This window comes from Equus caballus, chromosome 9 (genome assembly GCF_041296265.1).
Source record: "Equus caballus isolate H_3958 breed thoroughbred chromosome 9, TB-T2T, whole genome shotgun sequence".
Lineage (NCBI taxonomy): Eukaryota > Metazoa > Chordata > Mammalia > Perissodactyla > Equidae > Equus > Equus caballus.
Window position 1 is genome coordinate 61702712 of NC_091692.1, and position 72089 is coordinate 61774800.

Genomic DNA, 72089 nt, shown 5'->3' on the forward strand with positions numbered 1-72089 from the left:
ACAGAAGAGAGTCAACAGGAAGCCTAGAAAAAGAAGACAGACATTCATCAGTGTAGCTTTGGCACTGTCCAAAGGTGTGCCTGCCCCAATCAGGAGACTCCAAGATGTCCTCATGACGGTTTGGTCTCCCCGCAGAGAAGTGTGCATCAGACTATCATGGCTTGATGGTACTGGCCAGTGTATTGACCAACTCCACCCATTTTGTTTCCAACTTGAACCAAACTTCTAATTTTACTGTTTCCATGAGAACTGGTCTACAGGGAGAATGCACTCATTAAATGCAAGTATCCAGCTGCTCTTCAAAATCATACACTCACTGCAAGTGAATAATCAATAGGATCACAGTTTTACATCAAAAGAATAAGAAAATTTCAAAGTACTCTTCAGAATGTCACTCACTTGTGATGCATTAGTTTGATGGGAAGGAAAGAAGTACAATCCAAGACAGCCTACTGTATTACTTAGCTTATTTTATCCATTCAAGTCTTAGTGTACATGTTGAAATGGAGAAAAGATTCTAGGCTAAAAAAGCTATTTTCAATTAGCTATTACACATCCACTACCCACAGAAATACGTCACCTATCAACTTAGTTTGTTTCAAACCTCCCATAGAAGGGGCCACACACATGCTTTAGAAGGAAAGATACATACGGCAGTACAGTGTCATGTTTTATTCTGCTTCAGCTCAAATCCTGCCTGAAACTAGGTGGTTTAAAATAAACTACTTTAGGTTATGAGCCATATATCTATCAGATACTGGTCAGAGTTCTTGTTAATTATGGCAATTATCAAATACTTAATCATTGCCCCTTGGGAAAATACAGGGTTAGGTACCTGGGAGCCTGTCACTTTTTCGTCAATCACTACATAACCATGTTTTATGTGTGTTTCTGTTCAAAGACACTTTATTTAATACATATTGTTGATTAACATTGAACTCACAGCCAACAGCTCTCTAACTTATACCTGAATGCTTATCTAAGTATTTTCTCTAGAAGGCACAGGATAGGCTTCTTGTGCTTAGGAACATGAGACGGTACTTTTAGCAATATGCCTGGTGGCCATTTAAACAGCAAAACCACCAAGAAAAAGCACAAAATCGTCAAGAACATGGCACTACACAGATTTCGAAAAGGATACCTGTTTACCATCTGAGAGCTGAAACAAGGCAGCAGACTTATTTGATCTCAGCTGGGAATGTGTGCGTTTCAGGTGACTCAGTTTTTTCAATGCTCAGTGCATGTTTGCAAATGACTGTGAAAACGCATGAATAGATTTCGGGGTTACAAATAAATCTTAATGAGTAGGTGAATTTGCAAATACAGAATCATCAAACAATGAGGATCAACTTTTTTTTTTCCCTAAATCAATTTTGCAGATTACAAAGGACAACTTTACAGTTTCGTTGGCTCCTCTCAACAGTCACGAAAGTTTGCCATACCTAAGATGAAGACATTTCAAGAACAATGGAGATGATTTATCTTCATTTCATAAAAGAAATACCAAATTCCAACTACTCAACATATAAAGAAAGCTACTATCTGTGCAAACCCTATCTGCAACTATAAATCTTGGAATCGTTTTTAAGTGTGGGAACTTCTAGATTAAGGTGTCTCAAACTTGTCTGCTCCTTTGAAATCTCAAAGATTGAACCATTTTGTATTCAAAGTTTGATATGGTAAATACTTCTCTGCCTTCCCAAAGCACTGAAGAAAAGCATTCACGGTTACTCAGAAATTGTGTTCACCTCCGTAAACTGTCAGCCCCTTAGAGGGTAGGTCATGTAAAACACAGGATTATCCTTAGAATGCCTACTGGGTGCACTGATTTAAGCCATGGGGTAGGAGGGAGGTGGAGTTTATGTGTGTATCTTCAGTTTCAAAAGAGCGAAGCATTCCAGGTACAGAGGCATTATAAAGCTTCAGCAAGCAGGGAGGGCTGACACTATCATAGCCATGATTTTATTTGCTCCCAAAGGCAAGAGAGCTGGTGTTGAGAGAATTCTAGCATGGTGATAAGATAACCAGAGGTGCAACTTACAAAGCTAACTCTGGCAGTAGTATACATAGGACGGAATAGAGATTAAAACTAGGCCATTCTCAAAAGTGCATTCAAATTGCGAGGGATAACTGTTTTATTATGCAGACGTACTGGGCCCCGGCCTGATGGTCTAAATCCATTCTCTACAGGTAGAACCCCTAAATCTTCATTTTTCAAAAGTACTTTGGATAAGGCATTATACTGAGGTGAAGTCACAATCATCAACTATCAAAAGACGCTTAAAAAATAAGGCTTAAAACTAATCCTAACTTTTTGACAATCAATATAAAAATTATACCAAAGACTAGATATATTATCTATACCCTCCTCTCCAACAGAGTAGCTATTGTCACTGTTTCATACCATATAAATGAGGGTTTAAGTTACCGCCCAGCCTAGAAACCTTAATATAGTCATAAACTGGCATCATCTTCAAAACCATTTAGATGGTTCAAGAATTCATGTGGAAATCTAAATTCATAAAACACATTAGAAGAATTGTCTTGTGCCTCTTTTCCATAAAACCAAGACACCCCTGAAACTTACATAACAGTACCTTTTTCATGAAAGAATGCCAATTATGCCAATTCCAGCTTATCACCTATTCACGCAAGCCAATTCCAAAGAGAAATAAAACAGCATAACATCACTGTGCACTGTTTAAGGAATTTTTATTAAAGCAAGAATTTTATAATCCAAATTACGTTTCCTTGCTCAATTATCAGTTCTGTTATTTAAAACAGAAGTGACATTCTGAGCTATTCCACAGTAAAGAATTACAAAATTAAAGAAAGGAATGCTTTAAATTTTTGTACTTTGCTGAAAATTCTTTTTCCCAGGGTCTATAAAACATTAATTTGTTTTTATATTTTACTATTTTTTTGTGGTTTTTTTGTTGTTTTTAAATCAATAAGTAATCTAGGACTAGCATTCTGTTTGCTAGACCTGGCATTTGCTCGGTACATAAGGTTCAAAGTTTCCTTTCCTTTTTTTATTTATTTTATATTTTGCAATGTTTTTTTTCCATAATATTTAAGTTTTTCGATGTTTAGATATTTTTCTTCGGTGAAGCACGAGTTTCTTTTCGTGGTCCCTGATCAATCTGTAAACATGGAAAAAAAATTATAATCATGAAATTTGCTAAGAGATTAGAACTTAATGATTCCAACCACTAAAAAGAAAGGATTGCTCAGTAACATAACAGAGGTGCTAATTATTGCTATAATGGCAATCATTATAGTATACAAATGTATCACATTAACATGTACACCTTAAATTTGCACGTTATATGGCAACTATTTCAAAAACAACCCAAAACCAACAAAAAAGAAAAATAAGACTAATACTGGCACTTTTCAGTAGCAAATTAAAGCCCTTGGCCAAATTTAGTCTACAGCCTGCTTCTGTAAGTTTTCGTGGAACACAGCCACACCCATTTGTTTACATACGGCTGCTTTCACACTGTTAAGAGTGTAGAGTTAACTGCAACAGAAAGAACATGGCCCACAAACCCTGCAGTATTTCCTGTCTGGTCCTTTACAGAAAAGCTTGGCCAATCCCTAGTTCTGGCGACCCTGCTTTATCACCTCATTTCTCAGGAGTAATGAACAGCAACAGTCACTGCTGCCACTCAAGAAAAGGCGTGTGCTATGAAAACCCTCTGAGGATAAGTACACAAAGAGCCAAGCCCTGTCACAGGCCATTTCATACCAATTACTATACAAAATGTCTGAAAGTGCTCTGACTCAAAATATTCAAGTCAATAGCAGGGTAACGGGAAATTTAACTCCTCTATATTTCTACTTTGAACAATTTACAATACATTTGGATCAATGGTAAAATGAATTTTTGCTATGTCTCAAAATATACTCAAACTGTTATAAGGATTAAGAAAACAAGCTTAAAACACCAGACGGAAAGCTCACTTTAAACAGTTGGAACACCGGTGGCACTGTTAACTGCTTTCTGGGCAGCCTCTTTAGCTTGGTGGGCTTGTAGTACAGCTACAGCTTCATCAACCTAAAAAAAGAACAAATTGCCTCTGAAAAGGAATAACTAGAAGAATTTCAAATTAACAATATAAAACTTCCACAAAGGCAAATTCCTTTCCTCAGGTGAAAGTGGAAAGAACTATCAAAAAAACATTCCAAGTGTATCCATATCCTTTTGGGTTCCATTCCACCACCGTTCTAGAAGAACCCTCTTGTACATCTTACTCTCTCCCCACCAAAAGTCCAAGAAATACTAAGAAATATCAGCAAACATCTTTCTCCAAAAAAGCAGCAGCACAGTTAAGAGAGCACAGATGCTGGAGATAAACTGACTGGATTTGAAACCAAGCTCTGCCATGTACTAGCTGTGTGGGTGAGCACTGGGCAAATTACTCAGCCTTTCTATGCTTGTTTCCTCACCTATAAAATGAGGATAACACCACCACAGGTTATTAGGGTTTAAAAACAATATTTATAAAGCTTTTAGAAACGTGCGTGGGTTGTATAAAGCACTTATAAAACTAAGTTCCTACAAAGCGCTGGAATCATAATGTAAGAGGATGCTAGATAAATGATAAATTACTTTAGAACGGAGAGACTCTGGAGACTCAAGCATATGAAGAAGTTCTGAATTATCAATCTCCAACAACATGCCAGTGATTTTCCCAGCAAGAGTAGGGTGCATGGCTTGAATCAGAGGAAAGAGCCGTTCACCTAGGAACAAAAACATTAAAAAACTCCTTCAATAAAAAAATTCTGTAAAAGGCATTCTACTGTATTAAAACTAGGGTTTAAGAAGCTTACTTTTGTATATAGCAAATATACAGTAACCCATAATCTACCATTTCAATATATCTTTTGTGGGAAGACTGTTATAAAATAGATTAAGATCCACCACAAGGCAATTAATTCCTGGCAGTATCAGTTTGCCAAAAAGTGAAATTAAGCCACATTACTATTAAGTTGTTAAATCTGTGCTCAGGCAAAGTCAAAGCTGTTTCCCCATTTGGGTCAAATTCCCTCTTCCAAAATTGTGGCGGGGTCCTATTACCCTATCCATCAAGAACAACGCATTTTCTTCATAGCTTTCCAGGTGTTTGATTAGTTAAGCAGAAAACTGGGCCATCACAGTCATTATGGCAATTCAGATCAATGCTGCAGCCCTGGTCATCATTTCTAGGTGCAAATGAGGTCGAAGTGTCTTCCTATTTTCCAGTCTCCCTGTAACTGACTAGGTGGGACAAAAGCACTTACCCAGCATTTGCTTTTGCTCTTGAGGAGGTGCAGATGCCAACATGGAAGCAGTCAAAGGCTCCTGACCCTGTACATGAACAGCAGGCTAGAAATATAATAAGAAAATTCCTAAGTTTCAAGTACAGAAGTTATGGCAAGTTCAAATACAGTCATCCCTGAGAAACCTCCGAAGCGATCAAGACTGCAACCTAAACACACACAGGGAAGCTGAGCGAATCAGAAGTGCAGCCTAAGGTAGCTATTAACACCTGTATGCTCAAGAACTACAACCACATGGCGTATTTCATTTCCTTTTTTACCTGGAGTATTCTTTGGAACCGTATTTCTATTATGATCGATGACACTTTTGGTCTCAGAGTCAAAAAAAAAAAAGGGGGGGTAAGCCAAATCTCACAAACTAAACTTTACTTCACTCTTTCTTCCCTATAACTAGGCCAAACAAAACTCTCAAACCACACAAGTAATTCAAGATGGGGACTATAGAATGCTCGTCTAATTCCTATAGTATAAGGCAAATAAAATAATTTTACATATTATCAATTAATGAGACATCAATTAAACAAATATTCTAGATAGCTTAAGCTCTCATATCATACAGCTGTGTCTTCAATTCTTTTGATTTCAATCAAGGACTGTCACCTTTACAAAGTCATTTAATTCATACCTGCTGCATGGTAACTTGTGGCTGTGCATTAAGATGCTGCTGAGGATTGCGAACTCCCGCAGCATACTTATACTGCGGAACGGTGCGGACAGCAGGAGTAGCTGCAGCAGCAGCAGCTGCAGGACGTGGACCCATTGTCTGTGTTGATGTGTTAGCTAAAAAAAAACCCAAACGAACATATTTTCGTACTTTTACCTTGCTATATCAAATTGGAGATCAATTTTTATAGGAAGGGTTAAGACTCACCAACACGCTGTGTCGACATGACTCGTGGAACCTGTGAAGAAGCTGGTCTCATAGTACTAAATGGTGGTCTAGGAGCGGCTGGGCGGATAGCACCGGGCATATTTTGGAATGCTACATTTAAAGATACGAATGTACATTAATTGGGAAGAACTCACTGAAAAGTGTTCATGCTGCTTTTTTAGAGCTGAGGTTTGCAGAAAGGGCTGAAAGTGACCAAATACAAATACCATCTTTTAAAGCTTAGTCTCACACCTGCTATTTCCCCAGACTTACCAGATCATGAGTAAATAAACACATTCATTCATAGGAGGACAAGTACTTATTAATATCTGAACATGGCCTATGAACCTGGCTCCAAGTGTTCCTGCGATACAGCACTATTCCGCAGGGCAAGGCTGAAAATCCCAGGACCCCAATCCTCATATACGAACAAGAACTTATAAAACTACTGCCTAACTAAACATTAAATTAATAGTTAGATCCATTCTCAAACTTGTCAAAGAGGAAAATCAAGCTAGCATAGAAATTACTATGTCAATAAGAATGGTGAAGCATTTATGATTTTTTTTTTATAAAGTGCTAGAATCCCAAAAATGAACACTACAGCCATAAATTATGAAAAGCAACAGTTAGTATTGTTTCACACATATTTTTAGTCCAAACAGTTCTCAACCTTAATCAAAAGAAAACCAAAAGGCTTACGATGAGGTCTGGCACCCTGAGCAGTCCAGCGAGGACTTGGTCTTAGTTGAGCAATTTGGCTAGGAGGATAGTATGCAGCACGGTTCTGAGTCTGGAGAAAGCAAACAAATGGGTCAGCTAAAGAAAAAGCAAGTAATCAACTAGTTATCTCTAAAACATTTAGCAGGTCCACACACACTAAGCGTGTTTTCGAATTCAATCATAATTCACGTCTCTCAATGTTTTCATCTTGAGGCTTTATTTTTTTGGCACAAAACACTAAATATGACCAAACATGAAAATCTTCATGAGGTATTTGTTCTAAAACTTACCTGTGGGATAGCTGCCATGAAGTAACCTGAAGGAGGTGCTGGCTGGTAGGGGTTGATTACGGGGTTGGGGACAGCTCTGACGCTAGCCATTCTCTGCATATACTGGTTAGTGAGGTGAGCCTGGCGCTCTTCTTTGCGCTGAGCTAAAGCTACATACAATGGCTTGGTGGCCACAATTCTACCGTTCATTTCTGTAACTGCTTTAGTGGCTTCTTCTGGGGAGGAGAAACAGACAAAACCAAACCCTTTGCTGCGACCACCCTCCATCATAACCTATTAAAAGAAAAAAAATTAAACAAGGTTAATGGAATGGCAGAAGGAGGCACAAAAACGGAGAACATTACTATTTAGTCAATTATGGCCATTGACTCAAATAACTAAACCTTGTTAATGCTTTCATTCTTTGGACAATTTTCTGTAATACCCAAATATTAAGGGCAAGCTACACACATGCATTATCCTAGCCAAGCAAAAGAGGAAGTAAAAGGGTGCATGCACAACAGCAGCTTTGGTAAGATTTTAGATATTCCATTAGATACCAGATTGTCAATATTAAGGTTTAAATATCTAAATACATTCAAGGCCTACTAAATTTGACTCTTCAGTATCACTGAAAGCATCCACAATTAAAATTTGACTATTCAAGCTGACAAGATGCTTTACTATTATTTGGGGGAGGGGGAGGGAGCAGGTGAATCTTATGCACGTTTCAAAACAAAAATTTCACATTCAAGACTGAATGGCCATAAATGGGGGGTATAAACAATATTCCTAAGGAAGCTGCCAATGACTGCAAAGATTGCCTCACTGGCCCTGCAATATGTAAGCATGCTAAATCTACAGCTATACTGAACAGGATGCTGGTGGCAGAGGAACAAACAAAACAGCAAAAACCAGAGTCCAATGATTTCACTTATATGTGGAATCCCAAAAATAACAAAAAACCCCAAACAAATTAAAGAAAAAAACCCCTGAGCTTGTGGATACAGAGAAAACATTGGTGGCTGCCAGAGGCAGAAGGGGTTGGGGTGGGAGAAATGGGTAAAGGGAGTTAAAATGTACAAACTCCAAAGCTATAAAATAAGTCATGAGAATGTAATGTACAGCATGGGGACTACAGTTAATACTGTATTCTATATTTGAAAGTTGCTAAGAGTAGATCTTAAAAATTTATAACTATGGTGATAGATGTTAACTAGACTTATTGTTGTGATCATTTTGCAAGCCGTGTGTTGCTTAATGATGGGGATATGTTCTAAGAAATGCATCGTTAGGTGATTCTGTCGCTGTGCAAACATCAGAGTATACTTACACAAACCCAAATGGTATAGCCTACTATGCACCTAGGCTCTACGGTACTAATCTTATGGGACCACCAAATGTTGTTACAAGGTTCACTGAAGCATTACATGTTGTACATTTGAAACTAATATAATGTCTGTTATATCTAAATAAATAATTAAAAAAACAAACTAGAGTCCACAAACATAACCATGCAATTATGGGAATTTAGGATGTTAAAGTTAGTATTTTAAAATAGTGGAGAAACGATGGACTTTGGAATATTCAGTACGTGGTACATTAGGACAACTGAAAAGAATAAAGTCAAATCTCTTATTCACATCACACTGAAAAACCAATGGCCAGATAGACTCTTAAAGTAAAATCCAAAAATACAGAGAAAATCCAAGATGACAGACCCCAAAGACCTAAGTGAAAGACTGAGAGAAATATCTGCAATATAAACCAAAGGGCTGACATAAAACTCTAAATCAATAAAAAGATAACCAATGCCAATATAAAAATATGCAAAGAACAGGCAAAACTAGTAAACATGTGAAAACCCTTTCACCATTTGAAAAGATGTATTCTACTTTTTATTAAACTGACAAATTAGGAATTTCTTCAGCCTTTTTGGACAAGTTGCTTCTATCAATTTTAAATGCAAATACCCACTAACCACCAATTTCAATTCTAGAACTTTAGAAATACTGGCATGTGTGCAAAGATGTATAAGAATGTTTATTAGAGCGGTGGGTCTAACAGCGGAAATATGCAAAACAACCCAAATGTTTATCAGTACAGGTACAGTAAAATAAGTTATGGTACATCTATACCATGAATATTCAGCCCTTAGAAGAAAAATGAGAAAATGCTTGAAATAAATATGTATCTAGATCTACTGTTAAGTAAAAAGGCAAACTGCAGAATATGTATAGTATGATCTTGTTTTCTAAAACCTGTTTATACATATACAACAAGCGTTTGGACAAGCATGAAAATCATCTGGGAAGGCACTCAAACTCCTTTTGGAGCCGGAAAATGGGGAAGAGGGATGTCACCTTGCACTTTTTACTTTCTGCCTTGATGAGTTTGTTTTTTGGGCAAGCATTGTTAAATTAACATAACGACCTCTCCTCTAGAATAAATTCTTGCCAAACTTCTCACCTCCTTGCCAACAGTGATACTGTGATCCACAAAGTTTCCTTTGTAAAACATGCATGCTTTATACATTTTTTAAAAACCTGATGCACAATATTCAATTTAAACAACTTTCAGGGAACATACTGAGGATGAAGACACTCAGGAATAAATCCTATCATACTCCAGGACTCTTAAAAAAGCACAGGCTGAAACACAAGGCAATCCCATTCCCTGCATTTTTATTTGTATTCATCTACTCTGCCCCTAACATTTCCTCACTATCACAGAAGCTGCTTCTGTCAATGGGGCTGTCAGGAAAAGCTGAGTAGAAAGATCAGCCATGAGGTCATTCAAGAGCACTCAGTTTTAACTTTTCCTCTACTCCTTTGAGAATCTGATGAAAGTTTGACACTCCTCCCACCCCTAACATACATATACACAAAACTTTACATACGGAGGGATTCTTGGACCATGGACACCAGAAAAAACACCTAGAGCAAAGGTTCTTAAATCAAAGTTTCACAATTTAGACTAGAATCCTACTGTTGTATTTAACTTCTGATTTCAAGCAAAAGGAAATGTGATCTCTATCTTCGCTGCCAGAGAGCTTGAAGTCTGATTCCCCAGAATGAACTGTCAACACAGATTAGCCCAATACTAACAATTTTAGTTCCATAATAAACTGCCTTTTTTGACCAGAAAAAAAACTAGTTTAACAGAGTATAGAACAGTGCATATCACATAAGGATCAATCACTAACTATGGTCATTAAATGCCACATTCCTCAGGAAAGAATTCAGAACTTGCCATCTGCAAAAATAAACAATTGGGCTACAATATCCACTTCAAATTTGAATATAAGTTTTTCAAGTAAAGAAGCAAAAACCTGATTTCCAGAAAAACGAAAACATTTTTTTTGGAAGAAAAAAAAGCTTTGATTATTCATTTACAAATCATAAAAACATTCCAGTAGGTATATTAACGTGAAATTTCTATACATACATCCACATGAATTTTTCCCAAATCTTGGGGGGAAAAAAGCATCATACGCTTTACCTTTGCACTAGTGATTGTACCAAACGGAGAAAACTCTTTCCGGAGACGCTCATCATCAATACCATCATCCAGATTTTTCACATAAAGGTTAACACCCTAAAAAAAAAGAACAGAAAACTGTAGAAAAAGGACTAAGAAAACCATAGCGGAACTTAAGGACACTTCCTATTATTTTATCCCATGTGTGTCTTCTCCTTTCCCCCTCAAACCCTCCAGTTACCTGACAGTAACTGATATGATCATAAAATGGGTTTCCTCACCCCTGTCTTATTTTGCTTGCTCAATTAAAAACGAACCTGGTATCTGGTGATCCTATCTTGCTTCATCTGTTCAAATTTGCGCTTAAGTTCCGTCTGCCGTTCCACTTTTTTCTGAGCTCGACCAACATAAATTTGTTTTCCATTGAGCTCCTTTCCATTCATCTCATCCACAGCCTTACAGAAATCACAAAAATTTTAATTACCAACTTGCAAATATAGAAGTTTAACAACAAAGAAAATCTGTGAGATTTTATGAAAGATAAAGACGGACCCATCACAAAAACTAAACTGAGATTTTGGGAAAACATAGGTTTCCAATTTATACTCTCAAACATGTAAGATACAAATAATTCACAACAACACATGTAAAGATGAACGTGTGAAATAGCCAATGCAAGAGCAACCCAGATTTACATCCCTCCCCCTCCTACTACAAAACACAGGAAATCCACAGTGCCTTTTATTAGTATATTTAAGACGTACTTTCTGTGCATCTTCATGCCTTTCGAAGCTTACAAATCCAAAACCTTTGGATTTCCCACTTTCATCAGTCATTACTTTCACACTTAAGGCAGGTCCTAAAAAAAAATTTTTTGAATGATTCAAAGATACTCCATACATTTAGTTTATACATTTCAAATTTCAACACACAAAAACAAAGCCATGAAACAAACTAAAATGGAGATTAAAAAAAATTCCAAGCCTCCAGAAATTTATTCCTCCTCTACCACCCCCACCTGAAACGGGCAACTAAATATTCTCTTCGAAGTCCCTTTATTTCTACTAAGAAGCTAAATAAATATTCTACTCTTTGAAACATTCCTCCTTCCATTTAAGGATGTTTTTAGACAACGGAAAAAGATGAATTTTTATTCTTAGCATTAGTACAAAACATTTGCATTTTTTTAGCCAATGATTTGATTTTTCTTGACACCAGAATTAAGAAATAAGATTCTTAAGCCTTTGGTCCACTTGATTTCCAACAGGGAATGGGAGGAATACAGAGTTTGAGCCTTGGAAAGACACAGCACAATCACCCGGAGGAGATGGCTTGTTTCTAAAGGCACATGTCACCCCCACCCTCTCAAAGTGAAAAAGACACTTAACTGAGGTGGGTGTTATCTCAGGTAGCTGGGGCAAAAAAAGGTTAAAAATCACATTTGATTACAGAGAATCTGGAAGATGTACGGGCAGAAAAACTGTTTCTTCTGAATGTGCCTCTTGTCCTAAGGCTGTGCACTTCCAATCTCTGTTATGCAAAGCAGCCAAGAAGATATTTGACAAATTTACATTATTGGTGGTCAGCTCACATAGCATTATTCATTTGGGATAAGCGGTTAACAATATCCAACTTTAGAAATAGCTTCTAGTAAAAAAGGAGCAAGAAGGATAAAATATACAAAAGCCAGTCACTAAAGAGAATTTGGAGTAAGATGTGAGACGCGATGTCACATATTTTCTTCATCTCACACAACTTTATATCTTTGTACAAAATGACAAATATTTTGCTCAAAGGAGTAAAAGGTTCGATATGACATGCTAGCTTAGCAATAGAAAAGTATTAGATTTCCTTATTCTTTACCATCTTAAGTGCTCAACAAAAAGCCACTTATTTTAAACTTTAATGAAGTTAACTTGAAATGCAGGAAAACAGTTTAAAATCCCATGGATCCAGAAGGCCATCAGAGGGAGATACCATCACAAGAAAATCTGGATCTTTGGCTTTGTCTTTCAAAGTCTTGGTTTCAAACTGCTCAAACATGATGCCACTCAGACTGGCCAAATATTCTAAAGCTGACCAGCTTTCCTACCCCATAATTAAAGACTGGACTCTGACCTAAGTTGGCTGTGTCACATGTATGCCTCTGATGAGATAGGATCTTTAAGAGCTTAAACTCAGCACAATTTCTTAATGTAGCAAAACCTTTTAAAGTCTATTCCAACTATGCACACAGAGTCACACCTTTATTGTGCTAATACAATGCTACTAACCTTTAAGCCAGTGAGAATTCTATTTTCATGCTACTTTGTAGTACAATGCACTATCAGTAGCTTAATCCAGGAACTACAAATATTAAGTACTGTGTTAAGTCTCATTTCATTTACTTTTTCAGTACAAAGTATTAGCCAAAACTAACATTGAGCTGTTACCCAGAACTTTGTAAAAATTTAATTCAGACACATTACCAAACTTGCCAAAGAGATCCTTAAGGCGCTCATCATCCATGTCTTCTCCAAAATTCTTGATGTAAACATTGGTGAACTCTTTTGCCCTAGCTCCGAGTTCTGCTTCTCGTTCTTTACGAGACTTAAATCGTCCAACAAATCTAATAAAATATGTAAGGACTATAAAATTAGTTCTATTTTATGAAGTTCAGATTAAGCAAGCCTGATGATTGATTTTGTTAATTGTTGCTGATCATTTCAGAATCTCTAATAAAGAGCACACTATAAAACAGAAACAGGGCCTTAACTGAAGATGAAAGCATATCTTAAGAACAGACCTCTTAACTACAATCACAACAAAGGAGCATATTTCTTAATACACACTTCTCTCCCTTCCCTCTAGCTAACCTAGGGTGAAAGAGTTCATGCCTATTGATACAAATGAGTGGGAGGATACATACACCACACCAATGAAAGACAGAAAAGCTTTCATCATTGCTGTTTCAAAGAGGCTCTTGCACTTTGTTTGCAAACTCCTAAAACAGAAATTTAAATTTCCAAATTCTGTACTCTAACATACAACAGCCTGGCATAACTCTCTTTGCCACATTACCAACATAAAGTGTTCTGAAAATTTAGTTTTTCCCAAGTAGTGCATGTGTCATTAAAGATTATTGTAATATACATCAGAGTTAAAAAACCATCTCCCATAATCCCACCCAAACCATGATTGACTTTTAGTATGTCTTTTGTTTTCTGTTTAGGAACATTAATGAAGATACCAATGATTTTATTTCCTTAAACCACCAGCCACCCACATGGTGGTTCTTTTCCATGCTATTAGTTTTATAAATGTTCTCAGTGGGAGCATAATATTCCACCATGGACATCACAACCTTCTGCTTTTGTAAACAATGCTGGAACTTTATGAGACTTTGTTATTTGTCCTTAGGATAGAATTACAGAAATCATAGTAATTCAAAGGGTATATAAAGGATCTTAAGTTTATCCATACAAACTGTTTTCCAAAAAGATTGTATCTTATACTCAAAACAGCAATAAATCAAGTCTTTATTTAATCTAGACTCCAACCAGTGGTGGACATTTTTTCCCCCCTAAAGCACTGCAGACAAGCAAACTATAAGATACTTTGATCTGCAAATACTAATGATAAATATTTCTCATTTAAAGATGTACTACTTCTAAGAATTGGCCTTTGAAAACATTGTTCATACTGAGGAGTTGCTGGTTTTTAGACTTATACGGGGTTCTTTACATACTGCAGTCTTGTCTTTTCTTAATCATGCAACTGACATATACTTCAAGCCCATGTGCATAATGACCCCTTCATGTACAGACTGACCACATCACTTGATGCAGTGATTTACGAGAACCACACCTTAAGAGTGATGCAGTTGACTTATAAGGATAACCAAACCCAATTTGCATGCTATCATTGCAATGTACACAAGCAACATGAACTCGCAGATCATTTACAATATGACCTTACAGCTGAATTTGCCCAGATAATTAAGCAAAATCCACTGGCACTGAGGATAAAAAAACTTAAGATCTGTCATTTCCTTGGACTCATAATATCTATATTTTTAAAACTTGAAGTAGAAACAGTCTTATAGAGATTTTCTCAGTGTTACAATATTTTAAAAGTTTGCAACTTTTAAGAACAAGTTTATTTCAGGAAAGATTAATCATGAAGACTTCAGGTTTAATTCTGCTTTATCTTTAAATGGCTGAAGGGAGTCATAAAAAACAAAAGGAAAAAAAACACCTTTAAACTCCATCAATAAACTGCAGCAGTATGGCCACCCTGGGCTCTGAACTTGGACCACTGAGCTTGTACCACAGCTCATCTGTCATACCAGCACGTAAATATAGGCAAATTATTTTAGCCTCAACTTCCTCAAATGTAAAATGGGCTAATTACTACCTCAGGAATTATGACTAAGTTCATCTGGAGTCCTAGTTTTTCAACGATGCACTTATTTTGAAAAAGCTTTATATTCCAATATACCTATCTTCTATCTTTTCTTTTTGGTCTGAATGTTGACCAATTATACTAATTCACTGATCTTTGTATGTTACATTAAAATGTGGAGAAAAGTCAATTACAAACTCTACCAAGATGTGTTTTAGGAGTATCTCTTTAAGAGCACAAATATATTAACTATTAAAAACAGATTTGAAGTAGGATTAAATATTTATACTTACACTTTGCGATCATTTAGAAGCATCCCATTCATTTTTTCTATAGCTCTTTCAGCTGCTTCCTGTGTCTCAAAATGTACAAATCCATAACCTTTGGAACCATTTTCATCACAAACCACCTAAGGAAAAAATGTATACCAATTTTTCATTACTTGCTACTGATTTAGCATTTTTCAAGTGTTCAGAGATAACTTGTTAGTCACCTAACCTGGGTATTTGGGAAATAAGGATATCCATTAACAGATGGTACGGTTGCTATTTTAAGGAATAAACCACAAGTAGTTAAAACACTACAAATGTGTATTTGTCACATTTTTGCTTACCTTACATGAAAGGATGTTACCAAAAGCAGAAAATGTATCATACAGTGCTTTATTATCAATGGATTTGTCCAAATTTTTAATGAATATGTTGCCCACTCCACTTTTGCGAAGTGATGGATCACGCTGAGACCACATGATGCGTACTGGCTTGCCCTTTATAACATCAAAATTCATGGTGTCCAAAGCACGCTCCGCTGCAGGAAGGACATTTTCAGAGTGAATATTACTTCAAAACTTTTACAGCCTACTTAAAAGTACGCACATTATTGCAGGGGGAGGGGTTGGACACACCATTTCTCCACCTCTTCAAACTTCAAGATGGCTGGACCTTACCACACACTAGCCTAGAGTTAAATTGTATAATGCAAAACAGGAGACAAAAATCAGAAACACCAAATGTTCCACATGGTAACGGGTGACAGACTGCTACTAATTCATTTCTGAAACAATTTCTTCCTTAAATTACCATCAAATTTAAAAGCACCTTTTTGTTCACAGTCAACATAAAACCAAGATGTCCCTTCACAATCTGCTTAACCAGCAATGTAAAAGACATTAGGGAACTGTAGATTATCCACAGGCTGAGAGTAGCTTCTGGATTTTGAGCATTTTAACTTCTTCCCTATTACTTGCCCAAATTGGTCATTTCATTGCTTATCACTGCTAATGTTATACAAAAATCAGTCCATTTTCTTTAAAAAAAAAAAATCCCTGAATTATTGAGATTTCAGTGATTCATGGGACAACTTCCCATTGCCACATAAGAAAATGAAAGGCTATATCCATTCAGATCAGGATTTGAATTAGGCCTTCAAAAGCTAATGTGCAGTTGGGCATACTTAGCTGGAAAATACAGAACTTCTGAAACACTACGTCTACAATATTCGTAATTCACTATTAATGCTTCTTTCACAAAGGAAATCAACTTTATCTTAGATCACCGATTTACTTAATAAACTGATGATTTAACCAATTATTTCTAGATAGTGGTAGAAATTTCAAAATCTACCTCATGATTTCAGAGTCCATGAAGGTTTGAATTACGTGCACCCGTATCACCAAGAAAACACTTTAAAGAAGTTGAGATTCTAAATGGAAAAATATATCCTAAGTAAAAAAAGACTAGTCTCTAAAGGGAAAAACATACTCCATTTGAAGTCCTGAAACACCAGTTTTCACAAATTCCATGCCAACATAACAACGATAAAGTTACTGAGAGGACAAATCTTCCAGTCGCTTTTTATAAATGATGAAAGTCTCAGTTTCTAGAAGACAGTGACAATCAGCTGTCAGCTCACTATCAACTGACCACACCTACTCAGCTCCCCTCGTTTTTTTAGCTGATTTTGCCTGAGTTTCTTTTGAATGAATCACCCCTTCCTGTTAAATTGGAAACTGGTCACTTTCAGAAACTATTCTCCAGGTCCATCAACGTAGCAATAATTAGGGGAAAAAAGACAAAGAAAACCACTGAAAAAGCTATTTGGAAAAGAGAGTAATTTGTACATATAGAAACCAAATAAATGGAAGATGGAAAATGCTATCTTCTTTTAAACAGTTACAGTACTGGTCTACTGGTATAGACCGATAATATATAGTGTACTGTAACCATGGTAACCTCAAGTTCAACTTTGCAAATCCCAAGAAATTAAAAAATCGTTTTTTGTTAATTAAAATTAAGTTAAAAAGAATAACAGCCACTTTCAAAAGTTACCATTTTATGGTCTCTAGAATTTGTTCAAGTTTTCTGTCAACTCTTCAGATTGTGATTACCTGCCTCTGAAGTTACCTTCCCTAATCTTACTTCATCTTGCATTCAGTGATAAATCCTGTCCAGAGTTGGGAAGAACTGTTCCGCAGTGACATCTGGAGCTACTGCTTACAGAACAAAAGGGCAGGAAACCTGCAGTGCAGCTTTACAACTTCTGGCTCAGTGTCACTCAAGAGTCTGCCTACCCAAAAACCTCAATACCAACTTCACCTAGTGAATAGCTAGTCATTAAGTAACCTAAGTTTTACTGAATCAACTGAATGACATAAATGTTTGAATTCCACCTTAAGGCCTTTTCTACAAAAATAAAAATGAATTCCTTATATTTTGTAATATTTGCTATGTTTTCAAGCAGCCAGAAAAGGAAAAAAGTGGGCCATAAAATCCAGTGAAGCTGACTTTTGGAAGTCAATCGATCCAGATATAAAGAAAACTCCTGGCAACTCACTAGGCCACGTATTTTACGTTTGCCAAATTTTGTTTTGTGAACGGTTTAACTTCAAAACAAAAATACAAAGTTAGCTGGATTTTTCCCCCCATAAATTCAAGGTAACTCTGACCTCTACTATTTTGTACTTAATCATTCCCCACGATTTATGGATATTCCGGACTACTTTAAAAATAAAGAAACTGAAAGATTGGAATACCACATTAAGTCTAACAGTCCAGGTCCACGATACATTCACAAGTAACATTTTACAGCTAAAGATGGTGAATCCATTTTTAAGTGAAACCCCTCAAACCATGAGAACTATTTCACAAAGGAAATAATAACATTCTGAACAAATTACCAGTACTACCAAACTAATGTGAGAAAAAAACTTAAATGATCTAAATCGCCTGAGAAAACGATGGCCTTCAAAGGGTCATCCTCCACATCCCATCCTCCCACCCTGCTGTTAAGCTTAGAAAGAGAAATGCCTCAACTAGGGGAAAACCCCAAAAGACGTTTCATAGGTAATTTACATATCTACAGCCATCAGTCACTGACAAGTCATTACGAATGGAATCCGAAACCTGAGGACCACCACCACATCACCATCTTAACTTTATTCTAAGGCCCTGTGGCTCCCCCAGGCGACTGGGCCAGTAGCAGGAACAGGAACAGGCCTCGGGCCTGCGAGGTTACAGGGTTCAACACGTGGTATTTTTCGAGCACCGAATTGCACTTCCTCCCGGTCCTGGGGCACCGGCGAGAGGCCCGGGTGGTGGGTGCGCCTCCACCCAGGACCACGGAAAGAGGCTCCGCTTCGACGCCCCAGAAACCCGTGGCTGCTGGCGAGAGGGCCCTGGAAGAACCCAATCTCACCCACCCTCCCGGCGCGTCATCACCCTAAAGTTTGAGAGCGGCTGAGGCCGAGAAAATGGTCGCAAAAGAGGAAGTGGCCAGGCGTGCGAGCGGCGTGCGGCTGCCGGCTGCGCTGGTCCTCGCGGGCATGGGGAACCGGGTCTGGGCGCCCGATCCTCTCCCCGCCGACCCTCGGGGGTGACATGCCCTCCCGCTCCCTCCCCCCGGGCCCGCCGGCCTAGCCCGCCGGCCGCCGCCGCCGAAGCCTCATGGCCGCCCGCCCGCCCGCCCGCCGGGCCCGGCTCTCACCGTCCGCCGGCTGCTGGAAGTTCACATACGCGTAGCCCAAGGAGCGGCGGGTGATCATGTCCCTGCAGACACGGATGGAGAGGATGGGCCCGGCCGGGCTGAACTTCTCGTAGAGCATCGCCTCGGTCACGTCGGGGTGTAGGTCCCCCACGTAGAGCGAGGCCATGGGGTAGCTTGGGGCGCTGGGGTTCATCTCGGCACGGCTGCCCGCAGGGCCACAGGCCGCGACCTTTCCGTGGGAGGAGAGCGAGTGCTGGGGCCGGGGGCCGGAGCCGGGGGGAGGGGAGCGGGGGCAAGCGCAGAGGGACAAAAATCAACCGGAATCGAAAACTACTCAACGGCCGCAGAACGGGGACGATCCGCTGCCGCTGGCTGCTGGCTGTCGGCGGGGGCGCGAGGGTGGCGGTGTCGGGTCCGGGCAAAGGGAAGGCCTCAGTCTCTTGGTTCCTTCTTGGAGCTGCTGCGGGGCCGCGGGCGGGCGGGTCGGTCTCGGCTGCTTCACCGGGTTATTTTATAAAAGAGGAAGAAAAAAAAATAAAAGTCTCCGGCGGGGGAGACGCGGAATTTTTGTAAATTTTTTTTTGGTTTTTTAAAAGATTTTTTTTGATTTTTTTTGGATTTTTTTAATAATAAATGTGTGTTCCGAGCCCGGAGCACACACTCCGCACTCTCAGCACTAACCGCCGGGGAGAAGGGGAAGCCCCGCCTCCTGCACCCTCTACTTATACCCACCGGCGCACTCGCCCCGCCCCCCGCGCGTCTGACGCCAAGGCCCTACGCGAGCGTCAGCGCCGGAGGAGGAGGAGAAAAGGAGGCGAAGGGGAGGAGGAAAGAGAAAACAGTAGGAGGAAAGAGCAGAGAGGAAGAGAGAGAGGCGGCGGCGGCTGCTGCGGGGGTGGGGGTGGGGCTGGGGCGGAGGGTGGGGCTTTTGCGCACGCGCCGCTGCCGGGGGGCGGGGCACGCGCTGCGTAGGGCCCGGGGTGGGGGGGGAAGGGCGGGACGGCTCGCGCGCGGCTCCGGGAGGAGTCGGGTGGGACGGCCTCTCATCCACACACCCCGCCCCCACCTCCGCCCCGGAGAAGCGTTAACCCGTCACCGCGGCGGTAGGCGGTGGGCGGTGCGCGGGGCTTCCGGGTTCTTCGGCGCTAAGCACCGCTCACGTGCGGCGCCGCTTTCCCGCCGCAGCCAGCTGTGTTCCGCTCGCCCCGCGGGACGCCGGGCACGGGTGGGCCGGCGGGGTCGCTCCCAGGCCCAGTTTCCGAAACGTGCGCGAAAGGAGTCAGGGCTAGCTCCCCCTTTCTGCTACCCGGACCGCACTACGAGTCCCAGCGGGCAGCGCCGCCACGCGCGTCGGCCGCCGAAGCGGTGCCTGCTGGGAGCTGGAGTCCCCAACGGCCGCGGTTCGCTGACCCCAACTGGCCGCGGGTCTTGCCTCCCGCTCGGCGAACCCCAACCGTCCTGGCACTGGACCCTGGTCGCTGTCCTGCGGTGCTGCAGAGAGAGGGGAGGGGAGGGGTCCTTGGGCTCCTTGTCCTCTGGTTTTCGAGGCCCAGACTTTCCTGGGTCTTTCCACTGGACGCTGTCGTTGGTCAAAGTGGCTTTAATTTGGGAAAGCTGTTTTGGGGTCTTTGTCTGCTTTCCTTTTAAAAGTATCGTGATCACTATTAAGATGCTAGGTTGGACTCATTGATTCGTGCTATTTCTGCCAGAAAGTTCTTTGAGGTAGAAAACAGAACTGGAGAAAAATGTTTTCCTTCGAGTCTGTCACTGTCGTGCATGGCACCACAGACTTGCAACCAGGCAAAATTAGGAATAGTCCAAATGCACCGTTACAAGTCTTTAAAACAATTTTGTGCATAAGTTGTGGGCTTTAATAGAAATGCTAAATTTATGAATTGATAGCCATAAAAAATACCAGTTAATAGGAATGACTTTAAGTCAACCTGCAAATTCCCACTTTAAAGTAGTAATGTGCTTTACAGTTTTAAAGCACTTGCATAAACATCCTGTAGTTTGTTCCCTACAGCAATCTTGTGTGGGAGACGGAGCAAGTAGTAATAATTTTATTTTACTGTTAAGGGAACAGTTTCAAGTTAAATGATTGCCCAGTTCATTCTTTAATTCAAAAAACTTTAATGCATGCCAAATATACTGCCAGGCGTGGACTGGATACTTTATTCTCATTTAGTTAAAATTTAAAGCAGCAAAATCCCAGCTAAGCGGTATTTTGTCCCATCTTGGTGGGAAGAGGATAATATTTTTGAAAAACATTTTGCTTCATGTACTTTTTTAGGCAAAAGAGCAAAACTTCGGACTGTGCATTAGGAAGACACATCTATTACTAAATGATAAATCATTCAATCTATTAGAATTCTGTGGTTAAAATCACTCCATCAATATAGTATTTATAGAATGCCTACCAAGTGGAAAGGGCAGTATCTGTAAATAAGGAAGATAGGTGACAGACAAAAAAATTTCTGTCCTCAAGAGGCTTAGGATGAGCTCTCTGGTAACCATATAAATATAAACATTAAAATCTATATAATAAACATCCAATCCCAGCATTTATCTGGCTGTCTAATAGACAATTTTCTATTAGATTCTAAATTTGTTTTCTTAAAAAAAGAGGGTGGGAAATTCCATTATTAAAAGAAAATATGACTTCATTTTAGTATTTTGATTAAATAGCCGAACAGAGACAATGAGAAAAACCAAACAGGGATAAAAGAAGACGTATACTCAATAAAGAAGGTGAACAGAGATCACCTCCAATAATTTGGAAATTAGATTACACCAAGAGTTAAAACCACCCCAAACCATGCAGAATTACTAAGATGATCTATCCAGGGGCTTTATCATACACTTCCGGTAGAGGAAGACGAGGGTACAGTTTCTGGTGGACCTCACTAAAACACGATTGTAAGTAACAAAGGTAAAAAAAAAAAAAAGGTCTGCTTGGAGTCTAGAAAGTTTTGTCAGAGAGCAAGAGTTTGGCAAGCACTGTCTAGGGTGGGTTTCAGTACTCCAGTCACTAGAAAGCACTTTCAGGTTTCACTAGAGCCTGAATTAAATAACCCTCAAAATGCTTCTCTTTATTATAAATCCATTTTGAACAAGCAATTTCCCAATTGATACATCCAATTAATAGTTGAGCCTTGAGGGTACCTTGACACAGGAAGTGGATGCTCTGGATGGTAGACTGAAGTATTCTACTCACTGGAAAGGTCTATCAGTCCTTTGTAGATTAATAAATACTTTGGGAAGGAAGCTGGTCATCAGGACTTCTATGCAGCTGTGGGTCTTGACATTGAATGGATATCATTGTCATATTTTAGGGAGGTACAATTGAGAATGTGCAAGACAGACTAAAAGCAAAGTCCATCCCTGGGGGGAGGCAGCTAGTAGAATGAGGAGAGGGAGTCAGAGGCTACCTCAGGAGGGAACAGGAGTGGCATCTGGAACTGGAACCAGAACCTGTTCCCTTGATCCATCAATCACCTGTCTTTATCTCTAACCAGCTCCTTTCTCTCAGATTAGAAACCTGTCTTTCTGATCAAAAATCAGAACAAACAAACTTTCCCTTAATGACATATTCCTCTTTAATTCACCTCTTTTCATGGCCAAGTTTTTTATTTTTACTTCTTGTGTCTCCTTAATTCCTCAACCCACTATGATATGCCTTCTTCGTCTCTATCTCTACCTCCACTCAAACTGCCGTGTCAACATCGCCAATGGGCCCTCTTCTACTTGACAGACCCAATGGACGTTCTTCAGGTCCATTTTGCTTGATATCTGCATAATCTTACCCTGTTTTCCTCCCTCTCTTTTTTTGGCACACTCTCTTGGCTTCTGGGTACAACTCTCTGGTTCTGCATAGCTCTTAGACTATTCCTTGTCTCCTCATCACCCTTCCCTGACCACCAGAACAGACTGGGTACCCTTACTTTGGGCTTTACCCTGACCACCCATCTGCCTCTACATTTACTACATTATATTAATATAGTGTGTTTATGAGCTGTCTCCCCAAATAAGTTGTAAGCTCCAAAAGAGAGCCCAGGTCCTATTTATCTATTTTCCTACCACAGAGCATGAATCCTGGCATATTGAAGGTGCCTTTTTTTTTAACCTAACCTCGGGGCAAAGACCAGCCAGGCTTGTGGACTGACCACACGGGATGGGGGCTAATAGGGAGATCTCAACCTGAAGTTCACATGGGCACCTAGGGCTGCATTCAAGTCCAGACGGCTTGGCCTGCTGCAGTGCGCTACTTCTAAACTTCACAGGCTACTGGAGGGAGTATTTCCTAACATATTAGCTAGGTGCTCATTTCCAGCGCTGAGCTTGGTGGTGGTAGACTTTAGTACCCAGAGTCAGGCAAGCAGGAACAAACAAGGACAGCTGGATAAAAGGAGTTTCTGGACCTCCAAAGCTGAGGACACTATTCAATGGCAAGCCCATTAATGTTCTGTGACTCTTCAGGGGCTATCAGACAGCTCCCTCCTTAGACTTTAATGGTATGATCGCTTCTGACAGAGGTCATTAAGGCTGCAAATAAAAGGCAGAAGGTAGAATATTTTTCAATTCCCTTTGACTTTTTGATTCACTGTTCTCATTTTTCTCTCCCATCATTTCTTTTTGGTCTTAAAAAATTGCTGTCTGTGTTTATCTGGCTTGCCTGTGTATATCTAATTTTAGATTGCAAGCTATGGGACAGAATAATGTCTTTATATGTGCAGCATCTCACTGTGGCTGCCTAAGAAAGTCTAATGACATCAACATCATTCAATTAATGTGTTTTTATCTTAGCAAATAAACTGTAAAGTTCTCCAGAGAACTTGTTCACTTGAACTTCACTAGAGATTTATAAATAATTTTTCAGGCTATATCCAGGATATATTCAGAATATCTCCAGAATATTTATAGTATTTCAAGTAATGTATGACAAATTAAAGTTGACTGGCCTTATAAGATCTTTAGGTAATGCTGAGAGATATATCTGACATGAATAATAAGGGAATATAGCAGCTCATTCCAAACTAAAGAGAAATACTTTCTGTACATCCTAGAAATAGAGAAATATTAAACAATATCCATGATAAGACCCAAACTATACAACCTCTAAAAAGATTAACAATCTACTTCATTGGTTTGCTGGGTTGGTGAGGAATACAGTGCCTACTCAAATTTGTAAATTGTCATGCCCATGATCAGAAGGGTTTTTTATAATAAGAGTCCCATTCAGAATTCATGTTTTCTTCCATATACATTAAGTAGTTTCCTCATACTAACCAAGAATGAAGAAAGAGGGGCTGGCCCAGTGGCACAGTGGTTAAGCGCACGTGTGCTGCTTTGGCGGGACAGGCCTCGCTGGTTTGGATCCCAGGTGCAGGCATGGCACTGCTTGACAAGCCATGCTGTGGGGACGTCCCACATATGAGGTAGAGGAAGATGGGCACGGATGTTGGCTCAGGGCTGGTCTTCCTCAGCAAAAAGAGGAGGATTGGCAGCAGATGTTAGCTCAGGGCTAATCTTCAAAAGAAAAAAAAAGAATGAAGAAAGGGATTTATAAAAGAGTTTAAAATTGGTTCTCACATTGTGTGTCAGATGATGTAACATGACATTAGTTCTGAGAAAATGGCTGCCAAGTAAGAAGACATAGATCCTGAAATAGAGACCCAATTAGGCTCATAAACATAGACTTAAACACAAACACATGTACACAGGGTATTTAATGACTTTGTTGTAGAAGAGAGTATGAAACTCAGAGAAATCTCAGAATACTTAGGTTTCCTACAATGTGCTCTTCTAATGGTGTAGCCACCCATGTTAAACCAGTGTATTTGTTATAATGATAACAACAGGGATGCCATTACCTACCTGATAGGATTATTGTGAAACCTGAATAAGATACTATATGTAAACTTAAACTACATAACATACAGTGCTACCATTTATTGAGCAACTCCTATTTCTATAAATATAACCACACGTCGATTTGGCAGACACTAAATTCAAATTCATGACAGAAGTATTAAAGAGAGATGTATACATACAGACATACAAAAGATACAACTGTCTCTGTCCTAAACTAATCTGGAGAACAGAAAAATGCAATGGCTACATTGAGACAATGTTAAACATTAGGTGAATAACAACACGACAAAACTAACAAGTCAGTTGCCCATCTAGGGAGTAGATTATGTGGGGAGAGGTCAATGTGAGAATTTGAAATGCATTATACTCTAAGACCATGGTTCCTAAGGCACAAATAACCTAAGTACATAAATTAAGGTATAAAGAACAAAAATACATTTCAAGCAAATAGAATGTTATTAATATTAAGAACTAATATTTATTGAGCATTTACATGCCTCCTCACAACAACTCTATCAGGTGTGAAACTACAGTATTGCCAACAAGGAAACTAAGGCTTAAAGAAGTCAAACAACTTTGATTTAAACATAGACAGTACAAGTTCAAAGGATGAGGTCTTTGATCTGGGAAGTAAGGGGGGCCAGTACTTGGAATAATAAGAGGAAAGGGCATTGTAAGGTGGAGAAAATAACATCAGGAATGTCATGGAGGTGGGAATAAGCAAGATGTGTTGAGGGTATGACAAAATACCAAGGCTAAAATGTGGCAGACAGAAGAGGGTAAAGGCAAATGAGAGAGTAAGAGACAGGGGCAAGTACAAGGAAAAATAGATTAGGGCTTAAGTATTGGAAAAACAGATTAGGGCTTGAGTATTGGAAAAACAAATTGGAGCTTGAATGAAAAGGGAGCATGGGATCTAATCTTGTGGCCTTGTGGTTTATTGGAAGGTAATTCTGGGGCAGTGTAAAAGTATTGCATTTAAAAGAGGAGAGACAAAGGGAGACCAATTAAGTTATTCTTGGAATGGTCCCACTTTTATTTTCCTGGAAATGAAGTCAAAGAAAACAAGTTCTTAGTGTCTAATGAAAAAAAGCACACCAGTTTATTCAGGAAGACATTTTTCCTATGGTAAATCTTAAACAGAATTTATTGTGTAGTTCTTTATATAAAGGACATTAAATTATAGAATTCATTCATTCATTTTCTACAAATCAAATATTCATTTAGGCCTACAGTGTATGCTCTTTCAGGCACTGCACATAAAATATTAAAACAAGTAAAGTCTCTGCCCTCATGGAGCTTACTTTCTAGAAATTTGGGCAACTGTCTTAGTGATTTTACAAAAAATGCGGGAACAGTTTTCGTGTGGATGTTTTTCTTTGGTCAACTCTTAATGATGACTAATTACAATCCAGCAAAGGTATTTCTGTTGAGAGCTGAATTTGACATAAGGCTATAGGAAACATTAGGAAACATATCTCAAATATCAGTGGGCTTTTTAGAAAAGGTAGATTGAAGTCACTTTCAAACTGAGGTCTCTGGTAGGTGACTAACAGACAACTATTCTGGGTTGGGGATTAAAAAAATGTTAATTTGTGTATATATATTTACAGATATATACTTCACTCATTCGATATAGCTTAACTGAGTGATATGTTAAGAACCTTGAAACTCTGCAGATATAGAAATGGACAAGAGAATCTCTATCTTAAAGAATGAATAATGACATTAACACTATTGAATTTACCTCTGTGTATGGATTTTTAAAAATCTTAGTGAATATATTGCCAAGTTCTCTATAAAACTTGACTGGGGCTGGCCCCTTGGCCGAGTGGTTAAGTTTGCATGCTCTGCTTCAGCAGCCAAGGGTTTTGCTGGTTTGGATCCTGGGCGCGGACCTAGCACTGCTCGTCAGGCCATGCTGAGGCGGTGTTCCACACAGCACAACCAGAAGGACCTACAACTAGAATATACAACTATGTACTGGGGGACTTTGGGGAGAAAAAGAAGAAGAAAAAACAAAAGATTGGCAAGAGATGTTAGCCCAGGGCCAATCTTAAAAAAAAAAAGACTGTTATAACGTCATTGGAGATTTATAAATAATTTTGAAGCTACTGCTATCTAGGATATACCTGAAATAACTTATACCTCGTGATGTGAGATAAATCAGAGTTGACTGGTTTCATTCGATATGTAAGTCTAACACTAAGAGACCTTTTTGATGTGAATAATCAGGGAATATAGCAATTCCCAACTGAAGGGTATACTTTCTGGAGACCCCTATAATGGTGAAATATTACAAGAAGGAAGAATAGTCTAACGGGGTGACAGACATGATTGCTAACAATTACAATGCAACACAATAAGTGGTATAGTAGTAGGGTGAGCACAACTCTGGGTACACAAAGCAGGTGCATTGAACTCAGCTCTGGGTGTTTGGGGCTGGGGGCATGAGAGGAACAATCAGGCTAAGTTTCCCTAATTTAATAACAGCCACCATTTAGCGAGCGTGTTTTCTCAACAAACAGCTCAAGGGAGGAGCAAAGTGAGGCCCAGAGACGAACAGCACACAGCTAGAGCTCAGGTCCAGGCCCACTAGCGGTGCATTCAGTGATGGTGCCACCTCCTCTGGGTTTGGCCCTGATAGAGCACTGCGGCAGCTCTCGTGAGTCATTAAGTGACTCATCTGTCAGATTAAATGAGGAAAACCAGTTCTGGTCTTGTGTTATTAATTATTAGGCAACTCCTGTAACTATGGTTCATTGACTGATTTTGTTTTTTCTTTTAGGAAACCAACCAGGTATGAACAACTTCCTTCTAAAAATCTTTCTTTGAGCTCATTCATAGGTTGAGCAAGAAAATGTATTAATGCTAAATGGTGGATAACTGCCTATGTCCTCACAAATGTCCATTGAATGATTGCAGTGACAGAATTATGTGTGTAGGTACCTGTCCAGTGTGTCTCTGACTTGGAAATCTAAAATTGTATAGTCTGGATTTTAAGCCTACTAGAATTACTCCAGGTTTACTTCATGATACCCTTTCCTTTCCACTAATAATTTTGGAACATTGTCCATTTATTTCCATATAAAAATCTATTTTTAAAAGATAATGTGAAGATAGCCTATCTGACTGTCTATCATTTGACTATTGATAAGATAATTTGCATTTGAAAAACAAAATCCTAGTTTCTTGAGAGGAAAAAGTGAGAAGCTGAGGCTACTACATCCAAGAACTCAGAAGTGTTAGTTATCTGCCTGCTGATGTGCTCATGTGGACAAAGACAAGAGGATCAAACTATACTGTTGTAAGTGTTATATAAGCATGCAAAATGAAGACTTGAGTGGCAAAATAATTGGCCTGGACATCCTTAGTGAGATGCATTCTAAGAGAAAAGCAAAGAAAAATTTGAATGTCATGTAATAGTTTCACTGTTAGTATTAATATTTATATTACTATTTTATGATTTTATCATTAGATAAAAGAAATAAGTGATTATGCTAACTTTGTTAAGAATCCAACATTTTTCTTTAGAATGATAATTGAATGTTTCATTGAACTATAAAAAAGGGAAATATAATTATAAATTGGACAAAGAATAAAAATTGAAGTAGGTATACTGTAATGTGAGAACTAAGTTGAAAATGTTAATATAAACTAATGACATTTAGTAAAGTATACCTTTTTGAACTCTGTTCAATGAAATGACCAACCAATAATATTACTCCACCATGATGAGCCTGAGCACATGCACTCCTAATGCCTAAATTTGGGGGTCTAATACTATTTTTCACTTAAAGGAAACAATATGACTTAGGAAAGTGGCTGATTCAAGTCTGGGTCTAGGAAGGTACAGATGAGTCTTTGAACATTTTATTGAGCCAGAAAGCAAGAATGCTTTCAAAAATAATGATGTTGCATGGAAGAACACAGAAGCCAGTTTAAAGGGACACTCATTGGCAATTTGAGCATCAAAAGGAAAATGATGACTATGGTTAGTTGAAATGTGTTAATTTGTGAAAAGCTAAGTTCATAATGATAGCAAAAATGAGAAATTTGATGAGTTGTACTAAAGAAGTTGAATATAATTGAATCTTATTACTCATCCTTAACATGTTAGTACTAATGACTCACTTATTGAATGAGTGCAGAATATCAAATTCAGTAAATTTCAAGTATGTTAGTTTTGCTTAATCTAAGTTTACATTTAGAAAAATAATTCTTAACTCTTAGGCCATAACTGCCAGTGTCTGTACTAGTGTGAACTGATTTTTGGGAGTGACAAAATTACACCCCTACCTGCCTTAGAAATCTAATGCTGGGAGTTTTGATTGGCCCTCAAAGTGCCATTCCAGTGAGTCATCTTGGGGAAATTAGCACTGGAATATATTAGAAGTATTGTACTCCTGAGTCTCTATGTATTGATCAGCTAAGTTTTAAGAGCTGGTTCATAACCCTGGTGGTATTTTACCTAAGTCTATAGCAGGCGGTCTGATAGGACTTTGTATGATGTAGAAATGCTCTATATCTGTGCTGTCCGATATGGTAGCCATTAGTCACATGCAGGTGATGGCTATTGAGCACTTGAGATGTGGCTAGTGTGACCAAGGAACTGAATTTCAAATTTAATTTTATTTAAAGTTAAAGTTAAATAAACAAAGCCTCGTGACTACTGTATTGGATAGCATAGGTCTAGATTTTAAACCTCCTTTTAATTATATAGAATAACTTTAGATTCACCCAGAGATGCAAATTCCTTCTCACCAATTCTGGAACATTGTCCATTTACTTTAAGATAAAGATCTGTATTGAAAAAATTTAGGATTACAATTTTTTTGAATAGGTAACACATTCGTGTTGTTTAAAACATTAAAAAATATAAAAAGGTACACAGTAAGAATTCTCTCCCACTGTATTCCCCAGCTACCCAGGTCTCTTTACCGTGGGTGTGACCAATGTTATGAATTTCTTACGTATCCCAAAGGTACTTTATACATAAACAAGTAATGATAGCACACGTTTGTTGTGCACAAACCTTTTTCCTCAACTTATTTTAGGGATCACACCATATGAGTACAACAGTCTCCTTCCTTATGACTGTATAGTCTTAAGAATCATTTAAAGGATCTCTGAAGGTGGCCTGTCTGCTATCTTGACAAGTGATGAGATAGCTTTCATTTGGAATGTGAAGAATCCTAATTTCACAAATAGATGAAGATAGCAGGTAGAAGCTATGGCAGCCCCTTACTCAGTGTGTCCCGCTCGTATGGAGGAGGCCCAAATATAAAAATGCCTAGTCCTTTTTCTTTGAAACTTATATTTTGAACCAAGTCATGCTAAGTTTTGTAGAGTGACCCAAAATATTATATTATAATACTATGACTTTTTAAAAAATAGCATAATTATAATTTCAATAATATGTAAGCCCCTTTAGTGGCTTTCCATTGCACGTAGAATAAAATCCAAACTCCTCACCAAGGCCCACCACATTTTGCATGATCTGTCTCCAGACTTCTCCTTAATCACTAGGCTTCAACTACATAGGTCTCTTAACGCAGCCAGCCCTTTCCTGCCTGAGGGTCTTTGCACTGGCTCCTCTCGCAATACGGCATGCTCTTTTCTGGACTCTTTCTGTGACTCTCAGCTTAAATGTCACCTCCTCCTTGATGTCTTTCCTAATGTGCCATTTATAGTGCTCCCTCACCCTGCCCCCACACTACTACTATCTTCATAGCACTTATTATAATCTTTAACTATTTTATTTATGTATTATCTCTCTCCCATTAGAATGTAAAATCCTTGAGAACAGGAACTTGAACTCTCTTCACCAATGTGTCTCCAGGACCCAAAACAGTCCTTGGCATACAGTTGGTGTACAATTAATATTTGCTAAAACAAAAAATGTTGAATGAGAAAATATTTAATGCATTTCAAATATAGCACCCAGAACTTGAGACCATTTGGACAAGTGCCATGCCTTTCAATAGTCCCTCATAATTGAATAAACATAATAAATTCCTCTAAAAGGAATACTGTTTGTATATGAGGTTTTTGATTCCATTAATATTTATCTGGAGTCCTATTTGCTTCTTTTGTATATCAGAGATGTTCAGCACATTTGAATCACTAAAGCTACTTGTGCCTGCCATGATATGCCGTCTATGAAGTGATGCTGCTTATGTAGTAATGGTATGTGTCCTTCATCTTGTCATCTTTTTGAGTCACTAAGTCAACATGTATTGGTCATTATAGAAACATTTATTAGTCAAGTGCTTACCTTGTCATTACTTAAAAATATACATTTACATGGTACTTTACATTTTGTAAAAAGGTTTTCGTTGATATCAATTTATTTGACCTTCACAATCCCCTCTACCCTGTAAGGCATCTTATGGCCATTTTACTGGTGAGGTTACTAGAACTCAGTAAAGATTAAATTTTGCTTAAAACAATGTAACTGGTGAAAGATACAGCTAATGAGTGAACTCAACTCTTCCAAGTCCAACGTCCAAGTCCAGATCTTTGGCTTTTTCAGCTACACCACAGCTACTCCATCACTATGCTTGAATAAAACTTGGCAGTTTACAAAGCACTTCCACATAAACAATCTCATTTGATCCTCTTTACAACCCTTGTGGTTGACAAGGCTGGTAAAATTCCTTCCCTGAAGAATTTAGATAATATCTTTAAGGAAACAATACACATGCAAAACTGAAGACATTGTTACAGAGTAATATAGCACATGGAAATTAATTATGGAAATGTATACAGATGCCAAGGAGATTGTGAATTGTACATAGCCAGATGAGATCTATTACAAACCCCAGGAAGAGGTGAAGGCTAACAGAATTTGGAAGGAGAGGAAGAAACTAGATTCGTGGGGCCAGAAACAAGAGGAATCCAAGCTTTCATTATGAGGCAGTGGCTATGCAAACATGTGCCTGAGGGCACAATGTCATGTGGAGAACATGCCCAGCAAATTATCTTGACAAAAATAGAGGGGGTCCATCAAGAAACAGTGAAAGCTGAGGATGCTAAGATGAGGAGTACTGCTAGTTGGTAGAAGACCTTAGATGTCAAGGGGAGCTTGGATTTTATTTGGCAGACACTGGGGAGTTGGTAAAAGCTCACGCACATGAGACATTAGAGATGAAAACAAAGTTTGATGCCTTTTCTGGCAGCTATGTGTAGAATGAATTGCAGCAGGGGACTGACCGAAGGCTAGTGCAGTGATCCTGGTATAAGGTGACATGGTCATAGACTGTGGGGTGACTGAGGAGAGGGGAAGGAAAGAGGACCTTGCAGAGAAAGGCTCATCGGGCTGGATGATAGATTCAGGGTCAGGGAGAAGGAGAGGAAACAGTGAAAAACGACTGCAAGGTTTCCAGCCTGTTGAGCTGGGCTGACTGTGGTGCAATAAAGACAGTATTTCTGAAGGGAAGCCTTGTGGCTGAGGTCTAGAGCAGAGAGGTGGGGATAAGAGAGTGTTGAGCTAAGGTTTTGCAGTGCAAAGTTGAAGGTGCTGCGGGCTGTTTAGTTGAATGCTTGTAGGCAACCAGAGAAACAAGTCTAGAAAGAAGATAAGAAGTCAGAGTTTATATCATGTCATTTTTATTAACCTCTGACTCTCTTTCCCAGACTGCACACTTGCTGCCTACTCACACAGCCTCAAATGCTCTTTTCTTGGCAATTCTCTATTGAGAAGAATTCACATTTATAGATTTGGATATTTCTCTGTGAACTTTCCCTATGGTAGCATAAAAAAAGAAAAAGGAAAGGATTTTAAAAATGCATTAAGACTTTTCACTCTGAAACGATTATTTAGAAGTTAATTTGGCTTAAAAAAATAATATTTCTTTAAATTCAAAATCTTGTGCTTAAGCTTTCGTATTGAATATATCCATTTTATTATTCCACGTATAAATCTAGCAAATTGATGTCTGATCCATTTGGTTAATCATTTTAAACTGCATTTATTAATTTAATAGTTTATTTTTTTCAAACACATCAATTTTCTGATTAACAAACCCTCCCAAATTCTTAAGTAAATCTCATAAAATAATTAAACAAATACATATGGTGAGTGATAAGTTCTCTTAAAATTTCCAATACCGCATATAAACTTTAAAAAAATTTTTAACTTAAGATCAAAAGTCTAAATCAACTAGCCAGTTATACACTTTAATTCAGCATTGCAAGGCTACTTTCCAGATACTTTATTAAACATTAAAAGTGTTTCTAGGAGCCCGCTCAGTGGCACAGTGGTTAAGTTAGTAAGCTCCGCTTCGGGGGGCCCAGGGTTCACTGGCTGGGATCCTGGGCGTGGACTTACACACTGCTTATCAAGCCATGCTAAGGCAGGTGTCCCACATATAAAAAAAGTAGAGTAAGGTGGGCACAGATGTTAGCTCAGGGCCAGTCTTCCTCAGCAAAAAGAGGAGGATTGGCGGTGGACGTTAGTTTAGAGCTAATCTTGCTTGGAAAAAAAAAAAGTTCCTATTAAATACTACTAAACATTAAAAGTATTTAAAACATTAAATGCATTTAAAATGTCAAATATACAGATTCTTTAATACAAAAAAAATAATACTATGAGGTTTGATTTCCTTCATTATATCTCTATTTAATTCTAAATCGTCCCAGGATTAAGACATACATATCCACTAAGAAAACAATATTGTCATCCCAAGCAAATCTAGGAACACCTTCCCAAGAAATGTGTGGGTTGGCCTTCTTACCTAGGAGGTTTCTCTATGGTCAGAGTGTCTTTTGGCTTCTGAGTCTTCAATTCTTGCCTTCTCTCTTTCGTATCCTGAAGAAAGGGGTTTAGCTTTCTCTGTGGAAGTAGAGTCAGCCAGACTCCAGTTCTGTACTTTCTTGCCAGCCACCTCCTTAAAAGCTGGCTTCTTCCCTTTCTCAGGATTCTGGAGCACTCAGGAAGCCTCTGAGGCCCTGAACTCCTGCCTAAAGGCCTGGACTAAGCCAGGTCTTGTTGATAATTCACTGCAGCCTGAACCTCTTGGATCCTTCATCAGCCAGTAGTGGGGAGAAAAAAATGTATTGTTAAGATTAAAGGCAGTCAACAGACTTCCCTTAGAAGAAAGAACTGTGTTTAGCTAAAGAACTAGACTTAGCAAAGCCCTTTCTTAGGCCATTGTGATTGTCAAGGTAATCCTAGGTGATGGCCTGAATAAGAGTCAAATGGCTCGACGTGATGAAGCATAAATTTTGAGTTCCAGAGGGCAGTCAGAGAGGAAAGGAGAGAACAATTAGAGTAAATAGGGAGAGAGAGGAGCCAAGCTCTGGGGATAAGGTGGGTGTATGGACTCTATGGGGAGGGACCTGTGAAAATTCTTGGTGACAGGAATGATACTTCTAGGAACTGGGGTATGTAATGTTCATGATAGTTTGTTCGGTGCTGTTTCCCTCCCTGTCAGGACCATAGCAGTGTCGTATGAAAATTAATCTGACAGTGATGAGTTGTGGCTGGATCAGAGCTAGGAGAGATTTGGGGTGGAGGACAGTCGGGAGCCAATCACAATTGTCCAGGAATGAAGACTTTAACTATTGTGGTATTGACTGGAAAGGAATGGAAGTGACAGATGGAGGAGACTCAGGGACATCTGTAAGAGCAGGAGTTGGAGCCAAAGTGAGAGAGAATGAATGGTGAGAGCACTCACAGAAGGAATGAAGTCAGACAATTGTGGGCAGAGTGGGCAGGAAGGAATAGACTGGGTAGAGAGCATGAGGCAGCCATGTTGAATATGATAGCCAGGACCTTCAGGCGGAATGCTATCGCTGGAAGTTATACCATAGCAGTAATATTTGAAACAGTGTGAATTTCGAGGGACTGAATTTAGAGAGGAAAGAACAGGCTGTGCACCACAGGACCTTTGCAAGCTCTGTACATTAGAATTAGGGAGATGGGGAAAGGGGCAAAGAACCCCTGAGGAAAGGAAAGAAGTGGTGTGAAAGAGAGGTGATCTTGGATATTGCCAAATGGTAGAGACCTAAGGACAGAATAAATGAACTTATCCCAACATATATGAAAAATACAATTCAGTTTAGTTCCTTAGCCACATATTAAACAACTTTGATGTGTTAGACCCAGAGAATACAAATATAAATAAAACAAGGTACCTGAGGCTGACCCAGGTAAGGCCACCTCCTAACATCGGGGAGAATCTATCCAGAAAACAGGTCTGCCTGCACGTGGGTGGGGATGTGTGCTTGGGGAGTGCCATGGGTCAATTCTTAAATTTTACGGCATATCACACTCACCCTGAGGGGTTGTTAAAACACAGAGTACTGGGCCACACTCCTAGAGTTTCTGATTCACTAGGTCTGGGGTGGTGCCTGAGAATCTGCATTTCTAACAAGTTCCCAGGTGACGCTGATGCTACTGGTTCTGGCACTGTACCTAAGAACCACTACTCTAGGTTGATGGTGAGATGGGGCTGAAGGTGTGAAAGCACAGGAAAACCAGTCTACCCTTTGCCTTCCTTCTCTACAGGTCTCAAGGTCTGACCACTGAGGTTCCATCACTTCCTTTGTTGTCTTCTCACCACAATCTTAACAATGGCGGTGGCAACTTCTAACTCTAAAAAATTGTTTAAAAGGCTGCTGCTTTTGCAAAGTGTGCTGGGTTGGAGGTGGAGGAGGGGAATCACTTCTTAAACCTCTTGCCAACCCCCTACCCCCTCACCCTGCTTCCCTTGCAAGGCCCTGGCCCCCTGCTTCTGATAATGACTGATAAATGCTCAAGTTTCTAGTTTCTATTTGGCTGCTACACAGAGGCCTCCAACATAACCTGGAAGTACAGTTGAGTTCTTAAACTATGAAATCCACATTTAAAGGATCAAAACATAAACCACAAGGATGGCCTTTGCTACAGGCCTCTTCAGTAACTTCACCAAAGGATTAATGAGAGAGAAGCACCCAGATCAGGAGCCAGGGAAGCTTGGTCAGCCAGGGAAGTGAAAGGGGATTCCAGAGGCTAGCATTGGCAGTGACTTTCCTGGCTTGGCCTGGGAACAGGGACCATAAGTTAACTGACTTCTAACACTATGATCCTGTTGGCAAGCTCATTCCTGACGTAGAGAGAGAGGCATCAAATTATTTGGTCTGATTCCATGAGTTGTTGGATTTATCTAGTTTCAGTGGTTCTGATTCTCGGGCATCTCCATAGGTAGGTCTCTTTGTAAGGAAAGAATGCACTGGTTTCTCACACTCCGGTATTACGGTCCTTTAGAAAGTTATAGTTCTTATTGTAGTTAATCTGTTGGTATTCTGACTTTATACATTTTTCAAGAAGTTAGTGAATTTGAGCCTGCCCCTAAGAGATGGGTCTGTTCTCAATATGCTGATGAGTTCAGGTTCTGAAACTGCCAGGTTGAGTACCAGACCCTGGACTGGTAAATTCACCAAGGGAATGTCTTAGGAGACCGCTAGCCTTCCAGATTATTCCCTAGGACACATGGTCACAGAGCATGATGACAAGGAGCCACAACCCACCATAAAGGTTCAGAAGAGGGTTCTTGGAGATGATAACATCTGAGTTATATCTTAAAGACTGAGTAACAGTTTTTAGGTAAAGTGGGGTGGGCAGGGCATTCTCACCATGATCCAGGACACAGAAAAGAGAATTAGCATGGTGAGTTGTAGGAATTGAAGTGTAAGTTAGGGGGTGGCTGGAGAAATAGATAGGGGTCAATTCAAGGAGAACCTTGAGGCTCATGGGTAAGAGGAAGTCATTTGAGTTTTTTAAGAAAGAGAATGACAGAGCAAATTTGGATTTATCACTCTAGCTCTAGGTGGATTATGATTTTAAGCAGGACCTTGTCCAGAGGCAGTTAAGGGGTTATGGTCCAGAAGAAATATAGTTTGTTCTAAACTATTATAGTAGAGAAGAAACATTTAGGAAGCAAATGCCAGCAGGATTAATATTTGGACACACAATGTCAAAAGGAAGGATAAGGGAGACAGAGGAGTCTAAGAGGACCCCCAGATTCTAGTTTGGGTGTTGGACTGGATGCCAATGCCATGAACTCATACATGGAATACAGGGAGGAGTATCCCAGGGTTTATTTCATAGAACCCAGGGGGTGGGGGATTAAGTGGAGTGAAAATAATGAGATTAGCTTTGAAAATGTTAATTTGAGGTATCTGTGGGATTTCCAAGTTGAGATGTATAGCATTCAGTTATATATAGTTTCTGGGCACTCAGAGGGGAAGTCAGTGCTAACCATAAAGATTTGTAAGTTACCCACATAGAGGTAGTAGTTAAAGTCTGAGACAGGTTGAGGCTGCCTGGGCAAGACAGGGAAGGACAATGATCTGAGCAAAAATCCCTGGGCAGCAACTTTTAGGGGGTGGGTGGAGGAAGAATTCTTGTAGAGGAACAAAAGTCCCGATACCAGAAAGGAGAAGCAGAGTGGAAGAATTTCAGGAGCCAAGAGAACAGTTCCAAGGAGGAGTGGTGGCAACTCCCAAGAGAGATCCAGGAAACAAGGACTTAAAAGTGTCCATTGGATTCTGTACAAAGGGAGCCTTCAGTAACCCTGGGAAAGGTGGTCCCAGAGGTGTGGCGGGAGGGAATGGGAGAGGAGGAGGTGAAAACAGTGAGTGTGGATCATTCTTTTGTAAGGCTTGCTGAGCTTCTCCATCCTGAGATACTGGTGTAGACCACATCATTTCGGTGGGCCCTCTTTTCTTTCTGCCTTCCTTCTTGCCTAGGAGCCAAACAATTGGGAACAAGAACGCTAAATTAGATAGGAAGAACCGCTGAGGGCAATACTGGTAGAGAATTCAGGGTGACCTCTTCCCCAACGTCACTCCACTTTCACTAGATGGCTCTAACCTTTTCTGTCTTTTGCTTCCCTCCACTGGTGGATGATGGATTGCAGTCTCTCACTCCAACAGAGACCCCTCTCATGGAGGAGCAACAAGCCAAGGGGCTCCGCAGGAATGATTCCAGCTCTCAGTGATGCAATCTGTCTGGGAACGAGAGGAAGACCATCTGTTGACCCTCAGAATCAACGTGCTTTCCTGAACCTCTTTCCCTGTAGTTAGTGCCCCTGCTCTGTTTTCTGCATACCTTGCCAAGCCCCCCAATTTCTAGGGTCTAGAAAGCCTCCACTTTATGGAGTATGAGATTCTCCATCATTCCCCTGGGGCCTAGGCTTGTTCCTGCTCAGCCCCCACTGGACAATGGCTTTCTGGAGGAGAGGCCGAGGATGGGACTTGGGACTTATCTAGAATACAGTCCTCTAAATTCAGGCTGAAGGGGGACCCCCAAGATGTCCTTCCTTCCCAGGTCAAACTTGAACTCAATTAAAATGGTGTGTATGACTCTTCTGAAGGAAGGCTGGTCTTTCACCTGGCATCCCCCTAGGCTCTTAAAAGCAGGGAAGAATGAAGAGGAAGTGGGCCCCTTCCCTTCATCACTGGTCACCGTTGAATCCTTCCCACCCTGCCCCAGGCCTCAGCTGGAATCCAAAGTCTTCCCCATTTACCACCAACACGGAAGGGGGGGGGGGGGGCGTCTACTTAGCTTGTGGCCTTGAGCAGATTCTAGAAGTTCTGTCCCAGCCTGAGGGGTGTGACCAGTCACCCAGGCTCTTTAAGTTTGTATATTAAAACTTTTTATATTAAAAAAAAATTGTTAGAAAAGAAGGCAAAAGAATAGGAGGTGGTAGAGGACACAAGATTCACTGATAGACTTTTGTTTTTAGTATGAAAGACATGAGCAAGCCCGAGAGCAAAGAGCCAATGGATGAAAGAGAGAAAAAGTTAATGATGGAAGCAGGTCCTGGAGGAGACAGGTTGAGAGATGCGAAGGGATCACCCACAGAGGGGCTGGCTCCAAACAGGAAGAGAGAGACTCATCCTTTGAGACCAGTGGATGCTGATGTCACATAGAATCAGATGGGACTAGCCACATAAGACATTCTTGGGGAAGATCATCTGAATTTTAAGTGGACCCCAAGTCATTTAACAAACTAGAGAATGCCTACTTGGTGAAAACCATTCACATATATCATTACATTAAATCCTCACAACAACCCTATGAGGTACATATTGTTCTGATTTTACTCTAGAGGAAAGAGCCTCAGAGAAGTTAAGCAACATGTCCTAGGTCACACAGTTTACAAGAAGCGGACCTGGGCTCTGAATCCAGGCCTGTTTAGCACATGTTCTTTGTATGACCTCACGTCACACCATGGTGCCTTAGAGCAAAGTGGAGGTGGTTGTGCCTGTCATAGAAAGCCCGTATGAGTGGTCTTAGGGGACAGTGAGTTTTTTAATCTCTGAAATTACCACAGAGGTGTTATCTAGGTATAGATCGTGTTCTGGATTCCAGATTTTCTAGTTTGTCTAGAAATCTGTCCAGCTGTAGCAAACAGCACAGGCCCACTTAGGGCCTCCAAGAGTCAGATGATAGCCTGGTTAGAATTTGAGCTAAAAATAAGCTAACTACCTCCTGATTTTGTGCCTTATATTCATTAAAGAGTGTCTTTTTGATAGTTGAAAGTGTGGCAAGGGATGGAGAAAATATTTTCAGTCCTGAAGATTCTTAACCAGTACCCATGACTAAGTACCATGAATTAAATGATCCTCTATCAAACTGGTAATAGTGGCTGCATCTGGCAGAAGGGACCTAGGGGATGTCCAGGGATATTGGCCTACGTACATATGTTATTGAGTCAAATGCACTTAAAATTGTATCTCTATATTACGGCAAAACTGAGTTATTACATGCGAAGTCCTCAGGTAACACTTCTGCCTGCAGTGGTTCTCCTCAAGTGCAGTTACTAGAAGAGTAGACAGACACCGCGGGGGGCTCCGTGCTGTACGACGCAAAGTGCGCGCAGTCTCTGGACCGGCATTCACAGATTCTCATGATCCGCTCTGCTGGAACCGCTCTCCCCCATCACGTCAGCAGTTCCCACGTGGAGCAGTGGGGAAAGATGGTGCAAGGAAGAAATCAAAGCTTCCTTCTGGAAACATGAGCGTTCTAGGAATTAACGCTGGAAGGAGGAGAGCAGGTTCCTGGGCTTACACGGTTGTTGTACGAGGCTCTCTCCTGAAGCTGGACTAGAGATCGAATGATTCAAGGGCTGATGATACAGGAATGCAGGGGTGGAGTGAAAAGAAAGAGTAAGGCTACTATGGGGGCAGGTTTTTAAGAAAGTGCCTGGAAATATTGGAAAAGGCTAAAAAGCTAGGTCGAGGCCAGTTTGTGGGAATTGGGACCCTCCCCAAATCTTGCGTTTTCCATGAAGCTCTCAGAACTGGCCAGAAGAAAGACTTTCCCTTTCCTTGGCTTTGATGAGTCTAGACTTGGAATTCTATTAGTCACCCTCCCCCGACCTCTAATTCATTCTAAAATATTGGGCACCTCCTATGTGCTAGGCTCTTCTCTAGGCTTTTGGAATACAGGCATGAATAAGAAGGACAAGAACGCTCCTTCTTACTTTCTGATGCAAGCAGTTAGAAAATAGAAAATGTCAGGTGTTCCAAAAAATGAAATCAAAATCAGAGTGATGAGCTGGAGAGAACTGGCAGGCTACTTTAAAATGGTCAGGAAAGGCCTCTCTGAGGAGGGGAAGTTGAAGCTAAAACAGATTGAGAAGAAGGAAGCGGCACTTGAAGATCTGTGGGATGAGCATTCTAAGGCAGAGTGAAGAGCAAATGCAAGCTCTTCCCAAACTGAGAAACAGACGGAAGGACAATGTGGTTGGAGTGAAGTAAGCGCAGGGGAGAGGTATAGGAGGAGAGGTCAGAGAGAGGGGTTCTGGCTGGGGTGAGGAGTCTGGATTTCATCGTAAGGGCAATAGAGAACCGTTGAAGGTTCTAGGCAGAGGACAGACATGATCCTATTTGTGCGTCAAAAGCTCTCTTTGCTTATGATGTGGAGAAGAGATTGTATAGGGCAGAGAACGAAATCAGAGGAATCAGGAGGTTACTGCAGTATAATTCAGGGAATGGGTTTCCTCCAGGGCGGAGGTAGAGATGGAGGAGGAGTGGAGTGATGGTGAGATTCCGGATATGTTTTGGAGACAGAGTCAATACAGCCTGCCGATAAATTAGGTGCAGGAGGTAAAGGAGGAAGGAATCAGGGATCATTTTGAGGTCTGCAACTGGGCAACTATGAACTTTTCCTTATTTTCTATTGCTGTTATCTACCTTAAGAAGACTTAAATTTTTTAAATTATAAAAGCAATGTATATTCGTGTAGAACATCTAGAGCATACAAAAAGTAAAATTAAGAAATATAAAATATTCACAAGCCCATAATTCACAGATAATTACTATTAATCTTGGTTCATTTACTTCTAAACTTTTCTCCTCTTTGTTAAGGAAAACATTTTCCTATGTAATAAAATAATATGTATTAATTGGGAAAAATACAGAAAAAAATAAACATAGAAATTAAAATCACCCAAGGGGCTAGCCGCGTGGCTGAGTGGTTAAGTTTGTGCGCTCCGCTGCCGATGGCCCAGTGTTTCATTGGTTCGAATCCTGGGCGCAGACATGGCACTGCTCATCAAACCATGCTGAGGCGGCATCCCACATGCCACAACTAGAAGGACCCACAAGGAAGAATATACAACTATATACTGGGGGGCTTTGGGGAGAAAAAGGAAAAAAATAAAATCTTAAAAAAAAAAGAAATAAAAATCACCCAAATATAACCAGAATTAATATTTTTGTGAATGATATATACATATATATTCAACTTATTTTGAACATTCTTAATATATGGCTTTGTATTCTGCTTTTTTAATTTGACATGAACTTTATCTCATTATCATTAAAATTATTTAAAAAATTTTTTTGGTTTGTAGGCACTTATTCTTGATCTACATGAAACTGTCACATCAGCCACATCTTGCCAAAGGTCCCCAGGTTGCTAGATTTTAGGATCTTTGCCTTCACATTAACTTTCTCCGCGCCATCCCCCCCACCCCCATCTTTACTTAGGAATAGCTGACTTGGAATCTTACACTTACCCAGATGCCTAATCCTGACACAGGGTCTTCTCAATGGCTCACCTCAATCCCCTCATGCCATCACCTTACCATTACCACCAATTAATCCACTCACCCCCACCAAGAGGCAGGGCAAGCCCTGCAGAGCCCTCAGCGGTGGCCACCCTGGCACATCTTTTACAATGCGAAAGGAAAACGTACCTGAATGAGCTTCAGGTGAATCACTGCATGAGCCCCTCAAGTGGAACTTATTTTCCAGGAATGCATTTTACCTGGCTAGTTTTGAGGCACATGACCTCCCAACACTTGAGGAATCATCTGCTAATGGCACAGTCAGAGTCATGCCCATTCACCATGTAAAGCCACTTGGATTGCTCTGACCACGTGGCCGCAGGCCCACTCTAAAGAGGAATGTGAGTGTTTTCTCCCTGGTCTGGACCCTGGTTCTGAACTGCTTTCACATCTACTCTGCTTCTGACTCCACCATCCTCCCATTCATCTCTCCACCTTCAAACAGGCAGTAGATGATAAGGCTGATATCACTTGCTCACTTGGAGGAGGTAGAAAGAAAGCCCAGTGCCACCTGGAAAGAGGTCCTCCGTGCCTGCTTCATGATTGATTGATTGAAAGATACACCCTTGTCATTTACATTATAATTACTTTCTTACCATAGGCGAAGAGGGCCTCAGTTGTTATCCCAAAGAGAATTTGGTTTATTTTTAAACTATAGATGAATCTGAGTTTTTATAATCATCAGAGTCTGAGCAACTGCCACAAGTAAACAGGCTTCAGCTGCATAAATCTGAACGGCTGCAGGGTGGAAAGTCGGTGGCTGATCATTTTATGTTTGTACCACGGAATACACGTTTCCACGCTCTCTCTCCCAAATTATCACATTTGCCCATTACAACAACTTGTGGAGAGCGGCAGAGTTGATATTTTTATTTCTATTTAATAGGCTTAGTTCATCAAACATTTATTGATCCCTTTTTATATACCTGGCCCTATGCTGAGCACTGGTGATATTGAGAGGAAGACAATACAGTTTCTATCCTCAAATTGCTTGCAGTCTAGTGGGAGACACAGACATAGCAACTAACTAAAGTATGATGTGATGAGCATTATGCAAGTGCTATGAGCAAAATGTTATGAGCATCAACAGGAAGGATAGAGAAGGGGGTGGGAAGTAAACCTCATTGAATACCTACTAAGTACAGGTACTGGGCTAGGGCCTTGCTAAGCATCTCTATCATCTGGGTGCTTCTTAGAAATGCAGAATCTCGGGCTCCCCAGACCTGCTGATTCAGAATCTGCATTTTGTCAAGATGTTCATAACATCTCTATGCCCATTAAACGTTGAGGAGCAGTGGGCTAGGTGATTAACAGATTTTAATTCACAACCCAGGTAGCTATTATTAGCCCCATAATATAGATAGGAGATGGAGTTATATAATTCTCTCCATGTCACACAGCTATGTCACAGAGCTGGCATTTGACCTCAGGCCCGACAGACTCCCAGGCTCCCTTTACTACTCTAGGCTGTTCCTTACTCTCTAGGGTTCTCAGAGAGGCTTCACGAGATGATATCTGAGCTAGACTTGGAAGGACCTTGTAGGGAGGAGGGAGGGCATTCCATCAAAATACCACTTGAGTAAGTTCTGGGTATGGCAGTAGAATAGGGCCGTTATGAGGAGTGGTGGGAAGTAAGGTGAGCAAACAAGATTGGAATCAAATTATAAAGGGCCTTGGATGCCACCCTAAGGAACTTGAATTTATCCTGTGAGCAGATTTTGCAACATGCTACAGAATTGTGATTATGGGCAGACTGCTTGTGTCAGAACCCTGCCTCACCACTTAGTAGCTACATGACTTCAGGCAGTGTCACAGGTCGGGTTCTCTGGAAGCAAACACTTCGGCTTTGGCATGCAAGATGGTTATTAGGAATCAACACCTGTGAGAGAAAGAGGAGGAAGCAGGGTTGGGCGAGGAAGTCAAAGGGTGACCCAGCAAAGTCTCTGCCAACCTGACGGGAAGCTCTGGAGGGAGGAGGGCCAGTCCCAGTTGTTCTGTATCAGGATGAAATGGCCAGGCCTTTATCCCCCACCTGGCCCGCTCACCAAATGCCCAAGCAGTGTGTGACCTCAGATGACGTGGGTCTCTGCAGCTGGGGCAGCCCCTGAAGGAGGAAGCTGTCTGCTGTCTGCACTTCCTGCAGCTGAGCAGCGTGTCCTTACCGGGAGGTGTTCTGAGCTGCGCACCTCCGTGTCTGCCGTGGGCAATTTCCTTACTCCTGTGTCTCTGGCCTCTCACTGGCACAATGGAAATAGTACTAGTAGATCCACTGCAGAGCAAATGGGTGCTAGTTATTATTATTATCTGCCCTGAGAAGATATTCACTGTACATTTTCTCCTTTGGGAGGACTCAGATGTTTAAAATCTAAGGAATATAAGAGGGTGGTGCCCAATTCCCAGCTTGCCACCTGGAATTCTGCCCCTTTTTCACAATGTTCCAGATCTTATCATTTGTCAGGTCATCCTGGTTGAGTTAAGCTGTGCTAGGCAATGGGGAAGATTGGAGGAATGTAAAGCAGTGCAATGACACGTCAGATCGGTGGTTTGAAAAGGTCATGTAAATTGAATCATGAAGGATGGACTAGAGGGTGTATTATTTGGGTATAGGCTAAGCTTCTGTATCATAGAGATTCAAAATAAGGCACAAACAAGAGAGTTTCTTTCTTTCTCATGTAACAGTCTAAAAGTGAGTGGTCAAGGGCCACAGAAGTGGCATAACTCCACGAGGCTCAGGGACCCAAGTTCCTTTTAATCCTTTTGCTCTCCTGTCCCCTGAAACTGGTTCTCCAAGTGCAGTCCCTGGATCAGCAGCAGCAGTGTCACCTGGGAACTTGTTAGAAATCCGTGTGGGTGGGCCCAGCAATCTGTGTTTTAACAAGCCCTTCCACAATTAAGTTTAAGAAACACTCACCTAGGATTTTTGTTCTCATATGTCAGGTCAAAACCGTGGGACCACCCTGTGGGAAGTGGAAACAAAGCAAGAAGGCAAACCATTTCCTTTTCAAAGACAGTGCTTGGAATTTGAATGCATCACGTCTGCTGCTGACGTCGTATTGGCTGGAACCTAGTCATGTGGTCATGTGGTCATGTGGCTTACCTAGCTATGAGGAATCTTGGGAAATGTCTCTAACTAGGAAGCCTTGTGTCCAGCTAAAACTTAGGATTCTATACTAAAAGAAAAATCAAGAAGTGAATACTGGCAGAAAATTAACGGCCTCTGTCACTATTGCAATAGGACAGGCAAAAAAGTGAGGAGCAGAACTAAAGTCGTGGGTGTATCAGAGAGAAAAGGATGTATTTGAGAAATAGATTCTGTTTTCATGACTGTTTTGATCTTATGGTGAGGGAGGAAGGAGAAGTGGACAACTTTTAGGTTTCTAGGTGAGGGGATGGTGATGGTGTTAACCATGGTAGAGATTCTAGGGGAAGAGAAAGGAGAGGAAAATATGAGTCTGGGACTAGACAATGAATTTAAGTTGACTGAAGAGTATTGAAGTAGAAACGTCCAATCCTGTAGGCAGTTGGAAAGACTTGTCAAAGGACCCTGGGAAAGGTTGCTACTGGAGATCAAGATTTGGCAAACATGATGGTTGTCAGAGCTTGGATGCAAACAGGATAGCCCAGAGTATGACATGGAAAGAGGAATCAGTGCTGGGGAACACTGGTATTTAAGGTGAGCACTGGAAGAGAAACTAACGAAAAGTGGTCAGAGTGGTTGTAGGGCCAGAGACTGGAGATTAGAGAAGTCAATGGAAGAAGGAAGGCGCTTTCAAGTCAGGGTGTGTACCAGTATCAAATACTGCAGTGGTGACACATAGGGAAAGGACTCAAAAGTGGTCTTGGGTGACAAGTGAGAAAAACTGAGACTCAGACAGTTTAAGAAACATGCGCAAAGTCCCACAGCTAGTAAGCAGCAGAGCCAGGACAAACTATGTCCTCTGGTTCTAGTCTTCCCATTAGAAGGTGCCGAGGCAGCCATTGCTGCCCTGCTCCCAACACTCTGCCTGTGCAGGAAGCCTTAGCATTCTCTCCCACACCAAGCTGGGGTATAAAAACTGTCTTCCGGTTGTGGCTCTCTGTCCATCTGTAGGACTGGTTTCCAAAATTATCGTGGTTCTTTCTGCCTCCTATTGGCTTGTACTGACCCACCCTGAGTCTAATCGTGACACATCAGGTTGCTTTATAGGCTTCCTTTTCCTCCTAAGCATTCCACAGTCATGTGCCTTTTGTCCTTGTGGCGTGCCTTGCCCAGCATCCCAGCTTCAGAGCAATGCAAAGTAGTTATTGTCTCATCCCCCTGCCCACCACACTCTGTCAGCCCAGTGCTGGAAAGAGGAGCCTGATGACTAAAAAGCCTGACTCAAGTTCAAATCCACGGCACTGCTGAGCCTACCTTCCATGCTTTTTAAGGTGCAGACAGCTTGATTTGCTGAAGATGCTAGACACCTGGGTCAAGGACAAATCCCACCAATGTGACCTTATTCTCTAGGCTACCTGTTGGTCTGGAGGTTGATCTTGGACTTGGCACCATACAAAGTTTCGTATCTCCAAAGTGCTCAGTTTGATTTTTATTCTATAGTTCTAAATCTTTGACAATTGTGCATCAGGGTGCTTTCAAGGTAGCTGAATTCCACGGCAGGTTTCAGCGTCTTGCTACTAGTGAATGTTTTTGCCTGTTGGAAGGACTTTGCAGCTGCAGGCAAACTCTCACCATCCACCAACAGGCTCATTGTCAATACACAGTCGTGTGCTGGTGGTAAAGTGGCCCCAGGTTTTTGCATATCTCTTGAGATCACTATGGGAACACAGTCATTATGACACAGCAGTTCCTGTCTTGGGTACTTTTGATACTTTTATTTTTTATGGTTTCATTTCCTATTGATACAAAAGAGACTCTTGACAACCAAAAATAAATATATCTATAAATTTCAGAGTCCTTGTTTCATATATGAGCGTGGCTTCATAATCTAAACTGGATAAGCACAGATCTGTTATGAAGCTCTGTTCTCTCATTACAGGACTCTGTCAACCCTGACACGTTGGATAACCTTGAGAAGTCAGTAATTTCGTATGACGTAGAACAAACCAGGTTAGTAGCTGCCAGCAGAAACCAGGTGTAAATAGTACTAGTAAATGCTACTACTGGTTCTAAAATATGTATTGAACCTACTCATACCTCACTTTCTGCTTCTGTCAGCAAAGTCCATGCCATCATGACTCTGTCCCTAACCTGAACTATTAACCAGCCTCTCTGCTTTCATTCTGAACCCCTCAATCTGTTTTCTACACTGAAGCTGGAGTAAATCGGATCATGTCATTCATCTGCTTAAAACTCATCTGTGTCCCATCTCATCTCACAATAAAATCCAAGCTCATCCTCATGGTCTCTGAGGCCCTGTATGATCTGGCCCCTGCCTGACTCTCCAATCTCATGTTGTACCACTCTCCTCACCGTCATAATAACCTGTCTACATTGGCTCTCCTCTGCCTTGTAATGATCTATGCACACTCCCTTTTCTGTTTCTCACACACAGGGCCACCGTGTGCAGACATGCAGGTTGTGCACCACATAACTCCAGGAGGGGCATTCAGTAGGCTGCAGGTGAATGATGCCCCTGGAAATGTGCAGTGTGACAGTCCAGCTCACACATGCCAAGCTCTTTCACACTGAAAGGCCTTAGCACTACTGGTCCTTCTGCCTGGTACGGCCGTCTGCAGGTTCTTTGCACAGCTGGCTCCTTCTTGTCATCCACTCCGCAAATATTCCCCAAAGCACTACTCTGTACCAGGCAGAACTGGCTACACAATTTGCAGGACCCAGTGCGAGATGAAAATTAGAGCCTCTTATTCAAAAATTATTACGAATTTCAAGATGGTACCAGCAGAGCATTAAACCAAGCACAGGCCCTTCTGAGCGTAGGGCCCTGTGTGACCACACAGTCAGGCCGTGAAGTTGGCACTGGCCTCAGTCTCAGCTTAAATGTCACTTTCCCAGAGGGGTCCTTCCTAACCACCCAAATCAAAGGAGCTTTCTGCTCACTGTGTGAAGGCAAGCTGAGGATGCCCTTTCTTTTCCAGGTAGAATCGTGGCATTTTAAATTGCAGATGAAACAAGTAGTCTTGGTTCCACTAACACTGTGTTTTTAGGCTGAACAACCAATCGACATAAGAGGTTTGTGTTTCTCTTTAATGAGGTCTTAGACAAGTTCTCATTTTTCTATAAATTGGCCTTGAAGGCAATGACAGGCCTCCTAAGCTGAGGAGAACTTTGGTGTACAAAGATCAAAAAGTTCCCATCACAACATTATAAATTTGAAAAGGATACTATGTTTGGATTTTTTTTCTCATAAAAAACAACAACATACATTTTATGGAGGTAAGGATTTCATATGAAGTAATGAGCTCAATTGTATTTTGAAGTTTAGTAGAAATTGCACAATTACTAATTGGCTAGCATATATTTCCCTCTGCTTTTGGAAGTTAAAAGTTTTTGCTTTCGATGAACTAAAACAAAATTATTTAAGTATAACTTGATCCTTGAAAAGTCAAAGTTTTGTTGTTTTGTAAAACTCTGAAGTTTCTTATTTAAAATACAGTTAGTTCAAAATATATTTATTGCTTTCATCCGTAAGATATTTATAAATATTGAATTATAAAGTTCCACATATGGTATCTGACTCAGAAATAAAGGATGCATAGAATAGCTTCTTTAAATATAAGATCCTCTCACCTTGTTATGGGCTTTTTTATTACTCCTAGGAATCCAATACTCTGAGTCTAAATAACAGGAGAAGCAAAAAGTTCGAGGATCTGTGACAGTGAGATAAGGCAAGAACATGTAATTTTCAGAGAGACTGCCATTCCTGCCCCCAGCCTCTGGCTAGACAGTGCCATCTGGGGCTTGAGATATGGCTTTCCGTGGAGGATTACTCTGGGGTTACTGCCAGGAGCAAAGCAGCTGGAAAAGTGCAGCATCCTAAAAGCACTTGTAACCAAGGAAGAAAACAAGTTTCTGCTCCAATTTTTGCTAATTTTGTAAGCAACGATTAAAAAAGAAGGAGAAAAGAAACAGACCTAAGAATAATGTTTGTTTACATTTGTGTAATGTAGCTGGACATATATGAGGTCCCTCACTCACAAAATTGAGTCCTAGACTAAATGGTGAAGGATGAAACCCTGACTGCCCGCCTTCTTGCCCCATTTACTCTCAGAAAACTGGCTGATGCACTCATTTATACTAAGGTATAAACGACTAAAAGGATTAATGGATTATCTTTGTAGGAGCATTTGCTTTAGAGCAGGGGAAAAGTCTCTCTCCAAAGAGCTGACAGTTTTAGTGGTAGAATTTCAGCAGAGCGCAAAACTCATCCACAGACACGCTATTCTATCTTGAGAGAGTTGTCTATATTTGCTTTTTCCTTTTCATCTCCTTTCATTCTCCATTCCCTCTCTCCCTCTGCCCCCCTCCTCTCAACTTTCTGTTTTGGAATAATTTTAGATTTACACAGAAGTTGCAAAGATATTACAGAGAGTTCCCACATATCTCTCACCCAGTTACTCCGAATGTTAGCATCTTATATTACTATTGACTATTTGTCAAAACCGAGAAACTAATACTGGTACATTACTATTCACTGAACTTCAGATTTTGTCAGGGTTTCACCAGTTTTTCACTAATGTACTTTTTCTGTTTGATCCAATCCAGGACACCACATTGCAGTTAGTCCATTCTCTTTTACACTCAATCTAATCACGCTTTCATCCCCAGAACTCCACAAAAACAGCTCCTGTCAAGGTCATCAGTGACCATCATGCTGCCAAAGTGGGCGTGATACCAGTCTTTTCTTGGTTCTCATTTCAGCAGCTTCGTTTGACCTGGCAGTTCACACCCTCCTTCTGAGAACCCTTTTCACGCGATCTCTGAGATCCCCCTTTCTCTTGGCTCTCCTCCCACCCCCCTGCTCGATCATTCCTGGTCTCCGTTGCTGGGTCCTCTTCTTCTTCCCTACTGCTAAGCACTGGATAGACCCAAGGCGCAGTCCTTCGTGGTCCTCTCTTCTCTGTCAACACGCTCCCCAGATGTTCTCATCTAGTCACTTGGTGGTAAAAGTCACCTATTTGTGATGACACCAAATTTATGTCTCTAATGCTGATCCCTCTGCTGCACCCCAGACTGATATATCTAGAGCTGACTACTTGACATTTCACTTGCTTTCTACTAGGAGTTTCAAACTTAACACCTCCCACACTGAACTCTGGACTTGTACCCATAAACCTGCTCCTCCTTTGGTCTTCTCCATCTCAGAAAATGGCAGCTCCATTTCACCAGTTGCTTAGGCCCAAAATCTTAGAATTACCCTCGACTCCTCTCTTTCTTTTATGCCCCACATCCAATCCATCAGCAAATCCTGTCAGCTCTACCTTTGAAGCTATCCTGATTCTAACCACTTTTCACTCTATCCACTGCCGTCATCCTCGTCTAAGACATCTTTCAACCTGGATTATTGCAATAGCCTCGAAACAGTTCCTCCTGCTTCTGCTCTTCTCCTGCCCCTGCCTCCCAACTGCTCCAATTTATCCTCAGCACAGGGATACTTTTTAAATTTAAGTCTGATCATGTCACTTCTTTACTCAAACCACCCATTGGCTTCCAATTTCAGTCAAAGTAGAATCCAAAGCCATTATTACCAAGATTACAAGGTACTAAGTGATCTGCCTCCTCCTCCAACTCTCTGTCTTAATTTCCTACCACCCTCTCTCCCACTTATCCCACTCCAGCCACACTCACCTCCTTGCTCTTCCTTCCGTTTACCAAACATGTTTCGTCTCCAGGCTTGTACTTGTTATTGCCTCTTCTTGGAATGTGTTGCCCCTAGATTATTGCTGGCTTGCAGGGAAGGGAGATAAGGTAGAGCAAGACAGGGTGACCAGCTCCTCCAGGTTTTCCAGGGATTGTCCTGATTTTAAAACTGAAAAGCCCTGTGTCCTGGGAACCCCCTCAGTTCCTGGAAAATCAGGACAATTGGTCACCTAGCAGGGGTAGGGGTGTGTAGGGGGTTTGCAAGCATTTCATATGGAGGTCAGAGCAGGCCTCATGGACAGGGAGACATTTGGGTGAAGCTTAACTGAGGCCAGGGATTGAGGTTGCTGTGCTTTGATGTTGTATGATTCCTGAGGGCCTGTCTACAGAATCCAATGAGCACAGATAAAGGAAACCCAAAAAATACATTTAAAAATGTTGTTTTTAATAATTGAATGCTCAGATTTTTATGAGATCTACAAAGAATAGTGGCCCAAAGAGGCTTTGGAGCCCAGTAAATTTGGAGTCTTGACTCTGCTGTGTAACCTTGAACAAGTTATTTAATTTCTCAAAGTCTGATTTTTCTCATTTGTAAAGCGAGGATTATAAAAATCTTGAGGGTTATTGAAAAGATTAAAAGAGTTATTATATATAAGGTGTTTGGGACAATTCTGGCACATCAATACTCAATTATGATCTATTATTGTTTTCTCATCAGGTTTTTGGCGGGCCATTGATATTAGTCAGTATAAGTGCTGTTGTGTGCAGGATACAGAGATAATCAAGACATCTGCAAAGGGAGTTTGGGAGAGAGAAGGCCATAAAAGAGGAGGCTATAAACATTGAGTTATTTTGGTACTTATTTTTAAATGATTTTTATTTTGAGATAATAGTAAATTTACATGCAGTTATAAGAAGTAATCTCGAGAGATCCCATATACCCTCCACCCAGTTTTCCTCAGTTGTAACACCTTACAATACTATAGTGCAATATCACAACCAGGAAATCGATATTGATACAATCCATAGTAGGTAGTTATCGTTTGTGACTGGAACTAAGACTGTCATCATGGTATTGAATGACCAGTGCAGCGACCTTGGGGGCCAGGGGTGGGGGACTGGCTGGGAACCAAAGAATACAGGTCAAAAGTCCTTATCACTTCAATGCTGGACTGTGGTGCAGGTGCTCACCTTGCTCCCCCTACTCCAATCCACTGTAACCCAGCCGGGCTTCTGATAGGATCACTTCCTAGCAGCGTTCTGTTTTGCCTTGAGGGTAATCGGAGCTATCAGCTACTGAAGCTTTACTATGACCACAGGCTCTGTGCTAAATGCTTTTTATGTATTAGCTCAATCTTTACAACAGCCCCATGGGGTAGGTGATACTACTGTCCCCATCTTACAGATAATGCAACTGAGGTCTAGTAAGGTTAGGCAGCTTGCCCAGGTCATATAGGAAGTAGGAGGGCTGGAATTAAAAAACAGGACGGCCTGGTTCCAAGGCTCACCAGCTTGGGTCTGCCTCACACTCACAGCACAGTGTAGTGGAAGGGGACCGGGCTAACTGTGGCTTGTGACAGGTACTTTCTTTCCTTCATGGATGCGTTCACACTGGAGCTGGAGAGGTAGAATAGGAAGACATAAATGACAATTCAAGGCAGTATAGGTAAAGCCCCAATCCAGGGAGCTCCAGGACCCCGGGGGGTGGGCAGCCGGGAGAGGCTGTCTGTGGGAGGCAGGCGAGGGACGTGGGCTGTGCCTTGAGAGTGCGCCTGGATCTACACATGTGAAAAGCCCATAGCTGACAGGGCTCACACTGTCACGACACTCATGTCTGGGTCACCTTACCTTCTCACATCCCCCTCCTCTCCTTCAACCAAACAGATCTGTGGCAGATTTTCTTCAGAGTATACAATATTCCTAATAACTAACACATAGAGAGTGCCCGTATTGTGCTAGTCACTGTCCTAAGTGCTTTACATATGGTAACTAATTTAACCCTCACAACAACCTATAACATAGGTGCTATTACTAGTCCCATTTTACAGATGAGGATATTGAGGCACAGAGAGGTTAAGTAACTTGCCCAGGTTTACCTAGTTACTAAGTTAGAGCCAGGATCTAAAGCCAGGCAGTTTGGGTCTAGACTCCCTGCTTTTGAGCTCTCTGTTCCAGTAGAGATTTTGTTTTCCTGCATGTCCGCCTCTGTAGAGGCTCCGCCCTCTACTTTGCAAGTCCTTTTTACACATCTCTACTTGTAAAATCTGACCCAGGCAAAACTCAAGTTAAATAGCACAACAGCAATCACCATAAGGGGAGCAGCAGACTTCTGTGATTGGCCCTGGGTGCAGTGATTCAGATTTCATTTTCACAACAATCCTGCAAGCAAGGTTTTTATAAATGAGGAAATTGAGTCTCAGGGACACTAAGTAACCTGCTCAAAGGCTGAGATTCCCACCCAAAACCTAGGCCCTCTTCTCTGTAGTTCATGTCCCAAATCCACCCCCCTCACTGAACCCTCCCTCCCCACCCAGCAGCCATACATCAGTCCCTGCTCTGCACTGGCCACAGGCATTCTGTCCCTCTGCAGAAACGTGCACACATGGCCTTGATGGTCCTCTTGGTCACATGCCTCTCCAGCCAAGGGGAGCTCTAAATGTCAGGAGCCCCGGGGCACACTTCATAGGACTTCTAAAATCCTGAGATTCTAGAGCTGGAAAGCACCCAGAGATGATCAGACCTCCTATCCACCCCAGGCAGGGGCTCCTTCTACAGTGATCCCTGATCTGCATTCATTCAGCAATGAATGCCTACTGTGTGCCAAGCTCGCCTAGCAACAAGGAGGTGGCAACCATCAGAACTGGCAAAGTCCCTCATCTCCAAGAGGGTCCATTGTAATTGAGGGAGATTGACCAAAAATAAGATAAAAAAGTAAAATATATAGAGTGTTAGGTACTGATATATACTTAGGAGAAAAAAACAAAGTAGGAAAGTGGAGATAGAGAATGGTGTGTGTGTGAGAGAGACAGACGGAGACAGAGACAGAGACAGTGAGACAGAGAGATCTTAGATTGGCCAGTGGTGGCTTCTCTGGAAAGGGTTTCTCCCACAAAGTCTGTCATCCACTGTTTGCTTGAATATGTCCAGCTACAGAGAGGTCATTCCCTTAAAAGTCACTCGTTCCATTTTTAACAAGCTCTGATTGTTCTGAAGTTTATCAGATCTTCCCCCAGTGACTTTTGCCCTTCGTTCTGAGTTCTGCCTTCAGTCGCTGTACCCAGCAAGCCTACCCCACTCTCGTAGGACGGACAGTTCTTCACCTGTTTGAGGACAGCTGTGTTTCCTTCAAGTAGTTTCTCTAAAATCCTAACGTCTTCAACTGTTTCCTGAATGACATGGTTTCAATACCTATCACCCTGGTGGCTGCTGTCTTTGAATGAACTGCCCTTTATCTAAGAATAGAGCATTTTACTCTATAGCGGTTTGATCAGTGCAGAATATTCCAGATTGTTACTCCCTGGATATGGACTCAATACTATATAAAAACAAAACAAAACAAAATGTGTTTTTCAGGTCTATCCTAATCAGAGCTCAGTCTTCACTGGGGGAAGCCAGTCTAGAATCTTTAGAACCTGGGAGCTATGGGAAGCCCTGAGGCCAGTGGAGGGGCAAGCCTCTCCTTCTTCAAAGAGCTTATATTCAGTGAGCGTTCCTAGAAGGAGGCAAAAGAGGGAGTCCAAGGTGAAGAGGGGCAGTGTGCAGGAGACCCTGCATGTGTCAGGGGCAGAGGTCCTGGCAGGTGGGAAGGCGCAGTGTCGGAGGAAGGCTGCAGAATCCAGATAGCTTGTTGCAGTTTTGACTTGTCTACCTGATGTCTTTTCCTATGAATGAGGTTAAGCATCTTTTTATATGTAAGAGTAGTTTATATTTCTTTTAAATTAAAGGATCTTTTCCTTGTTAATTTCTAGAAGAACTCAATACATTAAGGAAATTGACACTTTGTGTTACATGGTACAACTGCTTTTTTTCCAGTTTGTCATTTTTGTGTTCATTTTGTTTATGTTATTTTTTTCTGTGGAGAAAAGTTTTATTTTTTAAGTAATCAAGTGTATCAGTCTCTTCATTTTGGGCTTCTTTTCTTCTCCTTCTCCTCCTGTTTCCATGTATCACATTTAGAAAAGACTTCTGCATTCTGATATCGTAAAAATACTCTCCTATGTCACTTCAATTATTTTTATTATTTCACTTTTTACATTTAAATCTTTGATCCTTCTGACATTCATTCTGGCATACCATTTATTGTTCATTTATTGTCTTGCCAGATATGGGGTTCAGCATTTTATGTACATTATCTTATTTAATAGTAATAATTATGGCAACTTTTATTTTACCAACGAGGACATTGAAGCTTAGCAAGGGGAGCCCAGCCAAGATCATAGTAAGTGTTAGAATAGTTGGTCTGAGTCCAATTTTTATGCTGTTCACTATAATACTTATAAGAGAGACGTTCTATGTTGTTTGGAAATCGCCAACTTTATGACCATTCGTTTCAGGAAAGATTGTTGTTGAGTATTTGATGACTACTGCCCGTGCCATGAGGTGTAAAGAACTAGGAAGATGCATTGAGTTGGGGCTACTGGATGTCAGTTACCCAAAGTCACTCTCCAGCTGGGTATCTGACAACATGCCCCTGCCTGGAAGCTGATTCAGGTTTTTCTCCTAGCGAAACTGTGGATGATTAGATTAAGTTACACCAGAGTAGACAGAACTGTGACTATTAACTCCTTGAATGTAAGAGCCTTGAACGTCTCTTGTCATGGGACAGCATAGATCCTACAGTCTGAGTGGAGTTCAGCCCACAAGTAGAGCATAATTACTAAATTTTATTGATTCTTAGATATACATCTTTTCACATTTAACATCTCTGAAATTAGGATGCCTCTTCTGATCAGTGGTGTCTTATAATTGCTTTTGTCCAGGCAATAAACATGATGTAGCAGTGGCTGCCTGCACATGAGCCAATTTGCTTTATATTTCTGATGGCACAAATGGACAATGGCAACCCATCAACTCTGCATTCAACAAAAAATTTAGGGACCATTTCAGGAAATAATATAATGCTGGTAGTTCTCTGAAATCCTCTGTTGACACCTTTTGAAAAGATCAAAGAAGAACCTGCATTGGAACTTAGGAGTTGGGGGTCGTGGAGTCATAGGTTTGGAAGAAAATCCTTGAAAGAGCCATTTAAAGAAATTCTGTGGGGCCGGCCCCATGGCCGAGTGGGTGGGTTCACGCGCTCTGCTTCGGTGGCCCAGGGTTTCACGGGTTTGGATCCTGCGTGCAGACATGGCACCACTCGTCAGCCATGCTGAGGCGGCATCCCACATGGCACAACCAGCAGGACCTACAACTAGAATATACAGCTATTACTGGAGGGGCTTTGGGAAGAAGAAGATGAGGAAAAATAAAAAGAAGATTGGCAACAGATGTTAGCTCATGTGCCACGCTTTAAAAGAAAAAGGAAATTCTGCATAACTGACACTCCTAGTGGCACAGAGGATAATTGTGTTTGGAAAAACAGGACAGATATAACCAACTCCGAAGTGAAATGCATTTCAGACGATTAGACTCCAAGTGAGAAGTTTGGAGAATACCTTAACCGATTTGCTTCTCTTATATTTCACTTTTGTATTATGCACAATTGATATGTAATAAAATCTATGTCTATTCAAAAAATTTTTTTGCAACTGATAATCAATTAATTAATATTGTTAATTTGAGCATCAGCAATGGCGACTTCAACCTGTACTCCTGGCTCTACATTGTTGGAAGTAGTCTGCTAATGCTCTCAGAACTGTGCAAATCAATGATTGCTTGTGGATTCTCATCTGGAAACGATCCTGTCTTAGAACCTTCCACAGGAAGAATTTTTCTTGTAGTGATTGTCAGAGTCTTGGTGGAAGCCCACGTCCTTTCACTTTGAGGTTCTTTTACTTTGTATCTCTAAATCAAGTCTGCCCACACCTTCTGCAGGGGTTTTCTGCTGCAGCTAGTTAGTGTGACTCTAATTTGGCGAATCCTCCCTTCTGGCTCCATGGGTGTCTTTCTGGATCCTTACAAACTCTCTGACCAATCTGTTCCTGGGTAAGAGCAAACAGCTGCAAGTCAGGAGCTGCAATGGTGACCATGTCTTCCTCTAAGAGCTATTAAAGTTTAAAAAATTGTTTCAGTCAATATAAAATAAAAATGCTAAGTGATATGAAAGCATTGTATCCTAGTTTAATTAGTGGCATCCCCTCTCCCTTTCTCAGTGATACTAAGACACTGGTGCATCTTGTAATCAGTGGCATCTCAGATTTGATGAAATATGGTAGCTTCAGCTTTGGAGGGGTGTGGGTCAAGCAGCCAATTGGACATAAAAGTCTATTAGGTCATTTTGTTGTTGTTTTTGCATATTTATCATTTTGAATTCAAACTATAGGAGACTGACCATATCAATGGATGTGATTAATCACCTAGGTTTCTACATTTTTTTTTATGCTCTTAAGCTGGGTGTTCCTAATTGTACTAACTTTTGAAACCAAGGGTACAAGATTTTACTGTGGTCTTTATTAAATTTCATATTCTTGGCTCTGGCCTTTTGTTCCCATCTGCCAAGATCATTCTGGATCATGATTCTCTCGTTTATGGTATTAACTATCCCTCCCAGTAGCCTTCTGCCATCTGTAAATTTGATAAGCCCAATTTCTATACCTTTATCCAAGTCACTAATAAAAATGTCAAGCAGCTCTGGGACAATTTTGGAGACCCACGGCACTCATTAGTCATTCCCTCTGGTTGGCATGAATCCACAGATCAACTCCTTCTGGACATGGTATTTTCCCCAGATGTGGCTCCGTCCATCGGAAACAGCGCTGTTGTTAGGCACCCAAGCTCTGATCTCAGAGTAGACCCCTAAAACCCCAGCTCCACCATATCTTAGCTACACAACCATGAGCAAGTTACCTGATGAATCTCTGCTTAGTTTCCTCATCTGTAAAATGGAAGAACTGTTTTTACTTTATAGGGATGGGCTGAGGATTAAATGAATTGTACTCACAAAACATAGCACAGTTCCTGACGTAGAGTAGGCTCTCAGTAAATATTAATGGTTAGTCCTATCAGTTTTCTCAGATTTCTCCATCCGGTCCAATACATATCATGAGATACTTTGTCAAATGCCTACCAAAAACTCAACATAAACGAACTTCATCATTCTATTGTTTTAGCAGACATCAAAAAAAAGACATGAGGTCAGTTTAGTATGTGCAGTTTATTATTTACTATGACTTGACTATTTTCAACAAGGGGTTGATGCAGCTTAAAATAAAAGATACATGTAGATTTATTTGTGGTGACTCCAGGCTGACTCTTAATGATCAACACTCCATTTTTAAGGGTTTACAAACGCTTTTTGTTGACTCTTTCCAAAGTTTTTCTAGGAATCCATGTAAAACTGACAATTCCATATTTTTTTGAGTCTTCATTTTTGCCACATAATGGCAACTAATATTTGCCTCTCTCCAAGCTTCTAGTGATTTCACCATTCTCCATAGTTTCTTAAAGATTGTTGTTGATATTTGTATGATCATATCTGTAAATTATTTCATTATCCTAGATGTATTTCACGAGATTTGCAGAATTAAACTCATTTGAAGCAGCTGGTGCTCTCTTACCACCTCTTCATTTATCTTGGACTTCATTTCCTTATAGCTTTTGTCATTCTGTCCTTAAAAGTAGTGGTTTAAAATCTTTAGATTACATCGGAATCGCTTAAAGGAGGCAGAGGCTGTTAAAAATGCACATTTCCAGGGGCTGGCCCCGTGGCTGAGTGGTTAAGTTCACGCGCTCAGCTGCAGGCGGCCCAGTGTTTCGTTAGTTCGAATCCTGGGCGCGGACATGGCACTGCTCATCAGACCACGCTGAGGCAGCGTCCCACATGCCACAACTAGAAGAACCCACAACGAAGAATACACAACTATGTACCGGGGGGCTTTGGGGAGAAAAAGGAAAAAATGAAATCTTTAAAAAAAAAAAAAAATGCACATTTCCAGCCTGCTCTCAGAGACTGCAGGTTAGTAGATCTGAGCTGGGGATTGAGAATACACCTTTTAACAAACACTCTAGGTGATTCGGATGTACCACCTTGTGAGAAACACCTTATATCACGGAAAATAATGGGAAGTAATTCGGTAATTTTGATTTTTTTCTTATAAAGCTCTTATACATATTAGCATTACATATCTTTCCCAGGAATTGATCTTACTTGGTTAGTTGTTTTAGTCCAAACATAACTTGTAAAAAGCCCTTTTGTTTAGCATTTTTCACAAGCCTCAGATTATCCTGGATTTTGACCTTCCTGACAGTACTTACAAAGCTTATTCCTTTTAAAAATAATTGCTCTTGGTTATGAGTCATTCCTGTCCCTGTTAGCCTGTGTGCTTTGAAAGCCTGAGCCCCCTGGAGAGCTCTCTGTGCAGTCCTAGGTTGGCTCCTTCAGATGCCCCTAGGGCAGTAGTCTGCATACCCTTGTGTCATTTAGCTGGGATTCATTGATAATGAGATGAAGGCTGTGCTTGACAGAGAGACAAACTATAGAGGCTACTTATTAGGATGCCTATTGGAAACCTACCCGGGAACTGGTAATATCCTTGTGCTCTGCTATTTGGAAGAGATTGAAGTGAGAAGGGGTGGGTCCAGGCCACCCAGCCTCCTGAAATTTCTTATGTTTGGCCTTCTCCTAGACTTCTTCCCTGATGCCCCGTCTTACTTCTTCCTCTCTGACCTTCTGGACCTCATGTAGGCTTTCATTATTGCAAATGCCACACTGTATTTTAGTTGTTTGTTCATATGTCCGCCATATATTACAACTTCATAAAGGCAGGAGCCATGTCTCCTTTATTTAAAACAAAAACAACACAAAACAAACAAAAAGCCTGCACTTTACATACTACTTGGCATACAATAACCATTCGATAAATATTTGTTGAACTAAGCCAAGGATAACAAATATTTGACAGGCTTATTGCATTCCCTGTCCTGGGTTGGGGCAGACATTGCTAATGGATCTCACAGCTCTTTCCTCCTGAGCCTGGGAGCAGTTTCAATATTCTTCAAAAGATGTTTTTCCATCAAATTGACCATAACTGGCTTGCAAAATGGAAACGATTTGCCAATTCTGAACAAAATGCAAGTCCTTTCCTCTCACAGGTCAGTTATTAACTCCATTTGTGGAACCAAAAAAAGAAAAAACTTATAAATATAAATTAAGTTCTAAAAAAAGTCTCAAGCTGGTATGATAAATGCTAAGGGGAAAATACAGGGAATTGAATTTGAAGATCATGAAGTCGCCACTGTCTCACAATAAGCAGGTGCTGGGTTTTCCAGCTTTTGAGACTCTGGAATGATACTAACAATATAATAATGAGACTGATACTAAAGCTCAGCACCTCATCTCATGGGATCAGCAAGTCGGAAAACTTTCAGGTAATGATTCTAATACTGCAGGCGCAGGGCGCACAATTTCAAGTTGGATCCAAAATCAATGTGTAAGCTGAGAGCCCTGGCTTCCAACATAGCTCGGGAGGCAGGGCTGGCATTATTTGTGCTGAAAGGGAGATAAACAAAAGGAAGGCCATCTGAAGAGAATTTTATTTCCTCCCACTCCCTTCACCTCCCCTTCCTCATGCACCCTTTGAACTTTGATTATTATCGATCACTTAACAATCGTGACATTTCCATTTGACACTTGACGCTTCCATAAAGTTCTCTTTTTTGTGTCTATATAACCTGCCTGAAGTGAGGCTGTTCTGAAATAAAGACCCTCTGTATCTCTGACGCTTTCTCTCAAATGCCCCTCTTGCTGCTTTCTCTTATGTTCCTATTCTAGAACTTAGTGATACTGAGAAAAACACGCCTTCTTTTAACTCCTACTTGGAAGGCTAAAGGACTTAAAGGCACATTTAGGTCATTTATAAGCTCTGAGTTTTCTGGAGTGAGTCTCAGAGGGAAACTCGGTTTTAAGAGGCTACAATAGAAAAATGCTTATTTACTGGATCCCGCTAGTGAGTGAGATTCTCCAAATCAGAAAAAAAATTTATCATAAAGTAATTTTAATTTTAATTCCTTATACAGATAGAAAATGGATTAAAGACATTACTCTGCTTCCAGAAACAGCCGCACTGGTTTGATACTGCCGCAGGATCAGCACCAAGAGTTTGTTCACTGTGTGTGGAGCACAGCAGGGAGTCTCCTGTGAGCTGCTGTAGTAAGTTGGGCTAAATGTCTCCATTTTGCCTCTTCTCGAGCTTTTTGGGCAGACTTTTATAGTCCTTCTATTCTCTCGTCGTGGAGCTGTCAGATGCTGTACCTGGTTCTTACAATGAGCCCACCTTTCAAAATGCCTATCTTCTTTCAAGTTATTGTTTCTAAAGGTTTATGGGCTAGAAAACCAGAGATTAAGGTTTCTCTGAATTGTGTATAAAATAAGAGTTAATAAATTCTGAAAGAGGCATTAGGGACTTTCTGATGAATAAAGTACATTGAATTAAGTGATGAGCCTTTTGTCATCTAATTGGACTGTGTAGAGTCATTTTAGACCTATTCTTGGAATCTTGGGTGGTTGAGTTTGCTGGAAAAGCAATTTCTGGATCAAGTGTTGTAAATTTAAAATAATTTAGTAGTGGTTAGAAAATTAAATTTTTTGGAAAACATTTCTTAGAAAATTTTAGGTATGTTCCTGAAAAGTTTTATGCAATTCAATTTTTTTAGTCTATAAAAGGGAACCTTTGCAATGATTCTTTTCCTGAAGTTCTGAGTTAAAAAACAACTGCTTGCTTTTCCATATGTTAACTTGCTTAGAGCAGGTCATGTCAGTTTATAGTTTCTAAGTGTGCATTCAACCAAGCCTAGGAAGATCAGGGAAGGACTTCCATTTCCAGGAATAAGGCAGGATAGAAACAACCAAAATATTGACTAAATACTCCCACTAGAAACAACCAAAAATATTGACTAAAAAAATTTTTTTTGACTTCTTAGAAGAATCGAAGATCTGGCAAGATAGCAAGAAACCAAAGTCCAAAATCAAAGGGGAAACAAGATCTCTGAAACTTAAGCAGCACCTTAATGCTTTTTTTGAACTAAGGGTATTTTCCAATTTGAGCTAATTTGAACTTCAGTTTTGAGGGCTTCTCAAGACATGGGGGACAAAAACAAAAGCTCAGGACCTCACTAATATGGGTCAAACCCTCAGAGCAAGGGTGAAATAAAAGTAAATGTGCCTCCACCCTCAGGACCAGGAGATTACAGGAAAAGTTGCCCTTATAATGAGCACAGCAAGATAGGCAGTAATGGCCAGGAACTACTCTGAGGAGGTATAACTTCAAGTTGGTACTTTCACAGCTTCCAAATCCATATTACTTTGGTGATCAAAAAAAAAAAAAAGAAAGGGGGCTGGCCCCGTGGCCAAGTGGTTGGGTTCGCGCGCTCCACTGCAGGCAGCCCAGTGTTTCGTTGGTTCGAATCCTGGGCGCGGACATGGCACTGCTCATTGGACCACGCTGAGGCAGCATCCCACATGCCACAACTAGAGGAACCCACAATGAAGAATATACAACTATGTACCGGGGGGCTTTGGGGAGAAAAAGGAAATAATAAAATCTTTAAAAAATAAATAAATAAATAAATAAATAAACAAACAATACCAAAAACAACAACAAAGAGACACCATAAAGTCCTCTCAAGTTGTGAATTTAGTTTAAAGTGATTTAGTTTAAAGAGCCCCTGTATGCCTAGAAGAAGCAAGTGAAAGTTCTTTCTGGAGAAAATTAGTGTCATCCTAGGCTTCAAAGAATTTCCCCCAAATACATTTTCAGGACAATGAACAACATACAGTCAAAAATAACTAAGCCTATAAGGACATAAGCCATCAAGAATGAGAACCAGAAGAAAGAGACCTCAAAATACTTTAGATTTTGAAATTATTAGACAAAGTCTACAAAAACAACTGTGCTTACTAAATTCAAAGAAAAAATAGAAAATATATGTACAGAAAAGAAAATGATAAAAGTGACCCAGCAGATTTTAAAAAGAACAAAATAGAACTTCCCAAAAGAAGGAAATACAATAACCCAAGTTAAAAACTCAATAGACATGTTCAAGGAGCTTAGACACAACTGAAGAGAGAATTAGAGAACCGAAATATAGATCAGAAGAAATTATTTAGTGTGTATTACAGAGAGACAACAATATAGCACATATAAAAGAGAAGTTAAGAGACACGAAGAATAGAGTGAAAATGTCTACCATTCATTAATCAGACTTCCAGAAGGAGAGGAGAGAAGGACTTGGATAAAGATAGTATTTGAAGAGAGAATGACTACGAATTTTTCAGAACTGATCAAAGACATCAATCTACAGATTCAAGAATGATAACCAGGAAAAATAAAAAGATATCTACATCTAGACCTATCATTGTAAAACTTTAGCAAAATAAAGACAAACAAAATCTTAAAATCAACCAGAGAAAAAGATGTTCTTTAAAGTAGTGGCAACTAGACAATAGCTGGATTCTTAATAGTAATGAAGGAAGCCTGAAGCCTGTGTAATGAAACCACCAATGCACTTAAATAATTGCCAACCTAGAATTCTACACCTAACAAAAGTATCTTTCAAGAATGAGGTCAAAATAAAGACCTTTTTATTTTATTTTACTTTTGCTGAGGAAGATTCGCCATGAGCTAACATTCACTGCCAATCTTCCTCTTTTTGGATATGGGCCACCCCCATAGCATGGCCACTGACAGAGAAGTGGTGTAAATCTGTGCCTGGGACCTGAACCTGGGCTGCTGAAGTGGAACATGAGGAACTTAAGCACTAGGCCACTGGGGCTGGCCCTAAAGTCATTTGTAGACAGATTGAAGCTGAGAGAATTTGCCACCACCACACTCTAAGAGTTTTCTTTAGGTAGAATAAAAGTGATCTCACAAGGAAGACCTGAGATAGAAGAAGAACAAAGAAAACATATGGATACATCTAAGTGAATGTTAACTGTATAAAACAACAATAACATTGTCTTGAAGGGCGAAGTTAGAACAATAAAAACTCAATAGAATTAAAATAACAATAACATGTCAGGAAGGGTAAATGGAATTAAAATATTTTAAGATCTTTGACTTTTGTGGGAGAAAGGCAAAGGCATTGATTAATTCCAGACTTTAAATTAAAGATGCATGTTAATTTCTAGGATAATCACTAAAAATTAGAGTATATAATTTCCATATCAGTAGAAGGAAAAGAATAGAATGATTAAAATAATTTTTTTTTGAACAATCCAAGAAGGCAAGAAATGAAAGAAAAAGCAACACACAATAGATGGAACAAATATAAATGAGATGGTGCTTTTAAATTCCAGTTTTAAATAATATGTTAATTGTAAATGGACTATATGAGCAAAAGAATATATACAATATGATTCCATATACATAAAGGTCAAAAATAGACATAACTAAAGGAAATTATTTAGGAGTTGTGATAAGCTGAATAGCCCCCAAAGATATCCATGTCCTAGTCCTTGGAACCTGTGAATATGTTACCTTATGCGGCAAAAAGAATTTTGCAAATGTGATTAAGTTAAGAATTTTGAGACGGGGAGATTATTCTGGATTATCCAGTTGAGCCCTGTGTAGTCACAAGGGTCCTTGTAAGAGGGAGGTAGGAAAGTCAGAGTAATAAAGAGAAGAGAAAGAAGCAGAGGGCAAAGGAGAGAGAAGATGCCATACTGCTGGCTTTGAAGACGGAGGAAAGGGCCACAAGTCGAGGATTGCAGGCAGCCTGTAGAAACTAGAAAAGGCAAGATAACAGATTCTCCCCTAGAGCGTCTGGAAGGAACATAGTCCTGCAGACCCATTTTAGATTCTACCCCTAGAACTATAAGATAATTTTAAGCCGGTAAGTTTGTGGTAACTTGTTATAGCAGCAATAGGAAACTTTTGAAATATATATCTCTATTTCTATCTCTATATCTATATCTATGGGCAAAGCAACAAATAGAAGCAAGGAAATGATTATCATAGAAGTCAGGATGGTGGGTCCTCCAGGGCTCAGGAAGAGAGACAAGGTGGGCAGGGTTCTAAGGCCCTGGCAAGTCTATTTCTTGACACAGGTGAGGGTTGCACACATAATAATTATTCTTAAACCATATATATGTTATATGCACTTTTTCTGCAATAGTGAATATTTCATAGTAATAAAAAACATGAAAAGTAAAAATAAAGACCAGGAAACCTGAAATTTAAGTGGGATTCACAGAATATTTAATCAGTAATGAGTTTCTAATAATTGAGAGACATTATCCAGTCTGTGGAATATCCCTGCTCCTTATAGTGCCCCCTTAATGCCTCCTGACATTTGACCTCTCCTCTGCTCATTAATACCCCCACAGGGCTGAGAATGGAAAGAATCTGGAGGATCAAAAGCCTTGTGTGGGCTCTATCACTTATTAACCATGTGGACTTGGACAAGTTACTTAAACTCTTGATTTCTTAATCTATAAAATGGAGGTAATAGTAGTATGTTCCTCTTGAAGTTGTTATAGGATATAAATGAGATAAAGCACTTAGCACAATGCCTATCTAGAAATGTCACCTTTTCACTTACCCATCCCTCTCTCCCTCCCAAAATAATGTCTAAGGAGCACTTGCTTTGTACCAGCCCCCTTGATAGGTCCGAGGAATCAAAGCCAAGTAAACCATGGCCTCATCTTCAAAGAGTTCTTAGTTTAGTGGAGGAAGACAACAAAAAATACATAATTGTAATGCAAAGGGTTAGCAGTACACTTAAGGTATAAACAACATGCTGAGGCATTGTAGGAGAAGGAGTCATTAACCTGGCATGGGGTGGGGTAAGGAAAGGGACCAGGCAGAGAAGCCTGCCCAGAGGTGACACTTGAATGAAGTCTTAAAGGATGAGTAGGAACTCACCAGCTGGAGAAGGTGAGGGAGGGGTATTTCCATAAATGGGTCAGTATAGGCAAGCTTGGAAGGAGATAATGGATTGGGGAAATGGCAAGTTGCTGGGTGTTAAAGTATTGTGGAGGGAGATGATGTTGGAATAATCAGTTGTGGTCAGGAATCAAAAGGTCACGTTTACCATGTGAAAGAGTTGGGGCCTTCTTCTCTAGGCAGTGGAGAGCTACTGCTAGCAGGGGTAGGATGAACTGAGCCCTATATTAGAAATACCACTCTGTCTCTGTGTGGATGGATGGGAAGGATTCTGAAGACTACTCTCTGCCATAGTCCAGGTGAGAGGGCTTGAACTAAGGCAGTGGCCTTGGAATGGCTAAAGGGGACATAGATTCACAAGATATTTAGGAGGTAGAACCGACTTGATTTGGTAACCTGTTGATTCAGGGTGGACGTAATTACCAGATTTCTGACTTGTGCAAGAATGATGATGGATAATAATGCCATTAACCAAGTTTGAAGAGACCAATAGAGCAGGTTTTGGGGTAAAGATACTAGGAATTTCATTTTAGATTTACTGTGTGAGATGCCTGTGGGACATCGGGTAGAAATTTCTAGTAAGGAGTTGGAAATTTGGCTCTGCAACTCAGGAGAGAAATGAAATGTGGACATGGATATTTGGAAGCCTCAAACATATAAATGGAGGTTGAAGCCAGAGGAGCATATGGGATGACCCAAGCGATCAATATGTTTGTTGAGTCTACTTGAAAAGAATGAGTATTGTGCTCACATAAGTGCCTTTTTCCTTAGCATATATTTTGGGCCTAGGTTAAGAATGTTTCCATAGAACCTATTCCTTTACCCAAGATTATATTAGATTACTCATAGTAGTTACTCTTCTTAGAGTAACTACTAATGACTTAAGTCCATGCAACAGCTTCAATTTAGAATGTTGGATTTTACCAAAGTCATTTAAGAACAAGAGATGTGGAAAATTCTATTAGAGTATTCTGACAGGTAAATCTTGTACCTGGATAGTAATTGAGCAAAAGATTTGCACAAAATATTTAATGCAATAGCAAGAGTTCTGAGGATGTCACGATTTGTACTCTTAGATGGAAATTCGGTAGACAACTCATTAGAAATTTTCAGCATAGCTAAAAAATTCTTATTTTTAACTAAAAAAAATTTTTTTTGAGGAAGATTAACCTTGAGCTAACTACTGCCAATCCTCCTCTTTTTTGCTGAGGAAGCCTGGCCCTTAGCTAACATCCATGCCCATCTTCCTCTACTTTATATGTGGGACACCTACCACAGCATGGCCTGCCAAGCGGAGCCATGTCCACACCCAGGATCCCAATTGGCGAACCCCGGGCCGCCGAGAAGTAGAATGTGCTAACTTAACCACTGCGCCACCGGGCCAGCCCCTAAAAAATTCTTGATCTTTAAAAATTTTTTTCATCTAATACTGTGATTTTCCAATAACATACCTCAGAAGTTTCGGACCTTTTGAAGCTAGAATCATTGACTTTTCAGCCCCAGAAGGGACCTTAGAGGTCATTTAATCTAATTCTTTAAGTTTGCAAATAGAGACTAAAGAGAGAGTGCCACACCATGGCCACTTGACCTGGGATAAGTGACCAGATCTCTTGATCTCTCGATCATTCTTTCCTCTTCACACCATCCTTCCCCTCAGTGGAATCCAAGGTTGCTAAAGTTTCAGGAAAAAATGAATTAAACTTCAGCTGTCCAAATGACGTTTTAATTTATTTATGAATTCAGTGCATATCTGTGACACTTGGAGCTAGATAAGAACAAAAAGCCAAATGTGATTAAGATTCTTCCTTTGCCTCATTCTGTCTCAGGCTTCTTGGCAGAATGCATTATAGGAGGCCCACAAGGACAGACCTGGAGGACAGGACAACGACGAGAGTCTAATCTCAAGTAGGGTTGCCAGATTTAGCAAATAAAAATAAGAGGATGGGGGCTGGCCCCGTGGCTGAGTGGTTGGGTTCGTACGCTCCGCTGCAGGCGGCCCAGTGTTTCCTTGGTTCGAATCCTGGGCGTGAACATGGCACTGCTCGTCAAACCACGCTGAGGCAGCATCCCATATGCCACAACTAGAAGGACCCACAACGAAGAATACACAACAGTGTACCGTGGGGCTTTGGGGAGAAAAAGGAAAAAATAAAATCTTTAAAAAAAAAAAAAAATAAGAGGATGCCCAGTTAAATTTGAATTTCAGATAAATAACAAATCATTTTTTGGCATAAGTACATCTTATTCAATATTTGAGACATACAACTACTTACACTAAAAAAGTATCCATTGTTTATCTGTAACTGTAATTTAACTGGGAGTTGTGTATCTTGTCTGGCAACCCTAATCTTGAGATCAAGGACACAGACTTTCAAGCACTTGGAGATGAGTGAGGCAGATGGAGTCAGCCCCACTATAGGTGGCTGATGTTTTCCAAATTTCAAATCATCCTAAGATCTGCTACTCTTTGCGCAGAAGCAAAGGAGTGTCATGCTGCGCCCCTGCCATTCCCCCCAAAACTGTAGTATAATGTGAGACTGATCTCTCACGAGATTAGCAGGCATGGGGGTGCGAGGTACGGGCCCAGAGTCTCATCTCCGTGTGTTCTAAATCAGCTGCATGCTCTCCTGCGCCTTTAATAGTGCAGACCAATTTTGCAGGCACAGAATCAGAATTCATTATATAATCAGTGATTACAAAACCAAAGCTAAAATGTGGAACAATACAATGTTCCATCACAGAAAACCATAAAAAAAGAAGCATTCTGCAAGTCAACGTCTTACCCTGGTGTCCGAGGCCAGGACCCTGCATGTAAGGCTCATTTAACAAAAGGCTGAGTGAGCATTAACGACTCACCAGGGAGCGAGGAGCCTCTTCACAAAACCAGAGCTGAGTGACAAGGGCGTTGAAACACCAGCTGCGTGTCAGCGTATTAGCAGAGTTTGGCCACACGCTCAGCAGCAGTAAGACGTCATAATACTAACTCTAACAGGGATTTCCAAATTCAGCTACAGTGGCCACACAGCAATGCCAAACCTAGGCTGCGAGACTAGGCATGAAATTCTCTCTCTAGGTGCCTCCGGTGTCCTCAGCTAGAAGTGCTGGGAGTGATGGCAGCAGTGGCAGTGGAGGTGGGGAGTTAGAAGTGATTGGGCAAATCTGGGGAGAAACACAATTTAATTAAGCAATAGAAGTGGGGTATAGTTGCAAGCATATTTGCAAAGCGGCACCTCGAGCCATGGCCACATTTCCTCATAGCAGCATGAGGATCATGTAGTCAGTTTCAGTTTTTACCTGTTATTCTAAACAGAAATGATCTTACAGAACATTTGAGCCTGATATTTAAAAAAAAAAATTCAATGTTCAGTCTTAATGTTGCATAGAGTAAAAAATAAATGCTGAAAACCAGGACATAATGAGGTTAAGAAAGTGGTTAATTATAAAAGTTACACGTGGCTGCCACTGCTAAAAATCACAGTGAGTAACTATATAATACTTCTAGTTTCTGAAACTTTAGTGAAGGAAGAAGCTGATGGTGCCTGAGTGTCCACCATGGGCCGGGGCTTTATAGGAGCTTTTGATCATCTCACCTAATTCTTTTAATTTTTTTTTAGTATTTTTTAAATTGTGGTAAGATGTAGATAACATAAAATTTACCACTTTAACCATTTTTCAGTGTACAATTCAGTGGCATTAAATACATTCATAATGTTGTGCAACTATCTATCACTGCTATCCATCTCCAGAATTTTTTCATCATCCCAGGAGAAATTCTGTACCATTAAGCAACTCCTCATTTCTCCCTCCTCTCAACCTCTGGTAACCACTATTCTATATTTTGTCTCTGTGAATTTGCCTATTTTAGGTACCTCATAAAGTAGAATCATATTTTACTTTTGTGTCTGGCTTATTTCACTTAACAGGATGTTTTCAAGGTCTACCCATGTTGTAGCATATATCTTTTCTAATTCGTACAACTTTCAAATTAGGTTCTGTTATTACTCTAAGGAAATGACCCTGCCTCCAGGCATTGCATGCTCTGTCCCTGGAATTAGGGTCGAATGGTCTGTTCTGGTGGGATTGCTCTATTGACGCCAGAAAGTCTGGCCACACCATCCTGGATGTGGCGTGGTGATGCAGGAGCAGGGGTTTCTAAGTTCTTTCAACCTCCAAGGAGTGAAGAAATGGGCTTAGGGGAGGAATAGAGCTGCTTGGGGACTTTCTGGGGACAAAGCCAATTTTCCCAGAGCAGCATTTAGAAGCCCCGAGCCCCGAAACCATTCTAGTGCCTCATCTTCCCTCTCCCTCTCCTAATACAGATTTCACAATAGAAATAATACCAAATCAACAATGTGAGCAGTCCGATGATAGTCCCCATTACTTTTTTTTAAAAAAAACCTCAACTTTTATTTTGACATAATTTTAGACTTACAGAAAAGCAGCAAAAACACTACAGAGAGTTCCCCTATATGCTTCACCCAGCTTTCCTTGCTAACACCAAGCGGAACCATAGTACAATGATCAAAATTCAGAAATTAACACAAGTGCAATACTATTAACTAAACTACTGACTTTGTTTAGATTTCACCAGTTTTCCCACCAATGTCCTTTTACTGTTCCCATATCCAATCCAGGGCCCCATGCTGCGTTTGATCATCATGTCTCCTTAGTCAATTCAACCTATAACAATCCCACTGTTTTTCCTCGTCTGTCAAGACCTTGAGAGTTTTGAAGAGTACTGGTCAGTTATTTCATAGAATGTCCCTTAACTTGTGGTTGCTTAGTGTTTTCTGATGGTTAAGTTGAAGTCATGCATTTTTGGCAAGAAAACTCTTCTTAGTGCAAAATATCAGGGGGTACGTCTGTCAAGGTGTCTCAATACTGGTGATGTGGATCTTGATCCCTGGTTAAGGTGGTGTCTGCTGAATTTCTCCACTGTAAGCTTACTATTTTTCTCTTTGTAATTAATGAGGATGATGGTAAAAATACTTTGAGACTGTGCAAATATCCTGTTTCTCCTCAAACTTTTGCCTGCTAATATTAGCATCCATCAGTGCATCTTGCCTGCAGCAATTATTACTGTGGCGTTCTAATGCTGATTTTCTATTTTCTTCATTCTTCCTACATTTACTAAGTGGATTCTTTTCCAAGAAAGAGCAACCTTTTCTCTTACATTTATTTATTTATACCAGTATGGACTCATGGATATTTATTTCATACTTCAATGCTTTAAAAATTTAATCAAATGTCAAATTTTTCCTAAAAAATTCCCTTCTCTCTAGCCCGTGTTCATCCTCCATCCCTTCTTCTGTTGCCTGAGGTTTGTTGGTTCCCTAACCACATGGGTGGTCTGCCTGTTGAGCCATCCTGCTTTGAAGAGATGCGGTAAGTTCATGGAGAGCCGCCATTCACAGGATGGGCCAGGAAGCCTCTTCATGCTGGGGTGGGGGGCAGGCGCTGCGAAGGTGTGTTCTCAATGCTGCCGTGACTCATCTGGAATGAGGGCCGAACCCCTGAGGCCCATCAGAGGGTGGGAAACGAGGAGATCCTCACCTCCAGCCAAAGTGAGCAGGAAAGAGGAAAGGAATGGTGCTGAGGAAAACCGGGAGGTTGATAATGTCTTACACTTGGCATTTCCCAAGTCCTACGGCTCAGGTCTGAAGAAAATGTGATGATCAAAGTAGTAGTAGTAATAGCAGTAGTAGTAGTAGTAGGTCAAAGTTTCCAACTGTAGAAAACCAGGCATTGGCTGAGGGTCATCTCCAGGCCCCTCTGTATGAATGTCTGCTCACTCTTTGTGTTAGTGCTGGTCTGGGCTTAGGAGGACGAGGCGATAGTTTGGGTGAAAGGTCCTCTTCATGAAAGGATTCACTTTGAATGGCAGGAAACAACCCCTTCTCCTCCCAAGTACACTTTAAAATTACTCCTTTTATGAGGATTAGAGTCAGACTGGATTCAGGGTGTGAATGAGCCTATAGACCATCTATGTACCCACAGATACGTTGTAGTCCCCAACTACATGTTGTGCATGCTGTTCCTTTGAATCGCTGGTCCCCAGAGGAGGCATGGGTCACTGTCTCATTGGGAGAGAAGAAGCTGGCCTCAGCTCCCCCCACTGTGGGCTTAGAGCTCGTCATAGACAGAGAGCTCCTTCTGCTTGGCCTCCTATCCTCACTTTTGCAGGAGAGAAAAGGCGTTAATCTTTCCTCAGGGGAGCCCTGGTCTATCTAGGGCAAGGCAGAACTGTTTTGATTGTAATGTTGGTTTTCTTGTCACCAC

General features: G+C 40.7%; 1 protein-coding gene, 1 long non-coding RNA gene and 1 pseudogene across 21 annotated transcripts; 1 reads left to right on the forward strand and 2 right to left on the reverse strand.

Moving 5' to 3' along the window:
• Positions 1–2695: 2695 nt before the first annotated feature.
• Positions 2696–20516, reverse strand: PABPC1 (poly(A) binding protein cytoplasmic 1). 20 transcript variants are annotated; one of them, XM_070222431.1, is made up of 17 exons: positions 20099–20516; positions 19372–19525; positions 19033–19261; positions 15665–15858; positions 15345–15460; positions 13137–13276; positions 11433–11527; positions 10986–11123; positions 10690–10785; positions 7210–7482; positions 6899–6989; positions 6197–6307; positions 5951–6105; positions 5287–5371; positions 4616–4746; positions 3967–4060; positions 2696–3143 (listed from the first exon to the last, which is right to left on the reverse strand). In XM_070222431.1, the coding sequence occupies exons 3-16, from the start codon at positions 19223–19225 to the stop codon at positions 3968–3970; spliced, it is 1911 nt and encodes a 636-aa protein (XP_070078532.1). In that variant the 5' UTR covers positions 19226–19261; positions 19372–19525; positions 20099–20516; the 3' UTR covers positions 2696–3143; position 3967. The 20 variants fall into 20 exon arrangements, with proteins under 20 accessions (XP_070078532.1, XP_070078533.1, XP_070078538.1 ...); XM_070222432.1 differs by having other exon boundaries at positions 19372–19528; positions 20099–20436; XM_070222437.1 differs by having other exon boundaries at positions 20122–20422.
• Positions 20517–26787: 6271 nt separating this feature from the next.
• On the forward strand, positions 26788–38266 carry LOC111774988 (uncharacterized). Its single transcript, XR_002810391.2, has 3 exons — positions 26788–28213; positions 31010–31095; positions 37812–38266. It is a non-coding gene; the product is annotated as an uncharacterized lncRNA (long non-coding RNA).
• Positions 38267–56530: 18264 nt separating this feature from the next.
• LOC111774887 (small ribosomal subunit protein uS10-like) overlaps positions 56531–72089 on the reverse strand; it is an 18872-nt pseudogene continuing 3313 nt past the window's right edge.

Excerpts from the sequence above, each read along its gene's own strand:
- PABPC1 (XM_070222431.1), bottom strand. The coding sequence starts at position 19,225 with ATGAACCCCAGCGCCCCAAGCTACCCCATGGCCTCGCTCTACGTGGGG. Across the intron at positions 11,528-13,136 it reads GGATCTCTTTGGCAAGTTTG|GACCTGCCTTAAGTGTGAAA; the intron begins GTAATGTGTCTG and ends ATTTTTTTTTAG. Across the intron at positions 6,106-6,196 it reads CATGTCGACACAGCGTGTTG|CTAACACATCAACACAGACA; the intron begins GTGAGTCTTAAC and ends GTTTTTTTTTAG.